We start from the raw sequence: 72,089 nt of genomic DNA, 5'->3' as shown, positions 1-72,089 counted from the left end.
CGTTGGCTACACGGTCTTCCTGCTTTATATGTGAGCAAACTGCTGGGCTTACCAGACAAATGAGGGGCTCCCCTGCAGGATTAGGTGTAATTGCTGATGGTGCCACACCTAGAGCCGAGCATTGAGTGAAAGTCCTGCAGGCTCAACCACAGCCTCCCCCCGCCCAGCCCTGTTGTACCCATGCAACAAGAATAAGTTGCTATGAAAATGGAACATTCAGAGAACCACAAAGGAGTGCTCATACATTTAAAAATTCTGCCTACCACATATATAAATATTAATACTGGGAAGAGGGTGGGAGACTGGGAGAGTGTGAAGTAATATCTTCATATTGGAGAGTTAAAAGGGAATGTTAAAGTCTTCTAAATAAGTAGAGGCTAACTAATAGAGATAACAACATATAATCTAGAGTTATGACAGTAACCACAAGAAGAACTTAGTAGAGAAACTATTTCTATGGAAGGAAGGAAGAAAGGGAGGAAGGAAGGGAGGAAAAGAAAGAGAATGAAAACATCTTCTGAGCTGTGGATTCAAGGAAGGGAGGAAATGTGGAAGACCATGATTTTCCACTGTAACCTGCTCTGTATTATTTGATCTGCATGGGCATGTGGACTACTATACCTAAACTTTCTGCAACATTATATTTTTAGATTTATACACATTGGTAAACAAGGGTCCAATCCATTATTGAAACTGCTATACAGTATTGTGGTATCTAAATATACCATGTTTATTTAACCACAGCCCTTCAGATGAGCATCTGAGTCATTTAAAATGTTTCAGTATCAGGAACAATATTGGATCAAATAGTCTTGTATATATCCTTGTACACACGTCTCTAGGAAGGAAACTCTGTGCAGGAGGGAATGAGTCTCTTTAATGTCACCAGGAAACTGACAAGTCATTCTCCATAGCAGGTGCACCCGTTCTCATCCATAACAGATGAAAGTGCTGGTGCTCCACATCCCCATCAACTGGATTTGTCAAGTTTCTCGAAGTCTGCCAACCTAATGGGTGTGAAATAACATCTCATTATGATTCTGGTTCCCAGATTGTTAGAAGAGTTGAGTGTCTTCTCACGAGTTTATTGGCAATATGGAATTTTCTCCATTGATGTTTTTGTTTTGTTGTTTATCTTCCACTAACTGGTAGGCATTCCTTATGAATTTTGTATACTAAGGTTTTGTTGGGTACATGCGGTGAAAATTCTTCTCCAATTTGTTTTTTAAACACGTTTACTTTTTATTCATTTAACATAAGTTTTACTGCATTTTGAATTTAATCAAATGCATCAACCCTTTCTTTTCCATTTATACTTATTATGTCGTGTTTATGAAATCCCCTCTCACCCGGAGGTCATCATTCTGTCTTCCTCAGGGCACAAAGTAATGCCTCAGTTAACACACAAATTCTTTCCAGATTGTTGGTCTCCAGGACCCTACACAAATCCAGTTTCTATTTCGTGCAAGCACCTTGCTCGTACAGGCAAATTTGTATTGCAAAACCGGACTTAAAGACAAAGGTTACACGGCTGGCTGCTGTTTATCAGTATGAAACCAAACTGAAGTCTGCCTTCCATTACAGACATGAAAGTTGACAACCGGAAGGAACAGCTAAATCTCCTTCTTCATGAAAGATACACTTGAGAAATGGGGTTTTCATATATAGCAATATTTAGATCAGAAATCAGAAAGGCCATCTGGTTAGTAAGGGCTACAGCAATAGGACAGGGCCCCTGAGAGAGCCCATGTAGTCAAAAACTGTATTAAGCCTCGATTATATGGCAGACCTGTAAGGAGAGTTGTGGAACATCTTTCTTTAAAAAAAACAAAACAAGACAAAAAACACAATGTAAACGATCATTAGATGTCATGGCACAATAAAATCCTCAAAGCCAGTGTCATTGCCATGGGTAGCACCAGTAGCTCCAACACATGTGTTTATCAATAACATCCTATTGCTTCTCTCCTTAAGCCTTTGTCTCTCATCGCCTCTTCATTCCCCGGGGCCCCGTCCGAATGAGGCTTCCTCTCTTCACATCTGGTTTAGTGAAACAGTCACCTAGTCATCCTACTTCCAGATGCTCCCCCATCCTCACGTGCTAGACGAAGCCTCCTCAAAACCTGGCCATCATCAAGTCTCTCTTCTCAAAATGTTCAGTGCAAGTGTATAAATATGCCATAAATATAAATAAAAAGGCAGACATTGTCCCTTTGGTGAGTATTTAAGTCATTAAAATTTGTCCTCTCTTAAGAACAATATCACTTGTAATGTGAATTTTCTAGCCGGGTATTTAAAACCCTCCATGCTCCATTCCCCAGTAGCTTTCTTCATGTCCTACCACATCCCGTGTAAATCCTCTGCTTCCTCTGGGCTGATCTTCTCTTCTCGGCCTCTGTTCCTTCTCCTTCCCAACCAAAGGATCCTGCCAAGGACACAGCCCAAGACCCACTTCCTCCATAGGTTCTTTACTGATGGCTCGGTGATGATTCCCAGCTCAGATTCCTGAAACACTTACCGTCTGTGCCAGGCTGTTAGCACTTCCTGCCTGAAATGTTTTTAGATATCTCCTGGTTCCCAAAGTAGATTAAAGTGATCTGTGGGTGGGAATGATGTGTCTTGGGCAGAAAGGAGGTCCCTGAGGCATCTAGCCGAGCTCCTGACAGGATTCAATAAATATCTACAGACCGCCATTTAGCCCAAAATGTATAAATATCTCATAGCATATTTACCAATGTTACAAAAAGTCTTAATATTCTCCTGTAGGTTGGGTTATACTTCCTAAAGGAAAACAACTCGTTGTAAAAGAGAAAATAAAATCAATGCAAAGAGGTGTCTTTAAACATTCAGAAGAAAAATAAAAGTCACCTAAAAATCTCAGGCACTCCAGTTCTTTTTAAATGAAAGCATATTCATTACTGAAAGAGTCACACATTGCAAAACTCCCCACAGAAACTGTTTACAATGCCCTTGGACACCCTTTTCTCAGGAGGTTAAAGACTTGGAGAAGAGAGGCGGGCGTTAACGGTTACACTGCGCTTGGCAGAAACCTTGGAGTACACAGGCTGGACTGTCCTAGTCCCTACCTCGCGGGGGCACTCTCCTGGCCCCAGCCCCAGAAGGTCGGGGGGAGAATGACCACCTACCACCCTCTATCTGTAATTTAGGGAAACTGCCGCTGCCGCCCTTCCTCACTGGCTCCTTAAAGGTACTACCGCTTGCTGCAAGTGCTTGAGAAATGGTGAAAAAGGGTAAAGAAGAAAAGAAAAATGACCCCCCAGGGATGGCCACTAATACTGTTGTGGAGAATTTGCCTGCTACGGAGCACATGTGGACACACGCCTGCCACGCTGCGGGATCATGTTCCCTGTGCGGTGAGAGGCTGTGTGGGTCAAGGTTAAACAAGCGTGGCCGCTGGAGCCTGACTCCAGGTCTGAAACCCGGCCCTACAGCTCAGTGGCTCTGTTACCTGAACACATTGCTCCCCGCACACATTCCCTCACCTGTAAAATGAGAATCACAGTATCAGCCTCATAAGGTTGCCGTGGGCTCAGGTGAGGTGATAGTCATGCGGTGTTTCCATCAGCGAGATGTGGAGAAAGAATGACGTGGCTCTGAATTATACAGTTCCCCATCTTGTCTTTGAACTTCACATTTTATCAGGACCCTGTCATCAAATCTTCTTTGAAAATATTGTTTTTACAATGATATGTTTCTCTATCCTACTTTTTACTTAATGCTTTACCACGCCTCTACGTTTTTAATCTTTTAAAAAATTATTTCTGATGTCTGCATAACTAACACTCTATCTTCTAAATATACCACAATTTATCACTTTCTCCTGTTTCGGGACATTCACGTTGTTTCTTGTTTATCACTATGATATATAATACTGTGACAATATACGTAAAACTTGAGTCACACAATCTGCTTGCTTTCTTAGGATAGATTTCTAACATAGAATTTCTAGAACAATAGGGTATAAACATCGTTTAATGTTTATATTACCAAACTGCTATCCAGAGAAAACATTCCAAGTTAGCTCCCATCAGTCCTGTGTGAAAGTGGCCTCTTCGCCGGTGGCAGTGTTCTAGTATTACCTCTTTTTTTTTTCTTTTTTTGCTATTTGGGAAAAAGGAAATTTTTATTTGATTTAATTTTGATTTTGATTACTAGTGTAGCCCAACTTTCATGATTATATTGGCATTTCTTCTTTTAGGAACATTCCATTCATGTCCCAATTTTTTGGCATTTGTTTCGGGGTTTTTTCTTGGTTGAGCTGCAAAGAGGTTTTTTTCATAGCTATTGGTAAGTGCTCTTTATATAGGAATTTAATTTTTCTGTACCATTTTATCTTTTCCAGTTTACTTTATGGCTTATGGCTTTCATTTCCTCATGGAGTCAGCACATAGTTATTGAGAGGCTGTTATGTGCCAGGCACTGTTGTAGTTGCTGGGGATTAAACAGGGAGCAAAGTCAACTAAAATCTCTGTCCTCAGAGACCTTACCTGTTAGTGGGGGCTTCTAGTTGAGAGTGTAATTGCAATCAACAGAACCATCTAATTCCTGGAATGTCTGATTTAGAGTTTTGTTAAGTACCTATTTCTTAGAAACAATTGGCCTATTAATGGCATCTTCCCCTCAGAAAACCACTGCAGTCACACGAATACAGAGGAAGAGAAACCCCAGGGCTTAGCCTGATAGATAAAATTAGATAATATTTTCAAAGAAGTATGACTGAAAGGGCAGCCACAGACTTTCAGATGGGACTTGGTGCATCAGGAGTACACCTAGTGGTTCTTTCTTTTTTGCTTTCTTTTCCTTTCACACAGGTACCTCACTTGTACATCTCATAGCTGGAGAAACAGGAGTGTGAGGGGGGATGAAGAAAATGGAGAAGTTTGGAGTCCTATCTGAGTTGGCTCGGGCTGTCATAACAAGGTACCACACACTGGGTAGCTTGTAAACAGCAACAACTTACTTCTCACAATTCCAGGGGCTGGAAGTCTCAGATCCCGGGTGAGAGCATGGTCAGGTCTGGGCGAGAGCCTTCTTCTGGGTTGCAGACCGCAGCCCTCTTGTTGTCTCCTCCCATGGTGGGAAAAGATCGAGCTAGCTCTCTGGCCTCTTCTTAAAAGGGCACTAATCCTATTCATATGGTTTCATCCAAAGTCCTCCCCTCCAAAAACCATCACATTGGAGATTAGATTTTAATATGTGAATTTGTGGGAGGACACAAAGAGGTCCCATAAGCAGAGGGCACTGTGCCAGGAATGACTTTATGGAATGGCTGAGGCACCAACATCAATTTTGTAGAGATTCCCACCCCTCAGTGGATGCACAGGACAGCTGTGGGTCCTACGACAGGAGCAAAATGGCCTCCCCAGCAATCTGTGTACACATCTGACTCAAGGACCAGATAAACGACCGCCCTCCAAAGTGTCAGCCCTCAGAAACAGCTCCAGGGAAGCAGACAGAGAGAATCCTAAATTAACCGAGATTGTGGTTTTGGCAGCAGCAGAACAGGAATCAAAATAAAAACTGAATGGAATTATAGAAAGTTCTGTTTCTTATACATCTAAAAGATCTCGTGTTTTTAAGAGCAATCACACACATACAAAAGAGATAATTATTTAAACACTTAAATAAGCATCCCCATAGTTCTTGAGAAGAAACTGAAAATGCAAATGGAAAATTCTGTTAAATGAGCATCATTTTAACTTAACTTTTACAAACGCAGTTCCAAAAACATGCGTTCCAGTATGTACACGGAGGAGCCCAACAAGTACTTCTTCACCCTTGGCCACTCAGAGGAGACACATACACAAATATCCGTCCCTACAGAGCCAGGATAAATGTAACTACTGCAAAAATTACCCAGCCCAGAGGAGCAAGAACCTCCTGACAACAGAATCTCTGGATTCCAGAAGGTTTCCCCTTCATCTCCTCTCCTGGCACCGCTCAGGTTCAACTGTGGGCTCCACTTTGCCGCTTCTCTCTGCTCTTTATCACAAGCTGCCCTCCTTATCAGAAGCTGCCCTCAGTTTCCTCCTCCATGAGGCAGAACTGGCTCTTGCTAGAAGAAACCAAGAGAAGACTGGTCATAGAACCCAGATTCAAAGGAAGGGTTCAGAAAAGATGTTCAACATCAGTAATTGTTAGGGAACTGCAAATCAAAACCACAATGAGGTAATACTTTGTACCCACCAGGATGACTCCTGGGAAAAAAAAAAAAAAAAAGAAGGAAGGAAGGGAGGGAGGGAGGTTGGTGAGGATGTAGAGAAACAGAAACCCTTGTTGGTGAGAATGTAAAATGGTACAGCTGTTGTGGCACAGTGGTACAATGGCTCCTCAAAAAATTAAAAAATAGAACTACCCTATGATTCCTCAATTATACACCTGGGGATACACCCAAAAGAATTAAGGGCAAGGTCTCAAAGTGATATTTGCACATCCATGATCACTGCGGCATTATTCACAATAACCAAAAGGTGAAAGCCACCCAAGCGTCCACTGACACGTGGCTGGGTAAAGAAAATGTGGCAAGTAGTCATACAATGGAATATGATTCAGCCTTAGAAAGGAATGAAATTCCGACACCTGCTACAACATGGATGAGCTCTGAAAACATCGTGCTAAGTGAAATAAGCCGGGCACAAAAGGACAACTACCGTCTGATTCCGCTCACATGAGTTACCCAGCTTAGTTGAATTGGCAGAGCCACCAAGTAAAAGGGTAGTTGACAGGGTCTGGGGGAAGAGGGGAATGAGGACTCAATGTTTAATGGGTACAGAGCCTACTTGAGGAAGAGGACAGACAAGGTTCTGCAGATGGAGAGCGGCGACGCTGCACAGCAATACGGATGTTCTTCAAGGCCCTGAACTGTGCGCTTTTTAAAAGGGGGTAAGAAAAAGACCTAGGAGAAGGATTGGGTTTGGGGTCCAACCGGATGGAAACACGGAACACACAAGGTCTGGATTTGCCCCGTGGAGTGCTGGAGTGAGTGCCCTCATTTTGTAGGGCGAGGAGGCTGGAGGGGGCCCGCGGAGCTCCTGCCACTGGGCGTCCAGAAGGAAAACTGAAGCCGGGAAGTGCTTTCTGCGCCCAGGTCGGGTCTGGCCCAAGCTGTTGCGGCGGCCGTCCCCCCTCCGTCATACTGCGGCATCCTCGATTTCAGTGGGCTCAGTCCAGAAGTCGGGGAAAGAGGGACGCCTCCAGTGGCCACTTCGAACTTAAAGGCTTGTCTTAATCGCCACACCCTCCACGAAGCCTCTTTTGATGTTCCCTAAACCGTGCGTTATCAACGGAGGCCATATTCCCTCAAAGCGGGCAGAAGTTGGTTCTTAGGAGGAGGGAAAAATCTTACCTTTTTTTTTTTTTTTAAGAAGCAAGCACAGATAAACGCTCGGCAAATTCGGATACACGGTGTATCTCTGGAATTAAAATTTAACAGTGGGGGAGGGGGTACTGAGGAGGGCGGGGAGCCACGGTAGGGGGTGGGCGGGGGGGGACACACAAAGGTTGAGAAACTGCCCGAAAGTTTGGGGCCTAACACACGCTCCGAGCCCCCCCGTTTCAAGGCCGCACAGCACTTGGCTCTTCTCGCCCAGGCTTGACCGTGACCCCTTTCCCCATCTCTTCCCGGCGGAACCCGGGCGGCCTCCTCGGAGTCTCGCTCACCCGGCGGTGCCCCCACGCGGCCAATGCACACACACACGGTGCGCCCTTCCGCGCCCCACGGGCCGGCGCGGGAAGGCGGTCGGCTAGCACCCCAGCCGGGGCGGGTTCCCGAGCCCCGGCCGGCCGCGGCGGCGCGCTTCCTCCCCAAGGGGGTGCGGGCCGCTCCGCCCGCCCTCCTTCCCTCCCTCTCTCTCTCCGCGCGGCCGCGAGTTCGGCCGCTCCCCTCCCGCGCCCGCGCCCGCGCCCGCGCCGGGGCCGCCTGCAGCCTCGACCCCTCCCGCGGCCGCCTCCGCGCGCTCCTCCGCTCGGCTGGCGCGGCGACGCCCTGGGCAGCGAGAGCCTCCGCGGCCGCGGAAATCTGTACACATCGCGCGGCAAGTTTCGTAGCCCGGTCTCTGTGGCGCAATCGGTTAGCGCGTTCGGCTGTTAACCGAAAGGTTGGTGGTTCGAGCCCACCCAGGGACGAAGGCGCTCGTTTTCCTGAGACGGATTCATTTTAAAACGGCAACCGTGAGATTTTTAATCCAACAGGAGTACGACGCTCCTGTGCATCTGGGACGGAGAAAGACCACGTTCTCTCAGTATTTGTCGCCCAGCGGGGCTGGATGTAAGAGCGACTCTGCTTCTGGACTGGCAGCCCAGGGCTTGGCAATTCAATTCCACTGTCATGTCCACGGGAAATTTGCACACGTTCTTCGGGAAACCGGCCCAAAGATTTGCTTCAGCAGCCCTCATTGTAATGGAGGGGAGGGGGAAAAAATGCCCCTTGACGAGTGAGTGAATAAATGCCACTGGTTTCTTCTCAGAAAACCTGATACCACCAGAAGGGAAATGTCCTTATTCGATATTGCCTTTTCTACTGGCAAACGGATCTGAGGAGCTGTCGATGAAAATGTGCAAGGGGAGTCACCTAAGAGTGTGTGGAGACATAATCACCCTATGTAACCGTCTGCTAAATGAAGCTCTGCTACAGCTTTTGGACAGTAGACTTGAACCTAGATGAAGGTGTTCATGTTTGCTTTTAGATCGCCCACAGGGGTTTCCCTGAAATTAAATCCGGGCAGAAATTGTTTTTATACGTTCCTGTTAAAAAGGTTTTGAATGATGTATTTTCAACTCTGGTCCCACAGAAGACACAGATATTTTTCAAGCAGATGGTTCATATGAGACTTTTAATAAAGATAGGGAACCACACAATAACATGGTAACGTGATGATATAATTCATTTCTGCCAAGACTGAGGTTATGGGGCAGGTGCTTTGTCTCTGGGATGTAAATTCATGGATAGATTTAGTGACTTGGAAGAAGAAATAGTTAAACTGCCTCACTCAGCTGTCCTTTAGGGAATAGTTTGGCAAATGCTGGCTGATAATTACTTATCAAATAGTTGTTGATAATAAAAATATCCTGTTGTAGGGGACGCCTGGGTGGCTCAGTGGGTTAGGCCTCTGCCTTCGGCTCCGGTCATGGTCTTAGGGTCCTGGGATTGAGCCATGCATGGGGCTCTCTGCTCAGCAGGGAGCCTGCTTCCCCTTCTTGCTCTGCCTACCTGCGATCTCTCTCTCTGTCAAATAAATAAATAAAATCTTAAAAAAAAAAATCCTGTTGTCTAGTTAGGAGCCCTAAAAAGAGAGACACAGTGTTGCACTTGTAGAATTTCAAAGTAAGGAATAGCCCCCCCAAAATATTGTTGGGTAGGGGTCTCTCTGATGCTCAAAATTCCAAACTCTCCACTCATACTTAAGGATAGCCTACAGCGGAAACGAGGAAATTAGGTTATACGATCATTTATATACCGTTCAAATCTAGTCTAACATTTCAAGATGAGGAACACATGAAATTCACTAGTACTTAAGTTATGGGGACTTAGCACAACCTTCCACTTTAAGCTGAGTGTATTTATACTAGGTTGTAAGCTCCTTGAGGGAAAAGACCATTTTCTGTAATTAATGATCATTTTAGGTTCCGAAGTATTTCCTTCAAGATACAGTTCAAGTTCTCGAGCTTAGCACACAGGGGCTTTCCCCTACCATGTTCCTGCATGAAACCCTCTAGTGGCTATATGCATTTACCAAAAGCTTCAATGCTCCTGCTTCATGCTGGCTTGTACCACCCTCCACCCACACCAGATGTCTTTCCCTTTGCCCTGATGTGCCCGCCCCCACCTCCTCTGTACTTACCTGAGTAACATCCGTGAGGAGTTACCTTCTCAGGGAAACCTCCCCTGAGGCTGCCTCTTTCTGATTTAGGCGCCTCATCCTCTATTCATTCATTACATGACCCTGAAACCAGGGAGTTCCTTGTCACCTGCGCTAGCATATGAACTCCTTGAGTATAGTGACTAGGTCTTCATTTACGTTGTTCGCTCATCTAGCTCAGGTCTGTCACACAGCACATTCTCAGGACCGAAGCATCCCCTGCCTTCTCCGAGTATGTTATTAACAGAGATGGACACTTAGATAAAAATGCATATGATGAAATGTCAGCATGAGGGCCACAGAAGAATGTTCCCGGGTAGTAAAGGAGAAAGTCAACACAGGCTGTATTGTGTCTTCATGGAGGATCCGAAACAACCCTGGAAGATCTGGACAGGCCAGAAGGCAAGGGAGGGCTATTTAAAGCTGACAAAACTTGGAGGCAAGAGGGGATGGGTAGGAGATGAGCATAACCAGAATATAGAACAAATGTACTTAGAGTACACTGAAAATGTTCTTAGCTTGTGGAAGGGCCCTGAAGAACAAGGCAGGAAGCTAGACGTCACCCTATAAAGCAAGGGAGTAACTGTTAAACGTTTCTGTTTCAGGACATAAGAAATTTATTTTAGGTGGTTGGTCTGGCAGCAGAATAGGGGAAATAAGAGATCAGAGAACAGTTACGAGGCAATTACATTGCAGAGGAGAGGCAATGAGGTGGGTCTAGAAAAGAAGGATATAATTCCAGCAAAGACTGGATAAGACTTAGGGACTGAAACGGGAGGAACGTGAGGAGGGTAATGTTTACATTTAGAGCCTCGATGCCCCAGGAAATGGTGATAGTGATTTTGTTGGATACCGGGTCTTAAAGAAAGCTTGAAATTAGAGAAATTATAAATTCCCCATATTTTTAACTTACTTACTTACTTGTGGCTTGTTCTCCACCATGGAATTCATCTAAAACCTAGTCCCAGAATCAATCATCATTTTTTTAAGCTTAATTTCATTTTAAGTTAAATTTCATTTGTTTAAGGTAAAGTTCCCAAGAGAATAATTTAGGGGTCCACGAAGCCCTGTAAAAACCTGAATGGGAAGCTAACTACCCTCTCCCCATAATGTACACATTTACAGAAAAAAGTTTATTTACAGTATCCGAGGGAGTCACAGAGTCTAGAACAGATTTCTGCTGTGCCCCCTGCCCCCTGGCCTGATTTGGAAGGCCTGGCTTTGTATTGTACTTATTCTATGTGCATTCTAATTACTGGTAAAGGTTATAAACTGTGTCAAATCCAGAGTGTTTAAGTATGGAAAATTACTAAACTGAAGATTTTAAGGTAATACAAAGAACTAGAATAGTCTAACACTACTGACAAGCCACAAAGAAACCAATTTTTTTTTTACTGAGCAATTACGTAGATATGCAAAATTAATAATTAATGACTTGAGACAACAAAAGCTGCTTTGGAGTTTTAACACTTAATACCTTATTAATCTGGAATGACTGGGTGTGAAGGGCTTTACTATATTGATCCGTTTGGGGTCGCATCTACAGGGATTTACAGCAGCAACAGCAGATTCTAATTTGTGCTTCTTTCCTTGCGACTTATTTTAATAACACCCAGCAAACTGTCATATTTTATTATCCATCCCCCCCAGGAATTGAGCCATTTTTCATTGCCATTTTTTTTTTTTTTTAGTAAAAACAAAACAACAGAAATTATAGTCTGTCAAAGAGGACTCAAACTGGTTATTCCCAAGCAAAGATAAAGTGACAAAGTAAATCAAATATACACTTTAAGGAGATCCTCGACTACCTTAGTACTAAACTGAGTAGATTATTATAGATTATCATATGTATGCGTGAGCATAGTGGTATTTATTTATACTTAATTGTAGAGCATATTCACTTGTACTGGAGTATAGGCTAGTCTGATCACTGGAGTTCACTCAAATAAATACGAACAGATATGAAAATCTACAAGGGACAGGACTCAACATGGAACTGAAGTTTGAAATACAGAATTCTTCACTAATTACCAAGCACGGAGATTCTTCACGTAGCCAGTGGGGACAGCAGTTTACAACTGCCATCCTGCTGAATTGGTCTGGTTTACATTGCCTTACGGCTGGGGCGGGGTGGGGGGGAATCAAATATCTGGTGTGTTGTAGAGACACTTGAACCTCCTCTGTCCATTTAGATCAACTCTGCCTCCAGCCCTGGTGGGAAGGCTGTCATAGAAGACTGGTAAGGAGGGTGCTTTACCGAGCTATTAAGTGTCTGTAATAACCAAACAGAAAATGATGTTTCATTCTGAGATCTGAAGTATTTTGTAGGAGTTCCTTTTCTCTTGATGACCTCTTCCTGCTGTGGGTGCATTGAAAACGCCTGATGACCATATTTAAAACTTCTCCAGTACCAGACTTTGGGTCACGTTAGCACTTCTGCTGTGATGTGGAAGTTAATAAGCCCCTTCTCACGGATCTGTTTTAATTAGAAGCATTCTGGTGTGCCCTTCAGCCCCCCTTGCCTCTTCTGTGGCTTCCTGGGAGAACACTGGTTGGGGAGAAGGCTGTGGAGCTGCTGGTGCTCAAAAGCCAAAGAGAGTCAGAAAGGTATTCTCAGAGAAGCTCGCTGAACAGACCCGTGTCAGAGCCAGCCAAGGACGAGTGGCTCTTTATGGGCACCTACAGGAGCTGTCACTTTAAGAAAAGTGGAAAACTTTAAGAATGAAGTCACTAATCGAACGTGACTTCTTTGGGATGCATTCTCTCTTCCACCAGGTGCATCCTGCCCTTCCTCCTCTTCCTCCTCTGTCATAACACATACTGATGGTTTTTTTTGGGCCCCGGGCACTGCTTTTGGAGAAGCCAGTCCGTTTTGTGTTGTTGGCATTGGGGGTGCCGACAGAGCTCTAAGTTAACTGAAGCTGTTGCAGCAATCATTTCACGGTATATGTAAGTCCAACCACGATGCCGCACACCTTAAGCTCAGGCAGGGATGCATGTCGGTTACATCGCAACACAAATGGAAGCAAACAAAAACAGAAGCAAACTCTAATTAATCATATCTCCCACTTCTCACAGTGTTCCTGATTTGCACACTGCATTATCGCGATAACGCTGACTGGAAGAAAAAAAACCAGCTCAAATGTAAGATACTTTCCTCCCAGCCTATTTTCTTCTGGAAAACTGGGATTTACACTGTTTAATTGGCATTCTGTAACTGAGCACCAAAATGTTTTCCCACATAACCTCCATTTACTACAGGAATCAAACGTTTGTTAAATTTAATGGGAAAGGTGAACGGTGTGTTGTGGATGGTTAAAGAACAGTCGGGTGATTCAGTGAATGGCGTTCAAATGGATTTATCTGTCAGGGGAGGAAAAAAACGGTGCAACACATCAAAATACATTCCAAAGGAATTGAAGATTCATGACCAAAAAAAAAAAAAAGAAGAAAAGAAACATGGTTTCATCAGAAGATATACATACATATCAGCATATTTTGGGGGGTGGAAATGACCCTGCTAAATTATAATACCAAAAGGACTATAAAATAATATAAATATTCTGCTAAACCATTAAAAATGATGGTCAGCTAGAAACCAAAATTGCCACACGGCAGAGAAAAGTTTAATCCCTTTATACTTAAAGAGCAGACGTAAATGATTAAGACTCCAATTCCACCACCACAGGACGGGAGGGAGGCCCACAGCGCTCTTCATGCTCCTTCACACACCTTTCTCACAGTCTCCCTCTTCAAAAAACCCCCCTCTCAAGAGGAATGCTGCAGTTAGAACCCATGGTCCTCCCAGTCTCCTCTCCCAGAGAGAACTTATCCCAAGCTGCAGTTTGTCTCAGTCACCCTGTGACTCCACGCTTCCTGGGACATTCAACTCTAGATTTCAATTCTCCCAGCCTTCTGCTCCTATCCAGCACCTTAACCCACCTCCTCCCTCCACTGTATGCCCCACTCTCTGGGCTCCAGTGTCCTCTGGGATGCGAGGTCTGTTACTGACATGCCTTTGCGTGTCCTCAACTTCCTGAACACTCTCTTCCCTGCCCTGTGCTAATGAACTGAAGAACCAGCTCCCTCCACAGCTCAAGTGGTGGCTGTCCTGTGTTCCAGGTTCCTTGCTGCTTTTCAACCACTATTCCCCATCTTCGTTCTAACCCTCCAGTGCCTTAGAAACACAAACCATTTGATTGAACTACCCACTTGGCTCTTTTCGCTGCCATCGCCCATTCTCATGGTATTCTGCCATAAGGATTTTAGCTCCTGGCTTACTGTTGATTTCTTTCCACCAGGACTCCTGCTGCCATTTAAATGATTTTGCCTTCCACAAAGACTATCCATACATCCTTCTGGCATCTTGATTTCTTGTTTTTTTTGTTTGTTTGTTTTTGTTTTGTTTTGTTTTGTTTTTAAATTTTTTAAAAAAGATTTTATTTGTATTTCTTTGACAGAGAGCAAGATGGAGAGGGAGAAGCAGGCTCTTTGCAGAAAGCCCGGATATGGGGCCCAATTCCAGGACTGAGCTGAAGGCAGACACTTAACTGACTGAGCCACCCAGGCACCCCTGGGCTCTTGATTTCTTTATCTACTCACTCTTCATGAACTTCTCACCCAAACTTGGCCATGTACTTCCCTCGTTATACTTTAGACCTTGTCATCACTGTTCCCTACTTTCAAACCAGCTTACTTGCTCTACTAATCCCACTCTGGCATTCTTTGAATCCACTTATAATCCACTGAGATCTGCCACCACTTTTTAAATGCTCATCACCTGTTTTATGTCCCTACATCCTTCCTCATACATCACTATCATTATTTTCCTTTCATACAACCTTAATTCCTTTTCTCTTCTGTCCCATTTGCTTGGCAATACCTCTAACCTTGGATGAATCCAACTTCTCATCTACTCTTTCTGTCCTGAGCAGCAAATATGATTGGAGAAAAAAAATTTTTTTTAACTCATCTCAGTTAAATTTATGGCCACAGACCTCTGGTGGATTCTCAGCACAGGCTAGCAAGCTATGCTATGTCCCTGTCAATTAGCTCTCAAGACTGAAAATTCTAACCTCTCCCCAATTTTCAACTCCTCCCCTACTTCTCAGCTGGTAATCTTACTATGTCTCTGAGAAAATTAAAATGTGACTTTCTCACTTTCTAATCACATCTCCTAATATCTGTATCCATATACTGTCTTCCCCAGTATTAGCATCAATTAACTCTTCTAGCTCCTATGGTCACACCTCCTCTTATATACTGGCGCTCAGCCCTGGAGAAATTTACTCCTGCAACTGTCCTTCCTCTCATCTACAACATTCATAGGAGATTCAGGTCCACACATACACATATTATGACATTTCCCATCTTAAACACAGTAACAAAAACCTTGATCCCACACTCCCTCACCAGGAACCAGGTGAATGTTTCAAAGGGGTAGGTCTCTGTCTGCACTTTCTCACCATCTCTTCTCTCTTGTTGTCTCAGCTCCACTGAACTGTCCTTACCAAGTTACCAAGCACTTTCCAATTACCAAAGCCTATGGTCAATTCTCAGTCCTCCTATTCTCAGCAGCATCTGACAAACTCATCATTCCCTCCTTAAAAAAGGCTTTCTTCCCTTGATTTCCAGGACACCACACTCATCTGGTCTTCCTCCCATGGTCCCTCTTGTTCCCCAGAGCTATTTTAACTCCCTAAATGACCCCATCCTTTATTGTGACATTAGATACCATTCACGCCTTCACAATTCCTAAATGAGAACCTCTAGTGTGCACCTCTCCTCAGCCCCAGAGTTGCAGGTCCATCTTCCTATTAAATTGTCTCCTCTTGAAAGTCTAATAGGAAGGAATCTTACATATCCAAAATTGAATGAATAGAATGCTTTCCTTTACATTTTTTCCTTCCCAAGTCTGTCCCATCTCAGCAAATGGCATGACCCATCTACTCAGGCAACAGAACCTGAGATTCCTCTTTCTGCCTCCTATCCAACCCAACATATCCTGCTGGCTCTACTTTTGAAATGCAACAGTAATCCAGCTACTTTAACACCTCCACAGGTATCACCCTCAACTCTGGGAAGGCTGTAAGAAGACCATTGCTTCATTCCCACTGGTTGTAGTCATTCTCCACACTTCAGTGATCCTTTCAAAATTCAGACTAGCTCTTGTAATGTCCTTACCTGAAAACTTTCAGTAGCTTCCATTACTCTCAAGCATAGACAAGGTCTTCACTATGGCTCACAAAACTATACAAAGCCCGGCTTCTGCCAACCTCCTTAATCTCATGTTCTCTTTCCCTTTCTCACTCTGCTCAACCATACAAGCCTTTTCCCTGTCCTCAATCTTGCTAAGGACCCTCCCTCTTCAGGACCTTCTGTTCTTCCTGGAATGCCCTTCTTCCAGTCACATGGCCAACTCCCTATCTTCACTTAAGTCCCTGCTCCCATGACACCCACCTCCTAGAAATTTCCAAAGGGCCTTCAGTCTAAGAGTTCTCTCCTCTGCTGTTTTCCTCCATAGTATTTAGTGCTGACGTCATCTAGTCAATCCTCATTATTCAGATTCTGTATCTGTGATTTTGCCTACTTGCTAAGATTTATTTGGAACCTTAAAAATCAACACTTATGGGGGCACCTGGGTGGCACAGTTGGGACTTCAGACTCTTGGTCTTGGCTCAGGTCCCAGTCCCCACATTGTGATCAACCCCATGTCGGGCTCCACCCTCAGCATGAAGTCTCCTTGAGTCTTCTCCTTGAGTCTGCTTCTCACCCCTCCTTCTAAGTATCTTAAAAAAAAATTAACACACTGCTTTTTGTGCTCATTATGGACACCCCCAGTCACCCAACTTGCAGAGTACACCTTTTTAATTCAGCTCTCATACTGTAAATATGTTTTTTACGGCATATCTAGTGCCATATTTTTTTGCTTTTTTGTTGATTTCTTGGTTTAAAATGCCCCCCAAGTATAGCGTTAAGTGCCTTCTGGTGTTTCTTAGCACAAGAAAGTTGTCATGTGCCTTAAAGAAAAAACTCGTGTGTTAGATAAGCTTCATTTGGACATGAATAGTGCTAATAGTGCTGTTGGCCTTAATATCCAATGGGATTGAACCAACACGTATTACGTAAGGTATCTTTAAACAAAAACCCACAAACAAGGTTATGTGTTGATCAGCTGACCATAATGTTGTGACCAGAGGCTCACAGGAACCTAACCTTCTATTTCCCCTAGGAGCAATGGTTCAGTATTTCAGGTTCATGGAATGCTCTTGGAAACTACAAAACAGAACTGCCACAAATTAGAATCAACAGTATCTAGGACCACTTAACATTATGTATTTCCTGTTTTTTTTTTTAAGATTTTATTTATTTGACAGAGATCACAAGTAGGCAGAGAGGCAGGCAGAGAGAGGGAGGAGGAAGCAGTCTCCCTGCTGAGCAGAGAGCCCGATGTGGGGCTTGATCCCAGGACCCTGTTATTTAACCCACTGAGCTTTAACCCACTGAGCCACCCAGGCACCCCTGTATTTCCCGGTTTAGAAGACAAGTTCCTCCAATGGGAAAGGTATTTTTTTACTGCTTGATCTCTGAGGTTTACAACACTGCTTGGTATTTACCAGAAACCTACAAATACTTAAATGATTAATACCAAGGATGAACAAGGAAGTCTTCAGAGAAACTCAACTGGCCAATAAAGTTATATAGATAGTTATATAAACATATAAGTTTATTAAAGTTATATTTAAAATCACTAGTAATCATGAAAATGTAAATAAAAACAGCCAAGGTTTTTTTCACCCCCGAAGCTACTATTTGGTGGTGAGGGTTTATAAAAGCCAATCGTGCAATCACTAAAAGACTTTAAAATGCCTATCTTGTGACACAGCAATTCCACTCCCCAAAAATAAGACCTGGGTCTGTGCAAAAACTTAATCATTGCTGTGGCACAATTAATAAAATGGTACAAACCGCCTCAAAATCTACAGACTGGTGAAACAATGATAATTCATACAACGTAATACAACATAGCTATCCAAAAGCTGTCAAAACTGTAAGATGGAAAAATGCTCATTAAACATTAAAAAAGATCGTACAAATAGGTACAACAGAATTTTTTTAAAAGTCTACATGGATTAAAAAAATGAAAAGGTCTGTAGTAGTTATTACCACTAAAATGTTAAGATGGATGATCCAAAATCTTCCTATTTTCCTGTATTTGCCCAGTTTCTCCTGACAAGAAACATGCAGTGCTTGGGATCAGAAAACAGGGGGTTAACAGGGGTGTGTGTGTTGGGAGTAAATTGGACAAATCAATCATGAAGTGCTGAGTCCCTGGCAAAGTATGCTATCCCAAGACTACCACCCTTCAAACCTTAGCAACCATTCCTACTAACTCAAATCGCTATAGCAGCGGTGCTGTTTAAGCATCCAAACTTTTAATGAAAACTGACAGGTGGAACACATGCTTCAAAGCACTGTGGTAACCACACTCCTCAATCCCAGCTGTACAATTTACTAAGCTCTGTGCTCTTTATCTGTTAAATGTGATAAAAAGGGTCTCACTCATAGAAATGTTGGGGTTTGAATTAGTGTTTCATACAAAACAGAACCCAGCATATAGCAAGCCTAGTAAGCACCTGGTTATTATTTTCTCCCAAAACAGAACCTCTGGATGGTGTCCCACTTTGCTTACAGATATACATGTGCTGGGAAAAAGAGGGTATTTATGATAATGTGAACTCTTTGCATATCAACACAAACATGGATTATTTTCCTGTTAGAGATCACTTATTAATCATGTAACATTACTTGGAGTTCTAGTACCAAGGTTTCCTACCATCTTTTCTAAATAGAGAAGTTGTATTCTCTACAGGGGGCGGTTTACATTCAACAGCATTCAACTGGTGTAGCAAACAGGCTTAGGGTCCAAAATGATCACATAACCATTACCAAACAGTCACCCATTCTATATCCCACATACAATGACTTAAGTTTGTACAAACGATTGTTTTTCTTGAACCAGTGTCACCTAAATTAAAAATGTAGAAAATGTACCCAGCTATAAAAAATGCCAGAAACTAGACACTAGTTTTCATGTTTAACATTCTGAAATCCTCCTTCTCCTACAATACAAAATGAAGCGAACAAGGAAAACCAATTCTTGATCATTTTAATTTGCATAACAGATTACATGCTTTGTGTGTAGAAGCAAAGGTAAAACCTTCGGCAGCTTACATTTTATTCATGACAAGGCCAGTGTGTAAACACTATACTAACTTATTAAGTTTTTCCAAGAGCAGTAATAAATACTAAACTAAAAAGAGAGAACATGCACTCAACAACTCTCAAAGAGATATTCATCAAAATGAGGTAAGTCTAAGGTGTCATTTGCTAAGGAATTTAATGTTGAAGTGGAAAAAAACTCATCAAATATATCAGTCTTCATGGAACTTTCCAAATTCAAAGTCCTAATGCAGACATTATTTGTCAGCGAATCTGGCTGCACTTCACACTGATTTTTCTTGGTGGGGCTACAGTAATTATGGTCCTGTTTCAGATGTGTGTTTTGGGGAATATCACTTAATTCAGTAGACACTGGTGCTGGGATGTGGTCATCTCCCATTTCTAAATACCGAAAGTCAGCCTCCCCATTTACCGAGTGCTCTGTTGAGACAACAGTTGTAGGAGACAATAATTCTGCTAAAATTTCTTCATGACTTTGACTACTGTATGAAACTGTGCACCCAGATTTATTATCAGCAGTATCAATTTGATACTGTAGTTCTTTTAGCAAGTCTTCTATTGATTCACAATCGTTTGGAGACCCACAGTGGGACACATGTTCTAAATTTTCACTTGGAGGTGCTCCTTTTTGAGGGGAAGACATAAGAGCAGCTAATTTCTTCTTTTTGGCTTTAAGTTTTTTAAGAAGTTTTAGACGAAGTTTATGAATCTGAGACTCAACTGAGTCTCCATGGTTTGCAGAAGAAACACCATTTTCTTTCACACAAGAATCATGACTACGGTGAGCTCCATAGGAGGTATTTTCACATTTCTTCAAAGCATCTGTATCAGCGATAACATCAGCACACACACGAGAAGTCGTGCTACCAGACAGTGGATGGCCTGGTAGAGGGTTACTAACTGTAGGTGGCTTATTTGCACACCTATTGGCTTTCTTGGATGCCCGGTTAGCCTTTTGGTTTATGCCTTTCGTTTTAAAGCCACCGAAATTACTTGCCCCCTTAACTGAAGGCTGCAAATCAGTTACAGCGTTTCTATTATGAGCTGAAACACAAGGTGGCATAAAAGAAGCACCCCTACTTAATAGGCCTTTAACCCAACTTCCTACAAATGGTTTCTTCTGAGTTTCTTTCAGTGATGGATTCTGTCCTGATTTCGCTGTTATGGTTTGAGAAGATGCCACAGTTTCATTTTTTTTCCAATCAGATACCTGAGCTGTAACAGCTTGTTCTGGTTTTAACTTCTCAGTTTTGGGTGAAAGAAAGTGTTTTAATGGAGTATCCTTCTTTAGGGCAACTGTACCCTCAACTTCTACCGGCTTTACTCCACTTATAGAGTCAGTAGCATGAACAGTATTCACAGATTTAATTATTACAGTGTCTTCTGTATTCGGCTGTGCCAACTGCATGTTTGCACCTACAACTGGAGATGGCAAGCTTAAATCCACGAATCGGTCCTGAGTAAGCTTTTCAACACATGGAGCTGATACTAAAGAAGCCATTAATAACTCTTGTGATTGCAAAGTTTCTGTTTTGCCAACTCCTGCATTTTCAGCCACAGGTTCATTTTCTAAGAGGAAACGTTCAGAGTTAACCTGTATTTCTTCAAGTGTCAAAGATAAAATACTATTGTCAACCAAACTTTCTGGACCTGAAAGTAAATGATGCCCATGAGCTAGAGCTACAGCTTCACCCTGTGAGAGTGTGCTAGGTCCAACTGCCACACCGGTGGGGAGAGTCCTTGAGAATGGCTCAGCAGAGGCAGCATCGCCCACAGAACACCGAGTTGGAGAGGCTGGCTTCTCATCATCAAAAGGAGGCTCATCGTTAGTCTTTTTAAATGGAGGGCAGGCAGACACCTTATCTGTCAATGGGGATGTTTTTCTTTCCCAAATAACAATATGTACCTCTGAAGCAACAACTTCAAATTTCTCACGCCTTTCAGAACGTAGGCCTTTTAGGTCATCGCACTCCAGCCAACTCCCTGGGGATAAGGAAAGTTCAGTAAATGAGGTTAGACTTTCAAAACCCACCAGCCGAGGTTCGCTTTCTTCTGGCCATTTTATCTGCTATATCCCTGAATATCCACCAAAGGAGAACACTCGAGAACAAGGCCTTATGCTTATATCACCATTTTTCTCTGCCAAGGTTAAAGTCCTTATGTGGCTAATAAAAGTTATAGACTAACATCCAGAAATTTGAAAAACTGAGATAGTTTTTACTTTTTCCTAAAATACCCACAAAAATCAGGACAGAAGTCTATTTAACTTTTGTTACTTAGAATACAGTATATCACCCAATTTATCCAACATTAGAAAATGGATTAAATTTTTCCATATATATGCATTTTCAAGATAAATGAAGCCTGTTACCCTCAAGTATCCACATTTGTTTCAATTCTTATTTTAATTCAATTACTCTTTTCTTTTTTTTTTTTTTTTGGTTAAAAGAAAACTTAGAGGTTTTTAGGTGTTTATTTTATTTCTGAGCTTCTGTTTTCTCATTTGTCAATTGAATATGAAGTGATGGATTATAAAGGAAGAGGTTAACCTCCTACACACAAAAACCCCCCTAAGAAAACCATTCACTAAATTTATATGGATACACCTTTACAAACCACACAAACCTACTATTTCCTCTTCTAAACCCATTAAAACTTTGAGTCTTTTGTTTGCTTACTTCAGTGGTTCACCACCACACATGCACATTAGAATTATCTGAGTCACAGCTGGGCCTAATCCCCAGACACTGATTCAATGACAGGGGAGAGCCAAGACATTTTTTACAAAGTAACCATGATTTTTATATGTTGTCAGGGAGGGGAACCATATAACCATCTAACCTACCTGAAGAGGATTTCAGATTCCCTGGAATGCAGTAAAAAATTAAGTTACTTTTTTAGTTTTTGCTTATGTTATTGAGAACCACTTCTCCCCAAATTCTGAAGTAGGGTAAAACTTTAAGGAGATAGTATTTATAATGGGAGATTCAGTTTGCAAGGTGCTTGGGGGTATAGCTCAGTGGTAGAGCATTTGACTGCAGTTTGCAAGGTGCTTTTATAACACATTATTTTGTCATCCACCCCAACTATCCCCAAGATGAAAATATCAAGTATGAAAAATGTCCAAAAAACAGGAAAAAGAAAAAGAAAAATATCAAAGAGACCTCTTATCAACAGCCTGATATAACTCTTTATGGGACTGAGTGATCTTGTTTAAGACAAAGTGAATATTGTAAGAAAAACAAACTCAATATTAAATCATATTAGATAACTGGAAGGAAAAACTTAGCAAAAATTATGAGCTGTACTATTTAGCCTTCTACTGAAACGTTTATAAATAAAGGCTTTATCTTGGATAAATAAATTACAGATTTCAGATATTCTATTTCATAGTCCTAGAAACAGATGTTTTCTTTTTTTCAGTATTTTTTCCTTTTTAAGGAAGCTCCATGCCCAATGTGGGACTTGAACTCATGACCCTGAGATCAACAGTCACATGCTCTAATGAGTGAGCCAGCCAGGCACCCAGTAGATGTTTACTTTTATTTATATTACTAACAACTACAAACTAAGCAAATTTGTTTTGTTCTTTCTCAATTAAAAACTTTCAGTATGATGCACTTTCTTTTTAAAAGAATCACATGATCACTTACCTAAAAAAATCAAAATCGCCACCATTCATTTTTCTATACTGAACATGTATTACTCACGGAGTAAAAGCAAACGTACTAAGTGGGAAAAAGCAAACTGTAAACCAACAGCATTGTATGATCACTTTTTCTGTCTAGAAAAGAAATATGCATATGTACACCCATACATATACAAAGCAAAGACAGGAGTGATTCTAAACCAGAGTGACAGAGGAGAGGAGGGGGAGAAAGAAAGACAAGGGCAGTAAGTCAGAGGAAAGAAAGAGTCAAAGTTTGCCTTAAAAAAAAAAATTATCTAGGGTTTGGCCCCCATGCCTATTATCACAAAAGAAAAAGGTTTAAATACTTACCATCCGCATCTAAAATCCATGTTATAAAATGATTATTTGCTTGGTACTGAATTACAGAAGTTATTTGATAAAGAGAGCCTTCAAAATGAAATGAATAGTGCTGCAAGTCATTATGTGGCAAGCCTTCCACAAAGTGCAACATGAATACGGGAGACACTCTGTGGGAGAGAAAGGCAAGTGAAGTCAAGCAAATGTAATGCCCTGTGCCTGGTTATAAAAAAGATGGTCTGAAGCAAGGAAGTCACATATAACACTTTCAAGGCTAACTGCACTAATTTTTCTTGAGAACCTCCAGATGTATGCCTTAATTAGAAATGGAGAACGCACTCTATGAAGTAAGTATGTAACAGTAAACTTCTCAAAATGGTATCAGTGACAGTTGGAGCCATCATGCAATAAGGCTCTAACACAAGACCATAAAACAAAAATTGCTCTGTAAGCCACAATGCTGTTTTGGCTTCAAGATCTCTTGATAACAACTACTCTGTAAAATCACAGGGAAAAAATCCAGACCTTTTAGAATTTTCTTGGGCATCTAGTGCCTAAATGAATTACTTCTGTTATATAAGTAATATTGGAAACAAAGTAACAAACCTAAGACATTGAAATAAACATTTAAAAAACCTCAATATGCTAATCATTTGTCCTATTTCACTGTTATCTCCAGAAGCAGAGGGGTCCATCAAAGTAAAACTTTTACTTAGAAAGTTTAATTTGTACCTAAAATAAAGAAAATACAACATAGTGGCTGATTACTATAAACTTTAAGACATTCATAATTTCAAAAATACACTTTATCATTATAGTGACATACCAAACCAGAACACAGAATCTAATGATGGGCCTCAAATAACCAAATTTAACAAAGGTCTCAGGATTTCAGAAAAATGTCAAGTATCTCTTTTCCCAATATTTAAATAGCTGTCAAACTTATTTAGCTTATCAAAATTTATTCAGCTGAGATGAACCTGAGTCAATGTCCAAAAATGCAGACCACTCTGATTGATAAGGAATAATTAGTAAGTTATCTCTTGCCAATCATGTTAGAGGAATAATCAACTTTTCAAAATTTAAGTACCTATAAATAAAGTCCTGCAAAATTGTCTATAATGCTAACCCCCCCCCCTTTTTTTTATCGTATCTACTTAACTGATCTAAGATACCACTGATTATAGCATACACCACTAGGAAAAAAAACTGCCAACTAAACTCTACTATGCCATCAATTCTTAGATGTACTCCGATTTCAAGTGTTAACATGTGAAGAGTGTGTCTCTGAATCAATAATCTACAATGAAACTAGAGATCTGTTCTCACAGCTGGATATGCAGGGCTTAGGCAACCACATGACTCTGTAAGTACTAATATTTAATTCTCCTGGTCTCATGTGATAGATACCTTTTCAAGATATCTTCATTTTATTTGAGGAAGAGTGAGAGCTAGAGAGAGAGCACACACAGAAATAGAGGGAGAAAGAGAAGCAGGCTTCCTGCTGAGCAGTGAGCCGGACACGGGGCTCGATCCGAAGAGTTTGGGATCATGACCTGAGCCAAAGGCAGACGCCCAACAGACTGAGCCACCCAGATGCCCCCAAGATATCTTCTGAGTCTAGTTACTAAAACATTCTCTTTTTTATCACTAGATTATGCAAATTCATGAACTTCCTGCCTTCTTTGTGTGAGTTAAACACAGAAAGGGTTAAATATGCAGCATTTCTTTCTTAATGGCGTATTTAAAACCTGGTGCAACTTATAAATGATGGTATTTTGGATTCAACAAAATAAAGCATATGCCCCTCATCCTTTTCTTTTAATTTTCTTCTCTGGGTCCCCAAACTCTAGTGTTCCCTAAAAGTCACAGGTCTCTCCTACCAAAAATTCCGGCTTAGCTCATACCGAAGCCCTTTAGTTGAGGGTAGAGCTTTACTCCTAGTTTGGTAATAAATTTTGTTTCAGGTTTCTTCCTACCTACAATGCCTGGCATGTCAAAGATGATGCTCAGAGATGAGAGGATCAAATTAGGTAATGACTCAACCATAAAAAAACTGGGTAGGATGAGTTAATAGAACTGGAGTGAGAGTCATAAGAGATTTCAAGCCAAGCTCCATTTGCATTTACCTCCCCAACTTTTAGGTTAAACTCCTCCTATTATACGGATCTACCCTTAGGTAAAGAGAGAAAACAGAACTAGAGAAAGCAGCAGGGGAACTATGCCAACTGCCCTGCTACCCACAGACAGCAGGGAAACACCAAATCCCTGTCCCACAAAGAGGAGCCAAAGTCCTGTGCAAATGGCCTGGAGGAAGTGTGTTTTATTTTTATCCCAACTAATGTAAAGTAGTAACTCCTATTTTAGAAAATGCAAATTTAACAATGTGCATATATGTATTTCTGAACTGTAATAATGTAGGCTTTAGGCAAAAAAATCTGCAAATATAATTTTTAAACCTCATTACATTTTAGATCTAATTACATCACTGAACGATTTCCTATTTCAGATTCTATGATAAAAGATGAAATATATGAGTAAAATCAGATGTAATTAAAATAAATAGAACTATTCATATTAATTATAAACAAAATACTTCAGAAAAAATTCAACTGCTCAACAAAGGTTTACAACTGTATTCTTTGGAGGTAAGTTCAAGGATCTCATAAAATAATAAATCATTTTCTGCCACACAATGAAGATTTAATTAACAAATACAATTTTAACTATTTTATGTATCAATATTCCATCCAAACTTTTGTAGGAGATGGTTTAGTTCATCTGCTTGGAAGAAAGTCTCAAAATCATTAATACTTAATGATGACACTTTAAGAGGCCTGTAAGCACAGATCAGAAACATCTAATTTTTCCTCCTATCCTCTCCTAACCTTTACAGTTGTTTAAAAAAAAATTACTATTAAAAATGATTTTTTTTTTTTTAAAAGAAGTTTATATAAATAAACTTTTCAAATGACAATCCAGGATAGTGTGTGACCGGACTCCTAGAGGTGATCATGGCAGTAATGAGGTTCATCTTAAGAGTCTGTGAAGTAAATCAGATTCTAAGTTGGTGCCTCATGTTACCATGCTGTGAGTATAATTCCTAAATAATTTAAAGTAGCAGACCTGAATTTGATAGATCTCTTTCATTTATCAATGGACTTTTTCTAATGGAAACATATTAGAGATGAGGACTGCCTGAGACAAGGTGTTCAGGGAACTTACAAATACTATTAGTTTTTAGAATGCTGTAAAGTTGAATTATGCATGATATCATGATGGACCTAATTACTTTTAAGTTAACCTTAAAGACTATATTAAATTTGTTTACAAATTCCATTAGACATCAACAAATCAAGACTATGAATTTCAAAGTAAAAAACTACAGAGAACTTCAAAAAGACCTTGTCATTTAAAATGTAAGGGAAATTTAACATACTAGTTTAACTTCTTTTCAATATAGTAAATATTCAAACTATCAATTCTGTTTACAAACTGACCCATTAGAACTCTAAACACATTTCACAGTGAAACACTTATATCTAATGGATACACTGCCAGATCAGAGCACGAGTCTTTCATATAAGTAAAACAACACATTTGTGTAATTAAAACTTGTAAGTTGCAATGCAACCAAATAACACATCAAACAAAATAGCAGTATAAGTTTACCCTGAATGCTGGCGCTTGAGAAAAAGCAGGTGTAACTGTTAGATAAAATTATGTAAGCCGGGAAGCCTCAAGCAACCCAACTGTCCAGTACAGGATGGCAAGTACTCACACCTTACCACCCTTCTACCTCATTCTCATCAAGGACAGGGCTTAAACAAACAAAAAAAAGGCTCCCACAACACTCTAATCTAAAAGTCTGAAATCTGAGACAGCTAAAAAAGACTATGGACTTCTGCTTAAAGGTATTTCCTCTTCTTTTCCACTTGAATGCCCCCAAATGATAGTGAATGACCAAAAAAAAAGGGTAATAAACCAAAAGGACCAACAAGGGAAAGATGACATAAACATACAAGAAAACAAATATTTTGAAGGCAAAAAGGAAATGGTAAAGTGGTAACTTAGCAGACTAAAGAAAGTGATGACATGAGAGCTATGGAGTGGGTATACTGATGAGAAGAACTTACCTACCCCACAGAACCTCCAGAAAACTCAATACTGATAGGTGATCGATGTTGAAGAATGTGGGGGTAAGGCCCTGAGCTAAAAACTGGGATAGGAACAGAAAGAGTGTATAAAGAGCACCCCCATGCACAAGACGCAGAAAGGAACCAGTATAAACTGGAACACTAGAGCAGAAGGATGGAAGGTGGCAGAAGAAAGGTTTCTAGAAAAAAAGGGTGGTGGGGGGGAAGAAGAGGATTAAAAAATTGCAAAACATTTAAGTGCTTGAAAAATTTATTGATGAGTGTCTGAAGAACTTGGAAAAAATAAACAAAGGGGCGCCTGGGTGGCTCAGTAGGTCAAGCAACTGCCACTGGCTCAGGTCATGATCCCAGGGTCCTGGGATAGAGCCCCATGTTAGGCTCCTTACTCAACAGGGAGCCTGCTTCTCCCTCTCCCTCTACCTGCTGCTCTGCCTGCTTGTGCTGTCAAATAAATAAATAAAAATTAAAAAAAAAAAAAAAAAAAAAAAACCACAAACGGGGTGCCTGGGTGGCTCAGTAAGTTAAGGCCTCTGCCTTCGGCTCAGGTCATGATCCCGGGGTCCTGGGATGGAGCCCCTCGTCGGGCTCTCTGCTCGGTGGGGACCCTGCTTCCCCTTCTCTCTCTGCCTGCTTCTACCTACTTGTGATCTCTATCTGTCAAATAAATAAATAAAATCTTAAAAAAAATAAAAGATACATAAAGCAAATGAAAACACAAGGAAATTAGTAATTCCATGAAAAATGAAGTTATAGAAGAAATGAAACATAACCATGTATACTGCTTAGCTAGAGAGGGAATATATGTATGTTCATAAAAATAAACAGTGAGTACTGATTTAACAAAAAATGTAATCCTATAGGAAGGAGGACAGGGAGAGGTTACACAGAAATGGGGCCCAGGTGTTGGTGTTAGAACCCTAGTCCTCAATTACTATAAAAGGAGAAGACTATATAAAGGTAGAATAAGCACTTTTCTGAAATGTCAAAGTACATACTACCTTAAAGGTGTGAAGTAGATGCTTAACGGAGAGGAGGTAGGAGGAACCGACCGACCTCTGAGTTTGAAGTATGGGGCTCCTGGTAGCAATTTTAGAACAAGGTAATTCCGACCAGTGGTCCCATTGAAAACAAACAGAAGAGCTGGCAAAATATAGTAAAAACGCATCTGCTCAAAGGCAGAGAAAGCTTACAAGAGGATAAAGAATTAGCAGCTCGAGTTCTGGGAGAAGATGGGAATTCAGACAGATGAGCCTGTGGTTCACTGTTGAGTCATCTTAGTTTTTGAAATTAGATTAAGGAAATCTAAGAATTCTAGAGACTCCAGGCAGTTGGCAGAGGAGAGCAAGACTGAAGATTAGTTCCCTTAAAGGGAGAAAAAAGGCAAACGAAGGAAAGGCACCAGTAGAGTGGGGTCAGACAATCACCGTAAGAGAGCTCTTCAGGGGTACTTTGTCTGGGACAGTTTGCTTACTGGCCAGAGTTCTTGATAGAGAGGATTTTTGTAATCTGTAACTATGTTATTTAACTCAAACTTCTGGAAAGTAGGTTGTAGTCATCACTTGCAATTCTACACATTAAATTCACCTTCATTTTGTTCTAAAAAGAGTAAGGCAATTTTAACTCACTTTTCCAATACCATTTTTCTTATCTGTGACTTATTGCTGCAAATGTTACATGGACCAAAATGGGCAGCATTAAGTGGGTGCCACTCAGGGATGACATTTGTAAAAGTGACCAGATTCTTCATATGTCTGCAAAAAAAGAAGACGTAACTTAAATTCATTTAAATTCATTTACTTCACTTTAAACAAATGCCTAAACCTTGCTTTATTCATATTTTCCTATCCCCCCCATGTAATAAATTAATATGCCAATGTTCTTTCCAAACCACAGTAAAGCTCTCTGTGAGGACTCTCCACCATATTACATACTATTTTTTCAGTTCTGAGATGAAGAGAATGTTCAAAGCAGGGTTTCTCAAGAGCAATACCACTGACATTTTGTACTGGGTAATTCTTGGCCGTGAGGCATTTCTCCTGTGCTCTGAGATGTCCAGCATCATCCCTGGCCTCTACCCACTAGCTACTCCAAGTATAGCAACCATTAGCTCCAAACACCGCTAAATGTCCCAGGAGGTGAAAAATTACCCCAGTTGAGAACCACTGTTTCCAAATTTATTAAGAGCTCACCCTTACTTACAAAATTCACAATCCAGCTATCCATATTGACAAACAAAACCAAAAAAAAAAAAAGGCATTTCCAAATATACAATCAGGAATACATACACCTTAATTCTCTTGATCTTAAAAAATCAGAATACCAGTGGTGAAATAATTTTGTTTTCAGAGGTTACAGAAGTTGTAAATTTGCTCTTTGTCCAAAATACCTGACAGCAACAGGCACCTAAAAAGACGGTATTTAAAGTGGTACACTGTATCTCATTTGGATTCACGTCGATAAAAATACCTTTAAAAGAGCAATTAATTACCTAAAAGGCACTGGCTTTTTTAACAAACAATAACAAATACTGTTCAATCATAAGTGAAATAAGCACAGGCTGTTACAAACATACCAATTCTCAGGGAAGCTAATATTTTAAAAGCAAAACGACAAAGTTATCACTAAAATTGAATGATTTATTTCTACTAAATTTTTTTTTAAAGATTTTATTTATTTATTTATTTGACAGAGATCACGAGTAGGCAGAGAAGCAGGCAGAGAGAGAGAAGAGGAAGCAGGCTCCCTGCTGAGCAGAGAGCCCACTGTGGGGCTCGATCTCGATCATGACCCAAGCCGAAGGCAGAGGCTTTAACCCACTGAGCCACCCAGGTGCCCCTCTACTAAATTCTTGATTCTCACAGATGACTGCTGAGTAAAGGCTCCTGTATTTTAGTCTATAAAAAGGAGTCTGTCTCAACAAATAAATGTTAATGCTCCACATGACAGCGAACACTTTAGAGCACTTACCATGTGTAAAAGTGGGGTGCTGTGCTAAGCACTCGTCTCCCAAACAACCTTAAGTGGCAGGTACCATTCCTCTCCCCATTTTACAGATGAGGAAAGTGAAATACAGAGTGTATCAGATGATAAATGATAGACCTGAAATTGGGAGTCTGACTCCAAATACCACATTTTTAAACTGCCTCCAAAACGTACACTGTAAATCAAGCAAAAGATCTTAAACTGGCCCTAAAAACAGCAGCACAAAACCATGAGTTTGCTGGATATTCCCCCATCAGATTTAGTGTAAATGTTTTAAACTATGATATATACTAAGATATATTTAATGAAATGCCACTTCATTTTAGCTTTTCCTCTATTTATTTTTAGAACAAAGCAATTAAAAAAAAAAAAAAGCAACCCCAAATGCCAGGGCTTCTTTCCCATGAATCGTCAGGTTTTTATATACTCCTCCAAAATGCACTTAACATTCTGCATTCAAAGTAACTTAATGCATCCAACAGAGCAAAAATAATTACTAAGTCACTGGTCCTCAATTATGTGTTTATATGTTATCTTCCTAACTAACTAGTCTGAATTTGGCCAGGATAAAGATTATTTTTCTGTTGAGTTCCTGGCACATAAAATATACTCAATGAAAAGCCCAACAACTCAGATGTGGATTTTGGAAAAGCTGTAATTAAGCTGATTTTAATCATCAAGCTCGTTTATATTATTTAAAATCCAGGTGGTGATTAAGGAGTATACCACAGTGAGTAGGAAAGTCTGAGGCCAGGAAACCTAAGCCTGAATTTTGTCACTTAGTAGTGTGTCATCTCGGGCCCTGCCTACCTATTTAACACCTTCAAGGTTCACTTTCCACATGTGTCAAATGAGGAAAAATCAGATTAATTTATATAAATCAGTGATAGAAGGCCAGGAAATACTCATTCTTATACTCATAGAAAATTATTTTTAAGTCCTAGATGAGACTGAAATGGTTATCCATACTCTGTTGTAATACTTTTGAGTTAACTGATGTTAAAAAAAAATAATAATTCTGGGTTCTGTTGCGTGTATTCCCTAGAACATCCTCTCAGACTTGACTCTCCTTGACTTACCATTACCTACCAAAAATAATCTCAATTTAGATAATGAATATCTAAGCAATAGTTTTCTCTCACATTTTTATTTAAATTTTCTAATTTGCTAATAGGTAAGAAAAGAGGAAAGGACTGATCTCTATTATAGTAATTTGAATAAATGACCAACAGAACCAGTTTGGTAATCTTTTTAACTGCTAGCCAGCAACTTTCTCTGCGTGATGGAAACTTTCCCTGACTTCTCTTCTAAAATCTACGGTCTCTGTTATGTGGTCAGAATAAGGAAGCAAAAGAAATCCGCAGCTGGTTTCTTCTCCATAGTTGTTCCCAAGTCCCAATCTCAGGGCATAAAATGATAAAGTGTATCACTCATGATCCCTGTAATCCTCACCCAAGGGCAGCAGGAAATAAGAAAGCAGGCTGAGAGAGCTCACAGGCAAGAGAATTCTGGTGGTGGCTGGTGTTTCATGGACAAATGGGAGAGCCTAAGTTACTTTTCAAAACTGCTGTGAGGCTCTCAGAGCCTCAAATCAGTTTCCATGATGTTTAAAAACATAACCAAACAACAACCCTAGTTGCTAACAAAGGAACAAACGAAACACTATCATTTCAAGGAATTCTAAGAAGTATTCTTACGCAGCAGAGAATCCAGAGGGGAAGCTGTGAGGGGAATATATTACTCTTCCCATTTGTCTCCCCCTTCCACTGAAGAACTTCTTAAGAAAACTCCTACTAATTAATAATCCAGCAAACCATGGATTTTTATTCTTCTAGTTTAAAAAAGCAAGCAAACTGTAGTTTCTAGAGCTCAAATTTTTCCTTTTAATCTTAATGGTGGGGAGACTTCAAGATATGGTAGCAAATTTTACTGAGTGCAGAAGAACAAGGGAGAGAGCAGTGTTATAAATGGAAACAAGTTTTATTCAAATTTTATTATTTAGAACCATTTTCAATAAAATACGTCCATTTTTAAAAAAGAGAAAAACTAACCTATTTTGATACTTGTGTCCACACTGTGAACATTCAAAGTTCCAAGAGAAAGAATACATGAAGAGCTTTTCAATGATGGGTTCCATTTTTAAGAGCAGGGGAAGTGCAAACACGGGGCTTTCCATATCACCTTCAAAAAGAAAAAGGAAAATTGTTACTCATCATTAACTGAAAAAAGTGAACCAAAATTACTGTTCTCTTTTCTCACCTATGTTCACAATACAAATATATGTGAAAATATGAGTATATGAAGAAGTTATTTGCAGTTGGACAAGGGCAAGTTTTTAAGAATTTTTTTTTTTTGAGAGAGAGACAGAGAGAGAGAGAGAGAGAGGGTGCATGCGCACAGAGGGAAGGGGCACAGGGAGAGGGAGAGAGAGAAGATCTCAAGCCAACTCCTGGGCTTAGCACAGAGACTGATGCTGGGCTTGATCTCACAACCCTGAGATCATGACCTGAGCTGAAATCAAGAGTCACACACTTAACTGAGCCACCCAGGCTAGGGAAGTTTTTAAAGTAATTTTCTAAAAATGTCCATCATAAAGATTTAATCATCACTTCAGTTCCTGTCTCTCATTCTTCTTGGTGGACACTTATGAAAATGTTTTAAGGACAAAAGACCCATACTATCTCCTCAGATCTTTTTTAGCTTTTCTCTGGGGAAAAAAAAAAAAAAAAATCCTCAGAACTATAATAGCCCTAGGATATAAAACAAAATTATAATATGGTTTATAAAAATTATAATAAAGCACTATAAAACAAAATAATATATATATATAGTTCACCACAAATACTAAAAATAATGTATCTAGTTTAACACTGTAGAATAATGTCAGAGGTGGACAAAACCATTAAAAAGCCGTTTCTGGTCCAACTCTCTTGTTCTATGTGTGGAGATGACGTGACACACAGGGTTAAAGGGCCAGCCTCAAATCTCCTTACTCCTCATGTACCACTCTTTGTAAAATCTTCAGTCTCCTCTTTTAACAATTAAAATTAGGGATGCCTGGGTGGCTCAACTGGCTGAGCCTTCACTCTTGATTTCGGTTCAGGTCGTGATCTTAGGGTGTGAGACACCCCCTCACTGGGCTCTGAGCTCAGCGGGGAGTCTACCTGAGATCCTCATGCTCTCCCTCCTCCCCTCACAAATAAATAAATCTCTAAAAAAACCCAAACCAAACCAAAACAAAACAATTAAAATTAAACTTCAATGACTTTAAGATCAGAGAAGATCTGATTCCGGTGTCATTAAAATAAAAACTGAATAGTGAATCCAGTCTTCCAGTTTTTAGATCAACATGCAAATTAAACAGGAGGATTTACATTCCTCTTACACTTATTCTGGAATTGGTTTTTCACCTTCCCGTCCTTAGGGGAGCTTAGATGCTAAGATTCAGCCCTAGAAAGAATCAGAGTCCTTCCCTCCCCTACCTAACCTGGGAGAGTCTCACTTCCATGGTCCAGTTCTCCCCCTAGCCTGGAGCGACAGTGGCCTGGAACGAGGCCAGGAGGAGCCACCTTGGCAAGACGCAACAGCAGAGCAGGAGACGTTTCTGCCTAAGCATGCTCTATAAATACCAGTAGTTACAAAGGCTATTTTAATAGTCACCTTTGTGGTACAGTCCCACCACTACCTTTATACAAAAATAAACATCAAAATAATCTATTTTTTATAAACAGAAATAAAACAAATCAGTCTCCTAAACAGGAACACACATAGCATCACCACACACAGAAACCGCGCATAGTACAGCAGGAGTCTGTAACAGTTACTAGCATTTAAGTTGTACTCTACTGTGACTGAATATTAATCAAAAAGTAGGTAATTTATACTTCATAATGACAACACAGAATCTTCAGGTCTAAAATGACAAAAAGTTCTCAGTGAATGAAAATATGAAAGAAAAAATATCAAAGAAGAGTACACAGTTAAGTTATATGCATACAGATCATTTTAGGGAATTTATATAGCTCCTAATTGATCTTAATTATTTTTCCTTTGTTTACAAATTTTATGGGTATTAAGCATAAACCATCCACGAGAGAACATATAATACCAATAGAAATTGATTTCTTCGTCTCCAGTATCTTCACCCCAACACCTATCCAACTACCTAGTTTCCCTATTTCCCTAAAATGACATAATTTGCCATAATACAAATCCTTCAGCAGCTCTTTGCTGTCTAGTCAAGTTTTCTCTTCTGATAATTGCTCGTTAACGTTTTCTGGCCACTTTTCTATGAGGCTGTCCTTTTTCTAAACTGATGTACAGAATTCTTTACAAGATATCCAGGATATTATTTCTTTGTTCTTTCTTTGCCCGGAGGTTTCAAACTTCAATGTCATCATATCTACCACTATTTTATGGACCTTATTTAGGAAATTCTTCCACACTGAGAACTAAAATATTCCCCCATATTGTTTCCCTAAGTTCTCTAATTCTGCTTTTCCATGTTTAGGTCTTTAAATAGGCTGAAGTTACTTCTGATTACAGTGTCAAATAGGGATCCAATTTCTCCTGTCTCAGGAAACAACTGTCCCAGCATCATTTACTAGACAGCCTTTCTTATCCCCCCCTTATATGCATCAACACCTCTGTCACACAGTATGACGTAAGCAAAAGGTGAGGGTTTTCATCCGGACTCTATTCTGTTCTACTGGTCTGTGTACACATATCTCAAAAACTAAATCACTCTTTAAAATTACATAAATTAGTACAAACCACAATATGAGCTTTTTCTTTTAAAAAATTAGAGAAAAAGAAAAACATTAAATTGAAGAGAGCAGTTACCTTTGCGGGGAGGTAAGGAAGAACTGAATTAGAGTACAAAGGGGGCTTCATGTTTATTTGTAATATTTTATTTCTTAAACTGCGGGGAGGGTGAACAGAAAGGATAGTTTATAATGAATTTTTTAAAAACAATAATCAAAATGATACAATGACTGATCTTAAAAAATTTAACCAACACTCATGATCAGTACAGATTCTATTTCTTTCTTTAGTACTTGAAAGTACACAGTAACATTCAGAATAAAGACACGTATGTTGTAGGATTTTTAAAAATGCTCTCTAAAGGGGCGCCTGGGTGGCTCAGTGGATTAAAGCCTCTGCCTTCAGCTCAGGTCATGATCTCAGGGTCCTGGGATCGAGCCCCGCATCGGGCTCTCTGCTCGGCGGGGAGCTTGCTTCCTCCTCTCTCTCTTTCTGCCTGCCTCTCTGCCTACTTGTGATCTCTATCTGTCAAATAAAATAAAATCTTAAAAAAAAAAAAAAAATGCTCTCTAAAGCAAAGATCAGATTTCACTAGTAAGATCTTAAGCTCCAACACAGCACCTATTACTGTTGAATGAATAGTATAAACACAAACGAGAGAGGAATTCCATTGTATTAGAAAAGCTGTATGCTTGCCCAACTGCTATGACTGCACAAAAAAATGATTTAAAAATTCCTTGTCTGTTACATAGAAAACACGGCCCAAGGCAGCAGTGGAACAAGTTACAACCTTGTTTCAAAAATAATTATCAGGGCTAAGAGGAGTGCTGATTCAGACTGGGGAGAAACCACTCTTTAATTCAAATGGGAACTGGAGCAGGGACCCTGAATAAAATATCTCAGGTCATTCTAGGAGGGAAAGGACACCTGCAAAATGCACCATGGGAGCCCCTCGATCTATACTCTGGTAATCTTACAGAAAAGCCTCCTTTGAAACGAGTATCCACCCAACAGATCAGAGGTCTGGATTAAGAATAGGGGCTGAAGGAGCCTGAAGAAAACTTTCAGGGTGACAGAACTGTTCTCTATCTTGACTGCGGTAACGGTTATACACTGCATACACTTAAAAAGGGTTTTACTATTACAGAAATTATACTTTGTTAAAAAGGAAAAAAAAGAATATTCATCCCATCTGAGATCCTACCTGATGATAATAAATGAGAACAGTCCTTTAGACCTAAAGGAGACAATACCAAAGATCTGGCATATGGAAATTCATTTATTATTTTAAGAACAAAATAAACATGTATGTAGGAGTTCATGGAAAACAAACAAAAGCAGGGAACAGCACGGTGAGACAAAGATACTACCACACAAAAAAGACGCTGCTTCCAGATACACATGAGTCTGATGAAATAAATCTTCTGAGAGAAAAATTAGAAGGCACTGGTATTTTATGTAATTCAATATGGGTAATATATTTAGAGGAATTATATATTCTTTACTATGACACAGTATTAACAGAAGAGTCAATACAACAGTAAAGAGAAATAAAACAAAAAGACACTACTCATTAAAAAAAAAAAAAATCATCAATGACTCTTTTTTGCAACACTGAAAAAATTTCAAAAGCCTCAGGACTCTAGTGCCCTAGCTCTACTCTGCTCTGAGGCCAAAAGCCAAATCACAGAGAAAAAACAGGTCTCATTCTTCTGCCCTTTTTAAAAGTAAGCAAGCTTTCCCAAAAGGTCATCAGTATATTTCTCCTTGTTTTTTACCGACAAAAATTGTGCCGTATGTCTATTCCTAAACCAATCACCAGCAAGAGAAGTCTAATTACTATGGTTGGCCTAGATCAGAGATTCTCAACCCTGTCCATCCTTAAGAATCACGCAGGAGCTTCTAAAAATTGCTGATACCTGACTCCATCCCTGAGATTATTATTTAATGGACCCCATGCACTTTTCAACTCCCTAGGTGCTTTGTAATGCACGTCAAGGTTGACAACACTGAATTAGTCTACACAGGGAAAGTATTGGAAACACAACCCATGGAGTCCACCCAAGTATCCACCTGCTTCCGAGAAATGCATCCACTTTCAAGGATATAAGCAACGAGACTGATTATATAGAAACGACAACCCCGTCCACCAATGATTTAACCAGTGGTTAAGCTCCTAAATGAAACTACACAGATTCTCTCTCCCAAGAATCTAATCACCCAAACTAATAAAACAGTACTATATTTTCTTATGATGTAAGTATTTCTTCATGGTAGATGAGTAATACAGTTAAATTATAGAAATTACTTACCTAATGTGCATCTAAGCTGAGGCTGAAGCCTAATGAAAATTTCATCTCTGACTTCATTCAGACAGGACTCTATCTTTGCAAGTATTTCTGAAGTAAGTTTTTTACAATCTCCATCTAAAAATGAAATAGATTATCAATTTCTTATCAATCTCTGTCTTTCCACAGAAAATTAAGACATTACCAAGAATGAAAGTTAATCAGTCAAAAAATTTAGCAGAGACAAAATGAAAACCACAAAATTTCCTTAATTCTTACTCCTGTGCTGTACCATACATTGCCCTAATATTCCCTCAGCCCAGTATCATCAGTCCCGACTGCAGGAGCCAGTATCACTGTGCTTGACTAAAGCCCAGTAAAAGCCTTTCTCATCCAAATAATCACAGGCCTAGCAAGAGAGCAATGCTTTCAGACATTCTGCCTATCTCTGAAACAGCTGAAGCTATGTCTTTACATGTGATTATTACTCATGCTAGAGACAACATCTACTCATTTATTTCTATTACTTCTATTACTTCACATGAATTTGCTTCATTAAAAACTTTGCAGGCTAGGGGCGCCTGGGTGGCTCAGTGGGTTAAGCCTCTGCCTTCAGCTCAGGTCATGGTCTCAGGGTCCTGGGATGGAGCCCCGCATCGGGCTCTCTGCACAGCAGGGAGCCTGCTTCCTCCTCTCTCTCTGCCTGCCTCTCTGCCTACTTGTGATCTCTGTCTGTCAAATAAATAAATAAAATCTTTAAAAAAAAAAAAAAAAACTTTGCAGGCTAGTTATTACACTCCACCTGAATCGGAGTTTTACTAAAAATTCTCCTAGTGCTGGATAATTAAGTTCTTTGTTTTTTCACTCTTATAAATACTATCATGACAAATATCTTTTGGACACATACCCATCCATGTTTTTCTTCATTTCTTTAGGATTAAAGTCCTCAAAATAGAATTATTATGTCAGAAAACCAGCCCCCATATGTATCTGACTCTAGTTATTCTTTTTTTTTTTTTTTTAAGATTTTATTTATTTATTTGACAGAGATCACAAATAGGCAGAGAGACAGGCAGAGAGAGAGGAGGAAGCAGGCTCCCTGCTGAGCAGAGAGCCCAATGCCGGGCTCCATCCCAGGACCTCGAGACCATAACCTGAGCCAAAGGCAGCGGCTTAACCCACTGAGCCACACAGGTGCCCCATGACTCTAGTTATTCTTAAGCTACAAAAAATTTCACCAAAATCTCTTACAAATAATTCATATAGCCTGATCATACTGCTGATATATTTTACTATGAAAATATCTGGATTCTCCTATAATATGAAGCAATAACCAGAATTTTTCTTTAACCACACCAAGAAAAAAAAAACTTAAAATTAAAAGTCAACTTACTAAATGCAATTACAACCACATTATAAAAAATATAATTATTATTTAAAAATTAGTATGATTGAATATGTAATATGGGTGAAATAAAGAGAATTAAGAGTACACTTACTGAGTAACATATAGAACTGCTGAAACATTTCAATGCACACCCAAAATTAAAACAACACTGTATGTTAATTATGGTTCTATTAAAAAATAAAATAAAGTGGCTATGCTTTATAAAAAATATAATTAAAATTAATTCAACATTGAAGTCAAAATCTGAACATGAAATATATTCTTCTGTAATCATCTGAACTGTCACCTAACTCAGTATTGGGTTCCTATAATTACAGAGTACAAGAATACAGTGAAGAAAAGGCAAAAACAAAAATGCTTGTAAAAAAATGAATTTAAAATTTGCAAAAAATTCAATCTCAAAGAAATTTAAGTTTAAACAGTATTTCTTATCTAACAAAATTATAACTTTTAAAATGTTTATACTCAAAGATGATCTGAGTGCTCTGGGATGTTTTCTTCTACATATGAAAATGATGATCTAACTCTTCAGGAAAGCCATTTACAAAGACTCTTTATATTCAAATTTTAATATCCCTTCTAAGATATAATTGGCAATGGATGGATTCAAAGGATATATGGATTATCTGTCATGGTGTTTGTTCATAATTGTAAAAAATAATAAGCAGCCTGAATGGTCAACAATGGGGAAAAATGTGTAAGAATTATATAAAACACGGCCTGACCAAAGACAAGTGGAATAAAGGTGAGGATTCTTATACTACCAGACAGCAATAACCCTGGTAATTAAAATAGTGTGGTGCTGACACAGAGACAGATAAAGTGACCAAGAAAACAAAACTGAGAATGAAAGAACAGCTGCACACATATATGGAAGACTATGTAACAAAGGTGGCCTGGCAGATCAGTTGAAGAAAAATGTGGAGTTAGGAGCTAGGAAAAACTGGCTAGGTAATGGGGGGAAAAGGGGATGATTATCACACACAAAAATTAACTTGAGCTGAATTAAAATTCAATGTCAACAACAAAACTTTGACTTTTCAGTGAAAATATGGATTCTGATCTTGGAAAAGGAAAGATTCCTTTTAAATGTCAGAAGTATTACTAGCTACAAAAGGAAAGATTAGCAATTTCTGTACATCAAAAGGTATCTTTAAAAAAGTAAATACACAAGACACAATTTAGCAACTCACGTGACATAAAGATAGCAACAAAGACATAGAAACTCAAATAAGGTAAGACACAAACAGGCATTTCACAAAAGAGGAAACATGATCAATTCATGTTTGAAGAGCTGTCCAACCTCTTTAAAATTTGAGAAAGGCAGAGAGGTGGGTGGGGGATGGGTTAAATAGGTGAGGAGACTAGGGAGTACACTTGTGAGGAGTAGCAGGTGCTGTATGAACTGCTAAATCACTATACTGGATACACCTGAACCTAATGTAACTCTGTTAACGGAATTAAAATAAAAACAAAATAAAGTAAAATAAAATAAAATTTGGGAAAGGCAAATCAAGACCATAAACCATTTTACATCATTCAAAAAGCAAAATTCTCCAAGTGTGAAAATAACCAAGGGAGAATATATCAGGAAGATCTCTCACATATTGCTAATGGGAGTAGTGATGGTATCTTGTAAATCTGAACTTAGAGCCTATGATTTAAGATATATTTATCTGAGAGAGAGAGAGAGCGCACACGCACATAAGTGGAGGGGGGGGCGGGAGAGAAAAATCTCAAGCAGACTGTGCTGAATGTGGACCCTGACACAAAGCTTCATCCCATGACCGTGAGACGATAACCTGCACCAAAATCAAGTTGAACGCTTAACTGACTGAGCCACCTAGATGCCCCAGAGTCTATGATTTGATTCCATTCCTATGGTATACCCAAGAGAAACTCTCTATTTGAGCCCAGGAATAGTCACAGCTACACTATTTATAATGGCAAAAAAAAACAACTCAATGATAGGTAAATAAATATACGGATACATTTACAAAATGGACATCTTTAGCAATGAAAAATAATGAACCACCAATACAAGCAGCTTCACAGATCAATCTTTATAAAAAGAAAACAGAATGGGGCACCTGGGTGGCTCAGTCAGTTAAGCAGCTGCCTTCAGCTCAGGTTCATGATCACGGGGTCTTGGGATCAAGTCCTACATCAGGCTCAGGGAGTTTGCTTCTCCCTTTCCCTCTGCTATTCCCCCTGCTTACAGTCTCTCAAATAAATAAATCTTAAAAAAAAAAAAAAAAAAAAAAGGAAAGAAGAAAAGGTCCCAGAAGACATTCTGTACAATATCCTTTTTAATAAGTTCAAAACAAACTAAAGTAGGAATATATTGTTTAGTAATACATATGCAAAACAAACAATTTCAAAAAAGAAGAAATGATAAAACACCTTTCAGGTTAATAATTACCTTTGGCAGGAGAGATGGAAGATGGGATGGGGAGGAACCCATAAGTAGATTAAGTTATTGGAAATATTTTAATTATTTTGGGTTGGGAGGTGGATTCACAGGTATCCCATTTTCCAAGAAAAAAATTATATATATCCCTCATTGTGAATCAAGATTTTTGGGAAGTTGCAGAATAACAAGTGATTTGTGTCTGTATATTTTCCACATGTTATGAGACAAAACTATTCCAACATTAACTTCTTTTTTAAGATTTTACTTACTTGTCAGAGAGAGCATGCACACACAGGCAGGGGGAGTGGCAGGCAAAGGGAGAAGCAGTCTCACTGCTGAGCAAGGAGCATGATGCAGGCCTCAATTCCAGGACCCAAGGATCATGAACTGAGCCAGCAGACGCTTAACCGACTGAGCCACCCAGGCATGCCTGAACATTAACTTCTTTATAAGTAAGAGAAATAAATTATTACCAACCTTTAATTCCATCCACCTGATTGGCGTGCAGAAGTTTATTGGCTTGATCATACTTCATAAACAACTGCCAGAACACAGAGTTCGCATTAGAGCACAGGTCAGTCACAGTATTTTTTAACCCTTCCAAGTGCACCAATGCTGACAGAATACAATCTAACCAACAGAGAGCATTAGCATTTTTCCACTGGACACATAAAGACTGGCAAAGTGATGTACATTTGCTCTCCAATGCCATTTCCAGTTCAGATGCACATCCTTCATTCTGAGGAGAAATCCCTCCAGTTTCAGAAACATCAACTGTAGCAGAATATTCTTCAGCAGCCATGTCAATACCAGCCTCCAAAATCTCATTCTGTTCCAAGGAATCAGCTGTCCTAACTGGGTTCTGTAGACCACTGTGTGGTAAATCAGGTAAGCGAGACGAGGTTTCATCATATGCTTCTCCATCATGTTTGCTGTTCAAAACTTGTTCACCAACAACATGATTTTTAGTCTTTTTGGTATTTGCTAAAGGAGGTGAATCTTTATAGTTGGTTTCCAAGAACTTCCTTTTTTGAGGCTTATTTGTAGTATGACAATCTTCCAAATCAGGAGAAATTAAGTTACTAAGTGATTTAGAGCCCAAAGGATAGATGCACTAGGAAGAAAAAAGAAAATGATAAAAACTACAAAATATTCAAATAAAGCTCAAGTTTTATATTACAATTTCTATGTCATGAAAAATACATATAAAATTTTAGCATCAGTACAATGTACCAATCTAAATTTAAAGGAACTAGAAATAAACCACTATTAAATCAAAATTTTGGCCCCCCAAAGTAATTTTCCTTAGTTAATTTGAACAATCGAGGGTTTAATCGGATCCACACTAGAGGTAGCTGACACGGAAAACATACATACTTCTGTTTTAATAAAAACCTAATGTTGAGTGAGTTAACAAGTCTCAACAATTTAAAAAAACATTCTATTATGAGTGTTACTCGTTTGGGGACAGGTAATAACATTAAAAATCGGAAAACTATTTTCATTTTCAGGATGAAGCATTTTCAAATAAAAAAATATGCATTAGTAATTTCTGTGTTTAATTTTAAAACTGAGTATTAATCTGAGCACACGTAAGCATTACCAATTTTACATCCTTACCGGATCTAAGAGTCAAACTGGCTGAATTTTAACAACTTCATCAAATCTTATTATGTATTAAAACAACTTCAGCCAAATATCACAAGTGTAGACAAATGACCAAAATAATCGATTTTCCCCAAGTTTGAAACCTAAGAAAATATTTTAAAAGACAAATCTAATATATTATGTGTCCTCATTTAAAATAAATGCCTACTTCTACACAAACATGGTAACTGCTACTTTGATGGTAACTGCTACTTTGATGGCCTTTTATGTCTAAGGAACTACCCCTCCTGCTATTCACGCCCTGGTAGTGTCAGTCCTGTGCTGCACCACTCTTGGCTTAGCCATGGGACCAGCTATGATGGGATGCTCACAAGCACGATGCACGTGGAAGCCTGATAAGCACAGGCGCATTAGGCTAGTCTTTTGGAGCCTTCCTTCTGGATCACTCCTTGAAGGTCCCATCCATGATACTGTGAGGAGACCAATTAGCCTCACGGAGAGACCCTCATGGAAAAGAACTGAGATCCTGGCCGACTGCCTGAGCAGAGTTCCCAGTTTGCAGCTAGCATCAACTGCCAGCTATGCGGACATTTTAGGCTTCCTGGCTGACAGCAGGTGATGTATAAGAACTACCTACACAACCCACAGAATCATGAGGAATACTAAGTCAAGCCATTAAGCTTTTTTTAGTCACTAGGTTGTAAGCAACAGATACTGAAATGCACTAAGTCCTCTTTACAAGTACAGCTTCTTCTATACAAATGAACACTATGCTCATAATATTGTACTTATAAAATTCTTTAGTTTAATAGCTAAGTTCTGGATTCTTCTCACTGTTACCAACTAGGAATGAACTCACCAACTAACAACTTGACCCTCAACTTTACACCCTGAGATTATTTCCTAAATCCTACCAATGTCAGAAAATAGAGAACACTTTAAAACAGCAATAATTTTGTATTCATAGTCATAGACAGGTATATACTCCCAAAAAAATGAAAGCAAGACCTCCAAGAGATATTTGCACACCCATATCCACTGCAGCATAATACACAACACCCTAGACGTGAAAGCAACCTGAATGTCCATGAATGGACAAATGGATAAAGAAAATGTGGTATATACATACAATGAAATATTATTCAGCCTTAAAAAGTAAGGAAATCTGTTCACTGGCTACAACATGTATAAATATTGAGGACATTATGCTAAATAAAATAGGTTAGTCACAAAAGGGAAATATGGTATGACTCTACTTATATGAGGTACCTAGAGCAGTCAAATTCATAGAGACCAAAAGTAGAATGGTGGTCCCAAAGCATGGGCGAAGGGGGAAAACAGGAGCTGTTATTCAGTGGGTACAAAATTTAAGTTTTTCACAATGAGAAAGTTCAAGAGGTCTGTTCCATAATAATGTGAATACACCTAACAAACCTAAACTGTACACTTACAAATGATTAAGATGGTAAATGTCATGCCCTTTTTTTTTTTACAATTAAAAACTTTTTAAAAAACAAAAACAAAAAAGCTTTATTGATCTCAGAGTCAAGATCATGATGTGCATATCCTACCAGCGCCCCTACTTAATTAAAATCAATAAACAATAATGGGCCCTGGAGCTGCAAAATTTAGTGGTCTAAATGGTTTTCTCCTACATTATTTGCAAATGTCTCAACTAACTTTTCTATCGATAATTTGTGCTCCAGTCATAGGGCCAGTTTAAATGTCCCATTTTATCCCTCTTATAAATCAGTGCTTTCAGATTTTTATCTCTTTATACCTGGACTTTAGTTTCTACTTTATATTTATAATGAACATGCCATTTCTGTTACTAGAAGTTTAGCTTATCTTAAAAAAAAAAAAAGGAAAATCATAAATGATAACTACATAGAGTATTAATTTTTCCATCTAGCCCAACCATGCAAGAGCATTTAAAATCTTAGGTTGAAAAAATTTAATGCTCCCTCTTTCACTGATTTTTTTGAGCAGCTTAAATACATTCCTGTTTTCCTATAAAACAGAAAAAGGAAAACACTGCACATTACCTTGTATTTGGAAAATTATAAGGTATGCCAAAAACAAACTATAAAAATACTTACAAAAAATAAACAGTTTACATTCATTTTACAAATGAAGAAAACCAAGAAAATGAATGTTTTCTCTGACGACTTAACTAAAGACTTAAGAGCCTTATAAATTTCATGCTTTAAAAAAAAAACCTAAATAAATGTTCCAATAAAAGACTACAATGGAATACTCAAGAAAAAAAAAAAAGAGATAAAACTCCCTACAGTTTGAAAAAACTTGAATTTCAATTTATTAATTTGGAAGCGGAGTTTGAATCTTAGTGTTTTTTTCAAATCAAGAAACTTCTGATTAAGAGGGTTTTCCCATGTGATTCTTTGCAATTTGGCAAGTGAAAGCAGAATGTTCAGTGGACTTAAAATTTTACAATAAAAATATTAACAAATTAACAAACTGATTCAAAGGTCTTAAAGACCAGGGATCAGCAAATTTTACCTGTAAAAGGCCAGATAAGTGGGCTAGTCCAGGTCTCTGTCATAACTATTTAAGTCTGCCACTATAATACAAAAGCAGCCATTGACAATGCAAAAATGATTGTGTATGGCTACATTCCAATACTACTTTTTTTGGACACTGAAATTTGAAATTCATGTAATTTTAATATATTACAAAATAGCATTTTTTTTCATTTTTGCCTAGTAATTTAAAAATGTAACTAACAGGGTGCCTAGCTCAGTCATCAAGCTTCTGTCTTCAGCTCAGGTCATAATCCCAGGGTGCTGGGATCCAGCCACACATCAGGCTCCCTGCTCAGCAGGAAGTCTGCTTCTTCCTCTCCCACTTCCCCCAGCTTGTGCTCCCTCTCTTGCTATCTCTGACAAATAAATAAAATCTTTAAAAATAAATAATCAAATAAAAACATTAACTATTGTTTTTAGCCTGTGGGTGTCATACAGAGTTTGCTGACTCCTGGTGTAAACCAATCTACTTCATAAAATACACAGGGCTCTTACTGAATAGAACACTTCCTTAAAATTAGATAAAAAATTACAGTACTTTTTTTTAATCTGCAAAGCATATACTTAAAATTCTTGGTTATTTATTTTTTTCCTCATCACTTTAAAAAAAATGCTTCAAAACTAAAAATGCAAATAATACCTCTAACTTTAATAGCTAAAAGCTAATGTCCTAAGGACAGGGACTTCTTTATTATGGCAGTCCATGGTGAAAGAACTCTACTGAAATACTATACATTGCTTGGAAGAGGGGAAAATATAATAGTTCTTTTTCTAGAAAGATTTCTCTTTCCTATGGTTACCATTCTACAACTTTGATCTGAGTTAATGAGTACACACCCTATACAGTTCCCTGTTAGGATAAGCTGTCAAACAGCCTAACATCAAGCCCTCTCGCTGTTCCATAGAGCCCACTGCCTGCTTCAAGGGTAGCTCTTCAGCAATTCTGTGACACTTTTTCTCTCTCCACCGGATATAATCAGCATACAAACATGCTGTTACTTTTTCCAACTTAAAAATTTCCTCCTCCAGGTACCACCTCACATCTGTATTTCTCAGTTCTTCCTCTCTAATTTTCTGTAACTCACTCCAACCAAGCTTTCCTTTATCACTAACACTTTACCCAAAATATTCTCATCAAGTTTCTCAACGAACCCACAACACTCCACCCAGTGGTGAACTGAGTCATCATTCTCCTTGAGCTGAAAGTAAATAATTTGACTTCCAGAACAAAATACTCTTACCTTTCTGGGTTTACTCCTACCTCACTGTCCAATTCTTCTCTTACTCCTTTCCTAGTTCCACTTCATTTCCCCAGTGTCTTAATGCAGGAGTATAACAGGGCTTAGTCCTTGGATTGCCACCAATACTTTTAGGTAAACTCATCCCCTTTCATGGTTCAATTATCTACATGCTGATGACTCTCAAATTACCTCTCTTTAACCTCACTCTCTACCTAATACCAGACACACAGATCCAACCACTTATTCCATATACCCTCAAGTACCAGATGGCTGTCTCAAGCTTGACTGGTCCTGGCCTATCTTCCCCCCAAATCTTCTTCTTCCCAAAGTCTTTCTCATCTTAGCAACAGGCAACTCCACTATTCCAACAGGCAACCTTACTCTTCCAATTATGTAAGCCAAAAATCTGGGAATCATTCTTGATTCCCTCCTCTCCTACTATGCATCCCAATCTTTCAGCAAATCCTCTTTGGCTCTATTTCCAAATTACATAGATAATCCAACCACATCTTATCACCTTAGCCACTATTTGCTCCCCAAGGAATATTCTAAGTGTCTTTCAACTAGTCTCCCTACTTCAGGTCCTGCCCATTAGATATACTTTCAAGAGAGAAGCCACACTGAACCTTTTAACATTTAAATCAGATTATGACTCTCCCTGTTATGGCTCTTCATTTCAGCCACAGTAAAAGCCAGTGACTTTACAACAGCCTCTAAAACCCTATTTGGTCCAGTCCCCTCACCATTATTTTTCTAACTCATCTTCTATGACTCCGCTTTACTTAACTCAGATCCAGCTCTGCTAGTTTCCTTGCAGTAGAACAAACATGCACAGGCAAACTTTACTGGCTCAGGGTCTTGTACCTGCTACTCTCCCGGCCTGGAATGCTTGTCTATCTGAAATTCACATGGCTTGTTTTTCATCCCTTTCAGGTTTCTGTTCAAATGTCACTTTCTCAATGAAGAGATCCCCTTCACCACTCTATTTAGAATTGCTAACTTCTCACTCCCTAACACTCCAGTCCCTGGGCTTTATTTTTCATTACCTCATACACAAAAACTGTAACTTACTTACTGATTTTTCCTCCCTCTTAGAACATACCCACCTTTAAAAAAAAAAAAAAAAAGATTTTATTTATTTATTTGGCAGAGAGAGAGAAAGCACACATACAAGCACAAATACAAGCAGGGGGAGTGGTAGGCAGAGGGAAAGGGAGAAGCAGGCTCCCCGCTGAGCAGAGAGGTGGACCTGGAACTCCATCTCAGGACCATGCCTAAGCCTAAGGCACACACTTAACCAACTGAGCCACCCAGGTGCTCCCATAACCACCTTCTTGAGGGTATTTTTTGCTTTATACATTGTATCCTAGCCTTTGGGACATTGCCAACGTGGTGACACTCAAAAAAAAAAAAAAATTATTGAATAAATGCAAAAAGAAACTTTTTTCTATTTGTAGGAATGCCTGGGATTTTCTTCAAGTTACACTCAGGAAAAGTATCTATCACTATCAGTGTTCATTTAGTTTAGTATTTTGCAAACTTGGCCAATCATCAGACTCATCCCTAAGAGTTACAAGACTATATACTCTGGGTTAAGTCTACTAAACTGGCATCTGGGGGTGATACCCAGAAATTTTTTAAAAGTACTCCACGTGATTCTGATGAACTGCGAGTTTACTTGGAATGAAACACACCTGAAATTACAAGACTATATTCCAATTACAGTTCTGCAAAATTTATGAAGATCCTATGCTCCTAAACTCTCTCTGATTTCTTATTCATAATGGAAATATCTACTTCACAAAGTTTTGAGAACTAAACATACATATAAAAGTTTCATAAACTGTCAAATAAAATAAAATGGGGAGTATTATGAAGTTTAATGAGCTCCTATATAAAAGTTGTGCCACTGTGGGTGCCTGGGTGGCTCGGTCAGTTAAGTGACTTCAGGTTAGGTCATAATCTTGGGTTCCTGGGATCTGAGCCTGGAGTAGGGGCTCCCTGATCAGCAGGGAGTCCACTTCTCCACCCCCCCCCCGCCCCCGCCAACTTGTGCTCTCTTGCACACGCATACTCTCTCACTCTCAAAATTTTTTTTTTAAATTTGTAGCACTGGATACACTGGATATTTAGATTCTTAAGTATTATAATATTTAGAGATTAGTAACTTTTCCAGTAAGTTCCAAAGTTTATAAATCAAAGAGATGAAAGGATAACCACTACATACCAACAATTAACAAGGACCCCAGCAAGGTTAAAAAAAAATCCATCTTGAAATGTATTTTCTCCTCTCACAAGTCTAACGATAATAAAAACAAGTATCTTCATGCAATAATTCAGGGAAAATAACAAAATATTTAAAACTGTATACTAGACAGATCTAGATACTCTGGTTATCTATGTATTAAAAATGTACAGTCTAAAAAATACACAATGAGTACAAATTTAAACACTGAAGAAAAAAGCAAAAAGCTAAAACCTTAATACTATCTAAGATTAATACTTTACCTGCAGATCCTCACACAAAAAGATAGATTCTTGAAAACTAATTCGGTAAGTCTTTAAGGCTTTTAACTTTCCCTTCTCTCTACAAGCAGGGCAATACCCATCTGACGGGACTTTAGCTGAATCATAATTCTAAAAAAGAAATAAAGTAAATTAAAATATAGACATTACTAGATTGTATCAAATTACAAAAAGTTATATGGAAAAGTAACCCAGAAAAAAAATACAATTTTCACCTGGAAGTGTCCTGGCTAGATATTTTAAACATGGCAAATAAAAGAAATGCATATATGCTTTAAATACAACTATTATTCCAAAAAGAATATATTATAGTTTTAAATATTAAATTTTAAGTTTTAAAAATAGCATCAGTTTTATTTGCAAGAAAAAAAGTAATGTCAGCTGCCAGGGAAAATATATGTTTCATATTTTCAGAGAATAAACCACAAGGTCTATGTTTTATTTCTACTTTCACATATCAATAAAACACAGAGAGGTAAATACATTAGAATAATCTTTCGCCATTTCTGTAAGATTTCCGTGGAAGATATAGTTTTTTAAAAGTTAACTGGTAAAATTAAAACCGAATTTCAGTCTCAAAAAAGGAGGAAAAAACCAACTTTGCACTGAGGCAAAAAATAAGTTCACTAACTTTTCCCAAATACCCCACCATGTGGAGTGAAGATATCCCTATATCAGTCCCTGGTCCAATCACTGGCAAACCATTTCCAATCTTCGGGGAATCCATCATTCCGAGTCATTGGCTAATTTATGTCACTTGAAACATGTCAATATCACTAAGGATTTTTCAATGAACCCTGGAAAAAAAAAAGTCAATAGACAATTAAATAAAAGTCCTATTTACTTTGAAAAAGAGCTATGCTATCTTATAAGATGCATATATATTAAGTATGTTTTGAAACTGTATGTCCCAAAATAAACATATTCTAAAATTGTAAGCTTGAAGCAAAAACAAATTACCTATATTTACTTATAATCCTAGTGAATTTGTTGGAAGAGGGCAGATTGGCAACAGGACCAAGTTTGACTCATTCGTAAGCAAATTAATTAAAACTTGTAATAGAAATAAGCTATTATTTAAATAACAAATTATACTGACCAGAGTTTAAAAACCTAGGTTTTTAGGGTCTATGCATAATCTGAAACAAGCATGTTAGCATCATACTAAGAATACATTTTACAGACGCCAGATCTATTATGCCATCGCTTGACAGCGACAAAAGAACCCGATACATTTTTTACTGCTCAACCACCAAGGTCATCAAAAGAATTATGCTATTTTTTAAAAAATTCCCAACAATATGCTATTTTATAATAAACAAACTATATCACACAAAAATATAAACACTATCATAGTACAAATTACACATGTAACAAGCTTGTTTTAAGTCCATAGAACAGAATCATATTCAGTAAAGTCAAAATTATAAGTCTGGAGCTCAGTACAAGGGAAAATTAATTATTAAGAGTAGTTTAGATATGGACTTAAAATACAGGGAAACCAGACACAAAAGACCTTAAAGCAGAGTAAATCACCACTTAGTAGGGATGCTGTAAAATAACTTTAAGCAAAAGTCTTTCCCAAATCTATGAATTTCTATGACAACCACCTCCTGGGAAACTGTGGCTTAGAGATTCACTTTAAAAACAAGTTATGCTATTCTATTCCAGATGTATAACTTTACACATCTTTTAAGCCATGGAATAATTTCAAAAATAAAAATGCTTCTAAGAAAAGTGTAAGTGAATCTCAAACTCCTGAAGAAATCTTACTAAGGCAGGATTTCTGAACTACAGCACTACAGACATTTTGGACCAGACAATTCTTCCTTTTGAGGACTGTCTTGCACATTGTAGGATGTTCAGCAGCATCACTGACTTCTACCTACTAGATGGTGAGTGAGTGCCATGGGCACAACCCAGCTGTGAGAACCAAAAGTCTCCAGACATTGCCAAATGACCAGGGGAAGCAAAACTGCCTCACTGAGAACCACTGCTTTTTGCTGTTTTTTTTTTTTTTTTTTTTTTTTTTTGACAAAAATAAGCCTGATGATAACTTTTACTTCTTCAGCTCCTCAAAGACAACACCAAATTTCTTATTTTTGGCTGGCTCCATTTATAATATACTTACAAAAGAGAACTATACAGGAAAGAGTCAAACTGCTTATGATTCCAGAGTAGCTAAAAGCATGGGCTTTACAACTGCACATGTGGGTTCAGAAATTTTTAACACTGCTTTGTACTAAGAATTAAATACAACAATACACGTAAAATGCTTAGCACCTGAACAGACAGTACATTTTAACTACTATTCATTCAGTGCTAATTTTATACTTCACTCTATGTACACAATACACTGCACATCTTGTATTATTCTGCAGTATTCTCAAAAGAAAAACTGGTGCCCTATATAACCCTATACAACCTGAGTAAGATGTTTTTGATGACAATTTCCATCTGCCAGAGGGATCTAAAAAACTTTCTTGGCCTTTTTTCTCTCTCTCAATTATATAAGTAAACATAAGCCTTCAAATCTGCTCCTGATTCTGATCCCAACAGCCAACATTTCAGTGGGAAAAGCAGAGAGGTTGGTGATGGAAATTCAAATATGCAAAACCCCACAAAAGAAAATTCATTAAAAAAAAAAATACCAGGGCGCCTGGGTGGGTTAAGCCACTGCCTTCGGCTCAGGTCATGATCTCAGGGTCCTGGGATCGAGTCCCGCATCGGGCTCTCTGCTCAGCAGGGAGCCTGCTTCCCTCTCTCTCTCTGCCTGCCTCTCTGTCAACTTGTGATCTCTCTGTCAAATAAATAAATAAAATCTTAAAAAAAAAAAATACCAGAGGAGAGCTATCCAGGTCTTTCAAAAAACAATTAACTTTGTTTTCTATACAAACCCTGGGGTAATTCTTACAATTTGCCTTCAAGGCTCATCTTCATTGTTCTCCCTACCAACATAACCTGCTCCTTTTTATTGTATCTGACCTATATTTTGCTGTCTTCATCTTTCCAAACACACACACAAGAAAATTTGAGTGGTCCTCGAAATTTTCACTTCCCACTTCTTCATGCAGTAAAAGTCACCAAATTCTGTGGACAGTTCTTTGGAAGCCTCAAATCCCCACCTCTCCATCCCATCTCAATTCTGTAACACTGCCAAAGTGACGCTTGTACAAAATGAGTTTTAAGCTGAGACAGCTCAGCTTAAAATCACCTGTTTATTATAACTCGATTCAGGAAAGTCCAAACACCTCAGTACGTACCTGAAAGTAGTATATGACCTAAAGCTCACTATACTTGAGACCAACCTGGCTTTCCAATCTTACCCTCCTCTACTCCACCCTCAGCACCTTTCTTCTGACGCCCTCTTTTCAGTACTTCTGGGAGTCACTGATACTCCCGGACCCCGAATGTGAATTACTTAACCCCATACGAACGCAGTTACAGCGCAATGAATGTGTAAAGGTTGCCCTGGGAATGACGAAAAATATGCAGTTAAGCTTGTTTCACAGTCCCGCGTGCACTGTGGGGAAACCCACAGAACCAGCTGTTCCGAGAAGAGCCTTAAACCCATTTTGAGTTTGCCCTCCAAGACCAAGGGGGCTCAGCACATGAATTACCAAAGGTACGACCAGAGCGAACTTAAAGCCGAGGAATGGGGCGGCTTTGGGTGCCCAGCCCTGCCTGGTTCCAAACCCAGCCCTCCAGAATCACAGACGCACAGGACCAAGACATCAAAGGTTCAAAACCCAACCTTGAAAACCCGAGGAGGTGCAGGATTCCGTTAACCCTCTCCACCTCCGCGCTCTTTAGAAGAGCGAAAAACAAACGACTCTGGTTTCTCTTCAGCATTTACCTCTCTGAACCAAATCGAATCAGTAACTCTATCTCCACACCTCAATCACCAAGCCTCCCACCCGAGCCCAGTCTCTGCCCCCTTTCCTCTCCCAGCATAGTCCACCTTTCTGCGCACCGACTACCCCAAAGGCAGTGTCTTTTCCCCGGCGCTGTCCGCCTTCCCGATTTCAGGAGCCAGAGGAAACTACACTCTCTTCTCCCTTACCTGCCGCGTGCACTTCGCTTGCTCGCACCGAGTCGGTCCGAACTCCTGTTCCAGATTGGGTCCACACTCCACCGTGCAACGTTCAACCCACGTTCCCCTCGGCCTGCTCCTCCCCCACCGGCCTCTCCGCTGGAAAAGCAGCTTCCGGTTTGAGTCCGCAGCAAAAGAGTTCCCCTTCCTGCTCCGCGCGGGGCCTGAAAGTACGTCAACGTGGTGGGGAAGGCGAGAACGAGAGCACTTCCGGACGGCCTCCGCAGAGGCGTGGCTGTCCGCCCGGAGTCGCAGCCGCAGTTTCAGCAGCGGCGACGGCTAGGGGCGGGGCCGGTGGCTGCCGAGCCCGGCATCTGTGAGTGGCTGGGTTTGGGGAGGCGACGTTTCTGGAAGCTGCTGGAAAGCGCTCGAGTGGCGGAGGTGACGCCGACGGGCAGGGGGTGGGGCGTGATTAAAACTAGTGCGCGTCCGACAGCGGAGGGATTAGGCTGAGGGAAGAGACTGGTTTGCGCAGCGTTGCGCCCTGGCCCGCGGGATCCCGGTCGGAAGTCGGCGCGGCGGAGGGTGACCTGCGTGGGTGGGTGAGGGAAGGGCTCAGTGGCCTGCACAGGCGGAAAGGTGCAATAGAGCCTGTCGGACGGAGCGTCTCTGCAGCGCTGCGGCTTCCACGACGATTGTGGGTCGCGCAAGGCCCCCGTAGTCCGCTCTTTTAACGCCTCGGTGAGAGCCGAGCAGTCACAGAGTGTGTGTTCACAAAGGGTCACCACACGCGGAGCTGCCCCCTCTCTGTCTCCCTAAACCCCATCTTCGAGGCCAGGGGCTTTTCTGCCAGGATTCTGGGGGTGTTTCTCCTCCTTTCCTCCCTCCCAGATCTTCTAACGGTAAGGGGAGTAGTCAAAGCACAGGGACTTTGCTCTCCATGAGCCGTTCTAAGTAGTCAGCAGCCGATCTGTCCCTGCTGCGCTCGTTTCAGCTGCCCTGCCTTGCTTTAACTTCAGAGAAAAGGGGGAGTTCTCATTTAGTTGATAAGTTTAAGGCTCTGCTTTCTTAGGAAGGTCTTGTGGTTTAAGGGACACCGTGACCGCGTGTGCTATTTCTGAGTTGCATTCTGAATCTTGGGGCAGCATATTCTAGAAGTCCTTTTGGTCGATTGGTTCTATGTCCTAGAGTAATACGTAGTTTCTGACCGTTTCTTTTTGCAGAGTAACCACCGTTGGCATTTTGGGCTGTGGGGTATTTTTAGTGGTCTCAAAGTATATAACTATATTCTGGAATAATGCTGGTGATTTTGATAGGGCTGTATAGAGGTAACAAGTCCCATATACCAAGAAATTCCTCAGTAAAAGATTTTAGTTTTACTTAAGAATGCGTATGGCCGAGAAATCCAATAGGGAGTCTATTTTGTTTTTCTCCAGACTGAAAACCAGGCTGGTTAATTTTTGTTTACCCTTTTTTTATTGTACTCGATTATTAATATACTGGTTTATTTGTTGTAAGATCTAGTTAAGTTTTCTCTTTTTAAATGAATTATGAAAATGCGAGAACCTAGTATTTCCACCTTGAAATAATAGCCAAACTCAGAGTTTTTCTTGTTCATCATTGTTATTTCCATTTTTTAGGATGGAATACACTAGATTTTTTTTTTGTAATAAATGTTTGCTGCATTGTTAACTGCATAAATGGAACAAAATAATTGATTCAGTTAAAATTTTAAGATTGAAAAATCAACATCGCCAAACTGAACTGTATCAATGAAACGTTGTTTGTAAAGTTGATTTATAGTCTTTTAGCGCAAATTTGATTTTTTTGCCAGGAAAAAATGGATGTGGGGCTTGGGTTGTGGTAAGAAAAGAGGATTTTAGTATATACTGTGTTTTGACTCTGAGCTATTCTTCCTTGTAAAAAGTAGAAAAAGTTCTGCAAGACTTTATAAGATAAAAAGAATGATGATTATATAGGAGAGTCAATTAGAAGAGGTTGACTAGAAAGTCTCCTTTCGTTTATATTAAAGTAACAGTCCCAAGTTGAAAAAATTGAATGTATTTATGTTTTTTCTTTAGCAATATATTTGGAATGCCTTCTTCTGTTTACACTGGTCCCAGAAATAGGGCAATTACCTCACAGGAGAATTAAAGCAGTCTTGTCAGCAGTGTGGGATAGAAGTTTTATTTACCGGTTTTGAATTAAAAACTAACACAATCTAATCAAAGGGAGTTTTTATTAGAACATCTACAATAGGAATATAATGTACAATTAGGATTTTCTGTCTGCCTATCTTCTTTCCTTCCTTACCTTCCTTTCCTCCCTTTCCTCCCTTTCTTTCTTTCCTCTCTCCTTTCTTTCCCTTCTTTCTTCTTGTAGTGTCAGGTTTTGTCCTGTCTGCTAGGTTGGATTCCGTAATCACAAGCCAAGTCTTCAGCCCAAACCTGGGATGTAAAAGCTGCCTGCTGTGATTGGTTGGTCTGATCTCATCAAAAAGATGAGAGTTAAAGTGACTAACCATATTTTTAACAGCACCTTTGCGAGTACAGTCTATATAATCTCTTGTTTAATTCCAACACTCAGAAGGCTTTGCAAACCAAAAACTTTTTAAGCTTGGAGATAAAATGCATTTGGTAACAAAATATGATCTGAGCAAATGAGAAATTGTATATAATTTTTATCCCATATATTTTGCTGAAGAAATATTATGTTTGATTATGGGGTACTGCCGTTGGCCACTGGTATGGGAGGTGTTACATAATGGTTTGTGTACCTTGTAACATTTTTAAATTTCAAGAAATTATTACTTTTCTTAAGATTTATTTATTTGTTAGAACACAAAAGCTTACAAGCTGGGGGAGTGGCAGACAGGGGGGAAAGCAGGCTCTCCAGTGAGCAAGGAGCCTTATGCAGGGCCTCCACCCCAGGGTTCTGGGATCAGGACCTGAGCTGAAGGCAGAGGATTAACCAAATGAGCCGCCCACACGTCCCAAGAAATTACTATTTTTAAAACACATCCAGACTCTGGGTTTTGGTTAAGGAATTAGAACCTATATAAATATTTTTGGCAGTACACTTGTGCTAGGCATTTGCATATTTAGAAAATTAAAATAAGATTAAAAAATAAGATTAAAAAAAAGAATAAAAAAAAATTAGTTCTTGCCCTCAGTAAATTCAGTTGAGATAGGTTAGAAAAAATATATTTATCATATTGTAATATGTACAGTCACATATTTGTAAGTGTAGCCACATCAAGGCCACACAAGAAATTAGTAGCCTCAGGATTTGAGGTTATTTCGTACTTTAGACTCTAAACTTTAGACCGAGCACGACAACCCATTATGTAGCCTAAACTTGTTTGTGTTTTCCTCCCACAAAATGAGAAAATGGTATGCATAGAGTAGATATTGGAATGTCTGATTTCTAATCCTCTTTTGCTGTGTGATCTTACATGAGTCACAAAATTTTCAAGGCCTTGGCTTACAGATCTATAAAGTGAGAAGTTTGGAATAGATAGTCACAGTTTCAGTATTCTACCTGCAGATATTTATCCTCAGAACTATGCCTACTTTTTGAAGTGTTTTCCATTAAGAACAAGATCCTATTTCATCTCAAACTATTTTATTGCCCATCTAAATTTTATGTTTTCCTTTTGGATTAGGTAATACATTCATATGCTTCAAAATTCGAAAGGTAAAAAAGAATATGCAGTGAAAAGTTTTACTTCTCCTGCTCCTTAGCCACCTTGCCTAGGAAGCAACCAATGCTAACAGTTTCCTTGTATATTTCTCAAAAAAACTTTCACATGTATATAAGCAAATACTACACATATTTTATTTTTTGCCTTTTTTCACATAGATGGTACTATGCTGTTTATGTACCTTATTTTTTTTCATTTATCTTGGAAGTTCTGTGTCATATAAGGTGGTTCCTTATTCATTTTTATGGCAGCATAATATTCCATCATATGATGTATCACTTCATTAGTCCTCTCCTTTTGGACATTTAGATTTTTAATAAAAATTAGATTTTTATTAAAAGCATTATACAATGAATAACTTTGTACATTCCTCATTTTCCATGTATGTGAATGTCTTTTCTGTAAACAGTGGCATAGCTCTATTGGGTTGGTGACATAATTGATAAAACCATCTCATTCATATTTTTATGTTATTAGTTAACAATAACAAAAAATTGATGGCTCAGGGTCTCAATACTATATTCCCAGGTTTCCATCAACTTTGATTTATGTGCTGTCTATGCCAGAATAGTATAGCGGTATAGTGGATTCAATACCCTATTTGATTCTAAAGTTAGCATACAAAATAAATCACATCATCTTAAGGGCTGTGTCTTTCTTTGAGCCATAGATGAAGCAAGTAGATTATATGTAAAGACCTTGTCCTAAATGAACAAATAAGTGTATATGTAAGTTTATATAAATAAGTATGTAATGTTTAAACACTAAAATCCTGCAGCAGAGTATGATTTTCAACACGAGGCTTATAGGAATGGAGACTAAATTGACATAACAACATACTTACGTTTTTCAGCTCATGCTTGCTTCTGGGCATATATGCAGTGACTACTGTGTAAATTGATATTTTTCTCTTAAACTTCCTTGCCAGGCACACACAGTTGCTTTATATGAGATGCAACTTTTATGTATTCTGACTTTACCACTAAGAAAACTAAACCTAAAAGTAAACAATTGACCCAAATTCACGTAACAAAGTGGCAGATCTAGGACTAGAACCAATGTCTTCTAATTTCTAATGCAGGGCTTTTTCCAGTATAGCACATTCGCTCATAATTTCACGTGTAGCTATAGCAGTAAATCTGAGAACGCCCAGTGGTTAAATACTGCTTTCAGTCCATCTTCTCTGTCTAGGCTCTAGAGCAGCCTAGAGTTCAGAAAGCAGCAGGGTGTTTTTCTGAAGACAAAAGAACATCTATAAGCAATTATTGAAGTAATTACACAACATGTTGATTAGCAATCAGGAAGACTCCAAATCAAAACATTAAAGTTGATTTAGAGAAACACTCTTCTTTCCTAATTGGAACACAGTTGTCATTTGGAGATCAATTTATCAGTCATTCGGACTGGGAGGAAATTAGGATTATTTAGAAATAGTCTGACATTCCCTAGAGTTCATGCCATTTTTAAATTTAGCCAGAAAATCTGAGCAGTCAGAAAAGGAGAAAAGATAGAAACAACTGCAAAAGGATGATAAATAGAAGAATGGAGAATGTACTGTCAAAACTGTATTCCCCTGAAGCTGGCCTTGTAGCATATAACCACTTCCCTTGCTTTATGGCCTTAATTCTGGGGCTGTTCCCTTTTTCCCTGCATAATTGACTCACCCTTCAAGTGTCAGCCTCAGTTTCTCTTGTCAAGCTGTCCACCCTCTCTGAGCAGCCCTCTACCTGCCTTCCCTACTCTTAATTCCTTAATTACCACCTTCTGTTTGTTTTCTTCATTGTGTGTGTGTGTGTGTGTGTGTTGTCTGTCTTAATAAGTTGTGAGCTCTCTGAGGGCAAGGACTACATCTGTGTTGTTCCCTGATACATATACATTACCTAATACATAATACAAATTTGTTGATCAATAAACAATCTTCATGGTTCCCAATTCATATATGACTGACAAAACCTACTCTTAAGATGGAATGTTTTCAATAGTCTATTTCCCTGTGTTTTTATATTTGTTAGTTCAGCATTTTTTGGGGAAGATGTATATGTAATTTATATGCTTATCTTCTTGCTGAGAAAAATATTGTCACCAAGCTTTTATTGACTATGCAAAGCACTGTGCTAAATGCTGGCTGAATACAAAGGTGAATAATGCATAATCCTTATCCCTAAAGAAAAGTAGAAACATTTGTAAAGAAGTAGTTTTATACAAAGGCAAAATGAAATAAATACTAAATAGAGATGTGCAAGAAATATTCAGTAGCAACAATGAAGAAAACTGCTTAATTTTAATTACAGGAAGAGCCTTACAGAGTTGAATTTTGACTTTGGTCTTAAAGATAGAGAAATAGTTGAGGTGAATAGGGATGAATAAATGTTCAGCTTCCCTTTTTAGAAAGTCTTCAAAATAGTAATGTTTATCACAAAGAACTCTTATAAAACATTGTCATAAGGCAATCTTTAAAAATTTCAGTAATAAATAAAATTACTCTCACCTTAAGCATTATTCTAAATTGAGACTAACTTTAAAATTAATTTGACTATTTTGACTAGGTTGGTGGTTTCCAAGCAAGGTGCTAAGTCATCAGTTCAATCTAATAATTAGATTCTGATTGCTAATTGCAGTTAGTAATTGTTTAGTAAACTGATCAATTCAGACAAAACTGTTGAATGATTTTTTTTTTTTTAATTTGACAGAGATCACAAGTAGGCAGAGAGGCAGGCAGAGAGAGGGAGAAGCAGGCTCCCCGCCGAGCAGAGAGCCCGATGCGATGCGGGGCTTGCCCCCAGGACCGTGGGATCATGACCTGAGCCGAAGGCAGAAGTTTTAACCTACTGAACCACCCAGGCACCCCTGAATGATCTTTTTTAACTCTTTTTTTTTAAAGTGATTTTTAAGCCATTGTGGTCTTTAATGTGTGATTCTTTGACCACACCATGAATTAAAATGTAGACTATTTTTTGATGGTCTAATTTGATTTCTACTTTACTTTACTGTTGCTTTCCTATTCTTGTGTGTTTTCCTGAGCAATAGACTCCTCCCCTTCTCCTTAAAAAGGAAAAAAAAGAAAGTCTTTAGATTCACAGACCTGATTTCAGCTTGTCCACTTACTAATCACAGTTCTGCTACTTTCAGTTTTGTTTCTTCCAACAAAATACTTAACTTCCCTGCGGCTCAATTTCATCTATATGATGAAAATATCCACTAGTCCCACTGTGTCATTTAACTAGTTTTGTGACCTGAGGTAAATTATTTAATCTGTCTGATCCTCAGTTTTCCCATGTATGAAATGAAATTATCTTAAATGAGGTGATACATAGAACAGTGCCTGACAGTTGATATGCCTTCAGCAAATGTTGGTTTCCCTCCATTATCTTCAATCTTATCCAAACCCTGCATATCTTTGAAAATTTGCTTCAAGTTCTGTTTGCTATAATCTTTCCTTTGATAGTTCACAGCAGTCTCTTTTTTTTCCCCAAAGTCATTGCACTCACTATGTATACCTTGGTTCTTAAATTTGTATGGATCTGCATTATATTGGGAACTTATTAAAAATGCAATTGCTAGGAGCGCCTGGGTGGCTTAGTGGGTTAAGCCTCTGCCTTCAGCTCAGGTCATGATCTCAGGGTCCTGGGATCAAGTCCCGCATGGGGCTCTGCTCAGCGGGGAGCCTGCTTCTCCGCCCCCCCCCCCCCGCTTCTCTCTCTTTCTGCCTCTCTGCCTACTTGTGATCTCTCTCTCTCTCTGTCAAATAAATAAATAAAAAATCTTTTTAGAAAAATGCAATTGCTTGGGTCCTATTCCTGATTCTGTGGGTTTGGCTTGGGATCTGGGCATCTCTGTTTTTTGCCTTTCTCCTTCAGATTTTCTGATGCTTACCAGTGATCATAATTTCTCACTTATTTGTTAATAATTATATGCTTCTTATAGTTTATATTTGCTAAGTAATTATTATATTACTATTTAACCTTTAGGTTGTCTTATTTTACACACCAAATACCCTACACCTCATATGGGCACAAAATACCCATAATAGTGCTATGTACTTAGTTTAGATGTTGATAGTAATGCCCCACGATTTTTCCTTGCTGAAGTATAGATCCAGTTAAGAAATAAGATGCAGAAATCACGTAGATGAAGAATCATATACAAGTTTAATTACTGAAAAAGTTGTTTGGGAAATGCGGTTGAGGTTTGTATCAACAGTGAACTTCCTAGTGTTGCATTCCAGAATTAGGCTGATTTAAACCTCAAGTTTCTCTCTCTACAAGAATGGAGCTTGTTCCACTATGTTTATTGTGCGATAGAGAACAGCCCAGAACAAATGGCTGTCTTCAGTTAGACAAATCCCAAATGGAAAAGGAAAAGAAAGTGGTTGAGCCTCAGAATTTTTTCTTTCAAACTTACCAGACCAGTTACTCCCTCCTGCTCTAGGGAGGAGTTAGCAAGAAGGTGGTGTGATAGGCCCTAAGGAGTTAAAAAACACCACTTTAAGTAAGCATCATTGGTTTGATTAAAATTCCAATGCCAAAGCACTAAACAAGTCCAAGTTAGTGAAATGAAATAGTTTAAAATCATTCATCATCATTCATCAGCTCCTGGCTGGCTCAGGCAGTAAAGTGTGTGATTCTTAATCTTGGGGTTATGAGTTTGAACCCCATGTTGGGTGTTGAGATTACTTAAAAATAAAATCTTTGGGAAAAAAGTGATCAACCATTTTATTTTAGTCATTTATTTCACCATGTGAGGTGAACCGTTTTATTTCATTATGAACTCATAAATGAACTTTTATCATAATTTGTAAAATAATATGCTAAATGCAGGTTTTGTAAGATAGCAAAACATAAATAGCAATAGAAGTTGAGGAATTTGAATTATTTATTGAATTAAACAGTATAAAGTTCATTTGTACAAAATTATTTATGTAAAAAACATTCTGTTTTTAAGGTTTTCCAACATTGTGGAAAATATAATTTGAAGATTGTGGCAGAATATGGTTTAAGATAAATTGACAATGCCTAAATGTTCTTTAGAATTCTAGTCATAAACATTGTTGGCTAAGTTTGCATTTTAAGTTCCTTAAAGAACATCCATTAAGTTGTTTAAAGAATTCATGTGTGAACAACCAGTTATAGAAGCCCAAGTACAAGTATAATCAAATCTTTCATCTATATTTAAGCTGTTTACTACTCAGAGGCGTGTATGGAGCATACTAGCACAAGACCCAGTGCACTCATTTGGCTCTTGTAATTTCCAGTCATGTAGGCATATTTGACAGCAGCTTTCACCCTCAGTTATTATTTTGCTTGGCAGGAAAGAAATTTCAGAGAATTCATTTTATTTTCCAAATGTAGTTTGTGGTGCTTAATCAATAAAATGTTTGGTTTGGGTACTGATTAGCTTTAGGATGAGATCTCCCATGATTCTTACAGTAAATGAGAAGTGGTAGTATATTTTCTCTGAGTATGGAATATATAAACCCTGAATGTTGTTAAGTCCTCAGAGCTTAGAAGTGGCAGTTAAATGAAAAAAAAACAAACAAACCTGGAATAAATTGACAATTTTCTGAAAATGAAAGGGCAGAGAGATACAGGAGAGTTGGGAAGTGTTAATTTTAGGATATTGTATCAGGAATAATGAATATATTTACTACTTTCAGAAAGTCTCTTCCAAGACAGAAGAACAAGTTAAGTGGCTTCACCAAGATCTTCTGTAAGACGGGTCTTTTCAAAAACTCATTAAGAGACACCAAAGAACCATGATAACCAAATGTAGTGCATAGACTTTTATTAAATGCTGGTTTGAGAAAAACTGCTGCAAACTATGTTTGGGGAGAATTTTAATATGCCTAGCTATAGAATATGTTGGTGAGTGTATTTTTTACTTTTGTACTTGTGTTAATGGTTGTTATGGTTGTATAGGAGAATTGCCCTTCTTCTTTTTTTTTTTTTTTTTAAGGAGCTGTATCTGAAGAGTATTTAGAAGTATTCAGAGGGTGTGTGTGTGTGTGTGTGTGTGTGTATACATATGTACAAATAGGAAAAACGTGTGTTAATGTGTGTAGTGTTAAATGTTGAATCTCTGGTAGATATACTGGGCAGGGTGTTGCCATAGTTTGGTTTTCTGGACGTTTGAACATGTATTATAAGAAGTTGGGAGAAAAAAATCTTCCTCCAGATGTTAATTCTGTTTTCTTACTCAGCTTTACAAAGGCCTCAAGGGAGTGTATCATTTTGTAGACTATTGTCTCTACCTTCTTCTGTTAACTCTTCGGCATCCAGGCCAGTCAAGCTTTCGTTCCTGCCTCCCCACCAGCGCTGTTCATTTCCACATCAGCATTGACATCCAGGTTGCCAGATCTCGTAGTCATTTCTCAGTCCTCATTTTCCTTTTCCCTCTCAGCAGCATTTGACGCAGTTGTTGATTCTCTCTTACTCTTGGTACTCTTCAGGTCCTCTCCTTTGCCTTTTTAGTATTTTGTGCTGGTTCCCCTCCTCTTTAAGTGTTGGAATGGCTCAGAACTCAAATCTCTTCTCAGTTTTCATTCACTCCCTAACTAATCTTATCTTGTCCTGTAGCCGTTAGTACTATATAGATGCCAAGACTTCCGAGTTTATATCCCCAGCACTAACTTCTCCCCAGAACTTCAGGCTCACATATCAGTCTGCCTATCAAATATATCCACTTGATGCCAACTAAATAGACAAATTCAAATTTAATATGTCTAGAACCATGGCTGAGTCTCATCAGTCACGTCTGCTCACTCCAAAACAAAACAGAGCACCTGTTCCCTACCTACCACTCCCACCTTCTTCCTCATCTCAGTACTAGGCACTTCATTCTCCTAACTGGTCAGGTGAGAAAGCTTAGTGTCGTCTCTGACTCCTTTTTTTCCCTCACACTATATATTTAATCCTGTAGCACATAACGCTCAGCTCTACTTTTAAAAAATATCTAGAACTAAGTACTTCTTCAACTCACCACTACCATCTTAATCCAAGCCACCATTCTACAACTCTATAGCAGAGTTTCTCAACTCCAGCACTTTTGGCATTTGGGGCCAGGAGTTCTTTGAGGGGATGGGCTATCCTGTGCATTGTGGGATGCTTAGCAGTGTCCCTAGCAATTACCCACTGGATGCAAATAGCAACTGCTTCTCCCATAGTTTTGATAACCAAAAATGTCAACAGACATCACTAAAATGTCCCCTGGGGGGCCACATTGCCTCCAGTTGAGGACCATTGGATGATAGCAATAACTTCCTGTTCTCTCTACTTCCTTACCTCCCCACAATTTATTCCCCATCTAGCAACCAGTGCATCATGTAAACATATCAGTAAGATCATGTCATTCCTTTGCTCAAAACATTCCATTGACTTCCCATCTCATTAGGCACAATGAGATTCCTTCCCTAAACACACACACACACACACACACACACACACACACACACACACACCCCTGTTGAAAAGCAGGTTGTTCCTATTGTTCAAAGCTTTTTCTCTTTATGCAAATTGGAAAGGACACCCCTTTTACTAGGTAGACGGAGCCACTTACCCTACTTTATTTTTCTTTACTGCAACATTTATCAGTTTATATATTTATTAAATGATTAGTAAAATTTAGAAGTATAAGTGTAATAACATATACAAAGTCTAGAGTTTTAATAATAGGTACGATTGTAATGATGTGCTAAGATACGTGCTGAAATTTAAAGAAAGTCTTAGCACCTAACCTAGCTCAGAGATTCTTAAAAGATCTTTCAGAAGAAATGATGCCTAAATAGGATGTAGTCTGGTAATATAGAAAGAGAGAAATGTGTTTAATAGTAGAGGGAGAAGAGTAAGAGGGGAGCAAATGATTAGTTCTGTTTTGAACTGACTCCAGGGTCCCCCCATGAGATTATTCCATCATGTAGTTAAGAGATATGAATCTTGATCTCAAGAGATACTTCTGGGCTGGAGATACAGATTTGGGAATAATCATTAAACAGGCAGAAATTAGAGAATGTTTACATGTCATAATTGGAAGGATAGGCTGAAATGTAGTCTGGTAACCTACAGAAATTCCTTAATCATATGCTACAGGGGAAAATGTAGGGGAGAAAAAGTAAGAGATTGCTGATACTTCTCTAAGACAAGGGAAACAAATGAGATAGGGTCAGTTGGTCATACTTTAGAACTTTTTCCTTTACTTCAGTCTAGTTTAAACTGAATAATTGTTCTTCCTCAGGGTTTATCAAAGTGTTAATTACATCAGACAAACAGAGCCTGCTGGTTATGACTAGTCATAGGTACCAAGACTCTTAATTTTTATGCCTTAGAAAAATCAGTTTTTCAAACGTGGAAATTTGGGGGTGGAAAATCTTTAAAGTGTGGATAGTGAAGTGTTCTCTTCATCTCATTCTTATACTTTTAACTTGGGATAGAAAACGAGCATGTTTTAGTCTAAATGATAGTCATCTGTTATACAGCAAACTACTCCAAAATCTGGTGGCTTTCAAAAATGATTATTTCTCATAATTCTGTAGGTCACTATAAAGTTCTTCTGCTGGTCTCACCTGGGTCCACTCATGTAGATGCAGTTAGTTGGCAGGTTGGCCTGGGACTCAGTGGTCTAGGGATGGCTGCACTGACATGTCTGAGGCCAAAGTGCTCCCTATCAGCTGGGCATCTCTCTCTGTCTGCAAGCAGACAGAGAGAAAACCCTTTGGGTTACAAAACCCAAGGGAAGTTATGAATGTCTCCTCATTCATAACTTCCCTTGGGTTTTGTAAGATGGCACCAGAAATATTCCAAGAGGGCAAAACCAGAAGCCTACAAGGCTTCTTAATACCTAGTCTCAGAAGTTGCATAAGATCAGCTCTGTTGCATCCTACCATGATCATGTAAGCAGATTCTCATTTAAACCTCACAACAGTGCTACAAAAAGTAGGTACTGTTACTATCCTCATTTTTAAAGTGAGGAAACTAAAACTCAGCACTAGTAGTTTGACCACAGGCACCAAATGGGCAAGCCATAGAACCAAACATTGTTTCAGTCTCTCCTTACCAATCAGCAAAGTTTTTGATATTGATTTATCTGAGCCTACTCCTCATCTGTAAAATGAAAGTAATACTATTATACAGAATTATTTTCAGGATTGAATGATTTGCTTTCTGAAGTACCTAGCAGAAGCCATTCAAGATGGTAGCATAGGAAAATTCAAAAGTCTTTTCCTCCCACAGACACACCAAATCTACAGCTACGTATGGAACAGTTGCCTTTGGAAAAGACCTGAAAATTAACTGAACAGTTCCTCTGCAACAGTACCTATAAAAAGACCACATAGAGACTGGTGGAAGAGGCAGAGGTGTGGTCTCACTAAAAACCCCAACTCCAATGTGGCAAGTCACAATTGGGAGAGATCTCACATGGCCACTAGCCTGAGGTTGCCCTCTTACACCTCCTTTTCTTCCTCCTTGACAAACACAGACAACGAGGGTGTGCCCAGCCGTTGTGAAGATGCTTCTATGCACAGAGCTGGAACGATCATTTGTTCATGGCTGGATTGGGACCCTCAAGTCCCTGGATGATGAGATGAGTCTTTCGATGAGATGGGGAGCAACATCACTAAGAGAAAGGAAGGAAAGAAGAAAAGAAAGGAAGAAGAACAAAAAGAAAGAAAAGGAAGGAAGGAAGGAAAGAAGGAGGGAGAAAGGAAGGACCATTATCCCTGAGTTTGGGAGAAACTGACCCTTTGGCTGCCTGCCCAGCCAGGATGGCTCCCTGGCAACACCTAGCACATTCTTCTGTGCTGACAGTGGAGTGAGGTGAACCAAAGGGCAGTTTCCTAGGACTGTCATCGCGCAAAAGGACCAAGCCTCATGCCTGCATGGAGATTCTTCTTGTAGCCCCTAATCCAGTCTTCCTGCCTGCCGGGGAGGTTTGAGAGGGTTCTGTAGAAGTGACCCCCACTTAATTCTGTGCTCAGTATGACCTACCTGCTACAGACAAGAGGAACTCCTGGAATTCAGAGAAGCTCTGACCATTCTCCTCCCTCCACCCCGTGACTGCCTTAGACCTTCAACGGACCCTACCCTAGAGAAATATGATTTGAACCACATGTGTAATTTAAAATTTTCCTGTACCACCTGAAAACAGTGTAATAAAATGGATGAAATTTTAAAAACAAACAAAGAAATGTTAAAGGAACTTCTTTAAGCTGAAAAGAAAGGACACTAAGAGAATCTTATAAAAGCAAAAATCTCCCTGGTAAAGGTAAAAACATATGGTAAAAAAGTGGATTAATTACTTAAAACCTAGTATGAAGGTTAAAAGACAAAAGTAGTAAAAGTAACTAAAACTATAATAGTTTAGGAATACACAAAATTAGAAGATACAAAATGTATCAAAACATGGGCAGGGGAATAAAAATGTAGAGTTTTAGGGTGTGTTCAGACTTAACTTGCTATCCACTCAGACTGTTAGATATAATATGTATATGTTAAAGGTAAACCTCATGATAACCATAAAACAGAAACATGTAAGTTACACAAAAGATAATGAGAAAAGAATCTGCATATAACGCTACAAACTCATCAAACCATAAGGGAAGACAGCAAGAGAAGAATAAAGCAACAGAGAGGAGCTATAAAACAGCCAGAAAAGAATTAACAAAATGGCAATAAATACATACCTATCAATAATTATATGTAAATGGAATAAATTCTCCAGTCAAAAGACACAGAGTAGCCAAATGGATAAGAAAAACAAAGACCCACCTACATGCTGCTACAAGAGACTTGAGATGTAAAGTTGCACACACAGACTGAAAAGAAAAGGATGGAAAAGATGTTTGATGCAAATGGAAATCAGAAGAAAGCTGGGCTAGTTATATTTTTTTTAGACAAAGAAAAGCTATCTTTTGATATCTTTAAAAAAGAAACTGACAGACTTTCAGACTAAGAAAAAAGAGAGAGGGCTCAAAATTAGAAGTGAAAAGGGAAAAGTGAACAGCTAATACCAAAGAAATGAAAAGGACCATAAGGGACTACTATGAATGATTATATGCCAACACATTGGATGACCTAGAAGAAATGGACAAATTCCTAGAGGCATAAAATCTTCCAAGACTGAATAATGAAGAAATGGAAAATCTGAATAGACCAGTTACTAGTAAGAAGATTGAAACTAATCAAAAACCTCCCAACAAGCGAAAGTCCAGGACAGACAGCTTCACTGGTGAATTCAACCAAACATTCAAAGAAGATTTAATATCTATCCCCCTCAAATGATTTTTAAAAAATTGAAAAAGAGGGGACACTTACAAACTCATTTTACAGGGTTAGCATTACCTTAATACCAAAACCAGAAAAGACACCACAAAAAAAGAAAAAGGCCAGTAATCCCGTTGAACATAAATGTAAAAATCCTCAACCAGGTATTGGCAAACCAAACTCAACATGCACTGAAAGGATCGTATAGCATATAGCATAATCAAGTGGAATTTATTCCAGTGATGCAAGGATGGTTGAACATCTGCAAATCAGTCAACATGCTACACCACATTAACAAAATGAAGAGTAAAAATCATTTAATCACCTCAATAGACGCAGAAAAAGCACTTGACAAAATTTAACACCCATTTAGGATAAAAACTCCCAACAGGGGCGCCTGGGTGGCTCAGTGGGTTAAAGCCTCTGCCTTCAGCTCAGGTCATGATCCCAGGGTCCTGGGATCGAGCCCCACATCGGGCTCTCTGCTTGTCAGGGAGCCTGCTTCCCCTCCTCTCTCTCTGCCTGCCTCTCTGCCTACTTGTGATCTCTGTCAAATAAATAAAAATAAATTAAAAAAAAAAAAAAACTCCCAACAAACTGGGTATAGAGGTGACATACCTCAAACTAATAAAGACCATATGATCAATTAGTTTATGACAAAGGAGCCAAGGATATACAGTGGGGAAGGGAGAGTCACTTCAATAAATGATACTGGGAAAACTGAACAATCGTGCAAAAGAATGAAAGTAGTGTGCTGTCTTACACCATAAATAATAATTAACTCAAAATGGATGACAGACTTAAATGTAAGACGTGAAATGTAAGACTTAGGTGTTAAGACTATAAAACTCCTAGAAGAAAACATTAGGTGGTAAGCTCTTTGACATCAGTCTTGACAATGATTTTTTTTTTTGGATTTGATTCCCAAAGGCAAAGGCAACAAAAGCAAAAATAAATAATGGGACATCAAACTGAAAAGCTTCTGCACAGCAAAGGAAACCATCAACAAAATGAAAAGGCAACCTACTGAATGGGAAAAAGATATTTGCAAATCACATATCCAGTAAGGGGTTAATATCCAAAATACATAAAGAACTCATCCGACTCAATAGCAGAAAGCAAGCAATCCAATTAAAAAGTGGGCAGAGAATCTGAAGAGATGTTTTTCCAAAGAAGACATATAGGTGACCAACAGGCACCTGAAAAGGTGCTCAACATCACAGTCATTACAGAAATGCAAATCAAAACCACAGTGCGATATCATGTCACACCTGTGACTAATGACTGTTATCAAAAAGATGAAATAACGAGTGTTGTTGAGGATGTGGAGAAATAGGAACCCATGTGCGCTGCTGGTGGGCATGTAAATTGGTGCAGCCACTATGGAAAACAGTATGGAGGTTCCTCAAAAAATTACAAATAGAACTACCATATGATCCAGAAATTACACTTCTGGGTATTTATCTGAAGAAAATGATAACAGTAATTTGAAAAGATAGATGCATCCCTGTGCTTATTGCAGCATTTTTTTACAGTAGCCAAGATACAGAAACAAGTGTCAGACACACATACACACACAACGGAATACTGCTTGGTCATAAAAAGAAGGACATCTTGCCATTTGTGACAATATGGATGGACCTTGAGGAAATTAAGCAAAATCAGAGAAAGACAAATATTGTATGACTTCACTTAAATGTGGGATCTAAAACATAACAACAAAAATCATAGATACAGAGAAGAGATTGTAGGTTGCCAGAGAGGATGGGTTTTGGGAAATGGGCAAAATGGGTATGAAGGGTGTCATTTCCAGTTATAAGAAGTGCGAACTTCAGTTGCAAGTAAGGTAGGTCATGGGAGGTAATGTACAGCATGGTGACTATTATCAATAATATTGTATTGCATATTTGAAAATTGCTAAAAGAAATCTCAAAAGTTTCACAAGAAAAAAAATTTCTTACGTTGTATGGTAACAGATGATAACTAAACTTATTGTGGTCATCATTTCCCAGTGTATGCAAATACAAAATCATTATTTTGTACACCTGAAACTAATAAGTGTTGTATTGCCAATTATACCTCAATTTAAAAAATAAGGAAAATAAGCACTTAGTAGAGTGCATGATTCAGAGCATGTACTCAAAAATTATTAATTTCACCACCTTTCTCATACTCTTCTCAGATTTCCTTATTAGGAAATGTTTTTATATATCTTATTTGTTATCTTTTAAAAAAATTTCAATGACCCAGACTAGAAGTATTATTATTAAAGGAGACCATCATTAACATTCTAATAGTAGGTCAATAATAAATTCCCTCTGATGGATTTAGTTATAAGACTGCAGTCTTAGCTGTTCTACCCTAAGGTGTTAATGGCTGATGATCACTTAATATATCACTCTTGCAGACATTATTTATATTTTCAGAAGTACTACAATCCCAATGAATGAATAGAATAAAACAATTTTAGGTTTTCTGACGAGCCAGTGAGGAGACTTAAGAGGAGGAAAGAGAGATCTCTCAGTGGTGCTCTTTGTGGTCTGTCTACCTCCATGGGCCAGCTCTGGCAATTGATCAAGTCAGTCACATATGCAATTCATAGATTTGGGTTTGTATAGAGAAAAGGGAGAGATTCCTTTTAATGAGTTCAGATTGCCATGCGATATTATTTCACTTGACAACGTGACATTTAAGTAAATACAGATGCAGTCACTACACTATAAATGCCAACTACAATGCTGACAGATTAAGGTTTGGACCTGTTATAGGGTGAATTGTGTCCCCTCCCAAATTTCATACAATGAAGCTTTAATTCCCCATACCTCAGAATGTGACCAAATTTAGAGATAAGGTTTTTTAAAGGGTGATTAAGTTAAAATTAAATCTTTAGGTTGAGCCCTAATCCATTATGACTGGTGTTTTTATGAGGAAACGAATTAGGACACAGACTTGCACACATGCAGAGGGAAGACCTCATGAGAATACTGTAAGAAAGTGCCCATCTACAAACCAAGGAGAAAGACCTCAGAAGAAACCAAACCTGCTGACACCTTGATCTTGGACTTTACCCTTCAGAAATAAATTTCTGGGGTTCACTGGCTGGCTTAGTGGGGAATGCAACTCATCTTGGGGTCATGAGTTTGAGCCCCATGTTGGGTGTAGAGAGTACTTAAAATCTTTAAAAATAATAGTAATAAATTTCAGTTATATAAGCCACTCAGTCTGTGGTATTTTGTGACAGCAGCCCATGCAAACTAATACAGGGGCCAGGCTATTTTCCACCCTTACACATGGTATTTAATAGTTGGAATTCTTTCAAAACCAAAACTTCTTGTTATAGGAACAGAAACCAGGAATGGATTATAGGAACCTTTTCTTACAAAGTAGCCAAATTATGATCTAGCATTTGAAATAGAACAGATTAGAAGGGTCTTCTTACCCTTTATCCTACCACCATGGCTATAACTTTTTCCTTCTATTTCTTTACCCTTTCACCCTACCCTACACCGCTCTGTCCAACACACTTGCATACTAGGTAGCTGGCTCTTTTGCCTTCAGTCCTTATATTTCCAGATATATTCTCTTAACAAGCTTTAGTTATTTTCTAAATAACAAGAAAATTATTCATGTTGTTTTTCTGCCTTTACTCTCTAGAATAAACACTGGAGTAGCCCAGTTGAAGAAGGAGAGAGACTTAACATTTATGGAGCACCTACTTTATGCTAGGTACAGTGTTATTCACTTTACATAAACCATCCACTTCGGTGAGAGAACAGCAATGGCCCAGTTTAGAAAAGGAGAAGGAAAAGCAACAGTAATAGACTTGTGACATCACTTTGGAACTTTGAGTCTCTGTCCATTGCCCTAGTTTCTATATACTTAGCTCTGCCATTATCAGATCCACAATAACTGATGGTTCTGAAAAGTACCTTAACTATTGAAATCTCTAAATGTAAATCCTTTTGTGAGATATGAAAGCTGCATATCCTTGTGGTACTTTTAGGGAATGGCCCTGGAAATAGCATGGGGGTACTAGTGCTTCTGAGAGTATGTTGCTGACAG

General features: G+C 38.9%; 1 protein-coding gene and 1 non-coding gene across 3 annotated transcripts; one reads left to right on the top strand and one right to left on the bottom strand.

Moving 5' to 3' along the window:
• Positions 1-8,071: 8,071 nt before the first annotated feature.
• On the top strand, positions 8,072-8,145 carry TRNAN-GUU. The gene has a single exon. It is a non-coding gene; the product is annotated as a tRNA-Asn (tRNA).
• A 10,501-nt stretch (positions 8,146-18,646) lies between these two features.
• LOC111158561 (ubiquitin specific peptidase like 1) lies at positions 18,647-53,286 on the bottom strand. Of its 2 annotated transcripts, none has more exons than XM_022520666.1 (8): positions 53,103-53,286; positions 49,022-49,150; positions 41,599-42,235; positions 37,325-37,438; positions 32,300-32,429; positions 28,892-29,017; positions 23,122-23,279; positions 18,647-21,104 (listed from the first exon to the last, which is right to left on the bottom strand). In XM_022520666.1, exons 3-8 carry the CDS (start codon positions 41,921-41,923, stop codon positions 19,213-19,215), a joined length of 2,745 nt encoding a protein of 914 aa, XP_022376374.1. In that variant the 5' UTR covers positions 41,924-42,235; positions 49,022-49,150; positions 53,103-53,286; the 3' UTR covers positions 18,647-19,212. The 2 variants fall into 2 exon arrangements, with proteins under 2 accessions (XP_022376374.1, XP_022376373.1); XM_022520665.1 differs by lacking the exon at positions 53,103-53,286 and adding an exon at positions 49,671-49,860 and having other exon boundaries at positions 19,031-21,104.
• Positions 53,287-72,089: the final 18,803 nt, after the last annotated feature.

This window comes from Enhydra lutris, unplaced genomic scaffold (assembly GCF_002288905.1).
Source record: "Enhydra lutris kenyoni isolate GAN:26980312 unplaced genomic scaffold, ASM228890v2 scaffoldscaffold60, whole genome shotgun sequence".
Lineage (NCBI taxonomy): Eukaryota > Metazoa > Chordata > Mammalia > Carnivora > Mustelidae > Enhydra > Enhydra lutris.
Note: the sequence above shows the minus strand (reverse complement) of the source record. Positions and strands in the feature narration are given on the sequence as shown.

Bases quoted from the DNA above. Each gene is read 5' to 3' on its own strand.
- LOC111158561 (XM_022520665.1), bottom strand. From the start codon at position 49,769: ATGATGGATTCCCCGAAGATTGGAAATGGTTTGCCAGTGATTGGACCA. The intron at 49,151-49,670 runs GTTAGTGAACTT...TTTCTTTTTTAG, and splicing joins TGGTGGGGTATTTGGGAAAA to AATTATGATTCAGCTAAAGT. The intron at 29,018-32,299 runs GTTAGTTTTTCT...CTTTTTTTGCAG, and splicing joins GGACACAAGTATCAAAATAG to ACATATGAAGAATCTGGTCA.